Here is a 71065-nt window from a genome sequence, read left to right on the forward strand (position 1 = left end):
TGATTGTGCAGACAGGACCTGAACAGATGATTGTGCAGACACAACTTAAGTAGATAATTGTGCAGACGGGATCAAAACAAATGATTGTGCAGACAGAATCTAAACAGATGATTGTACAGACAAGATCTAAACAGATGATTGCGCAGACAGAACCGAAATAGATGATTGTGCAAACAGGATTTAAACGGATGATTGCACCGTCAGAAATCTAAACAGAATACTGTGACGACAACGCCTATCTAGGTAATTCTGGGTCTGCTTGTTCAAAAGTATAATAAAAGTTAGCCCAGGCTTAAACCTTAAAACCAGTCTTGCCTTAATACAAAACCAATGAACTTTAGGCTGAACTAAAGTTAATGCCGGTCTTAAATACTAATGCGCTTTTGAAAAACTGGGCTCTGAAGAACAAATTTAAAGCCGCTGCAAAACAGCTGCTATGAGCAGTTGTAAAGAAGAAAGACAAAAAGCACTGTTCGATAAGAATAAAGAGATTGGTTACATGGGCAGAAATATGAGATAAGAAATCGACCTACAGGCAGACAGAGGTAAGAACGGAATATAGAGACCATGCAGATGTATTGTCCCAGAAATCGTATCGCATGCACAAAATGTCGTACATAAACTTTCGAGTGCGCTTGTATCCTCTTGTCGGGCTAAATCCCACCAAACCTCGACTAAACCTCTTGTCCTCGATAGAGTGTCGAGTCCGACTTGGATCCTCGTGCCTGAATCTCTCACCGAACTTTGACTAAATCTGGTGTCATCAGTAGAGTGTCGAATCTGGCATCATCCTCCTCTTTCATATAGTTAAACAACCTTAATCACTAACTATAAATAAGGATCGTTAGGTTCTTGCCTTTTCCACTGAATACCTAATTCTAATGTTAGTTCAACCCAAACCGAACCTTAGCCTCATAAATAAGCGATATTTTGATGAGATTTTGACATGGTTTTGAAACGAGATTCAAAGATCATTGCCTCCACATGTTGCCTTCTTGCCAGAATCCATAACTCATTCACCCAAAAGTTTCTAGCCCTAAACTAACCTCAACTTAAAAAGATACATTCTGTAGAGAATTGGTCGACAGTGCGAGATTCAAACACCATTGAGATCATGGGTTTATCTCGTTCGCAGTTTGCCTTGCTCAATTAAATGACGTGTTAATTTGTCGAATGTTTGGATCTCGTCCAAAGCCCCGTTGATGTCTGAATCTTTTAAGCATGCTTCTCTTTTTTGGGGTTAGGCTAGTTACAGAGTAAGAGTTGGAGTTGTGGCGCTATAGTGAGAATGAAACATCCTCTACTCTTTCACCACAAACTTCAGAACAGAGTGAGATGATTGCAGGAAAGTTTATACATTATATGCTTAACTAGTTCCCTGGTTGTCCTATAGCCCTTCATAATGTTCGTACAGACTTAAAATATACGAAGACTTTGGAAACTTCATTTGGATTTGAAGAGCCTGTACATGTTATATACAAAAATGTGTTGTTTTAATAACTTTTGGAGAACAGTGTTATTTGTCTATTGTCGGTCTGTAATACAATACTTTGATCTTGGGAATCTTGGGAAGCGTATTGCTTTGGTGTTAAAAATACAATTTTGTTTGATTTTATTTATATGTGTATGCGCATATTTTCTTCCACTCTGTTTTGAATCTAGCACGACGTGTGGAAGCAGTCTGGAAGGTCGATGCTGGTCATATGAGGGTAGACTGGATAAAATGCGAGAACTGTGGCTGGAATTGTTATAGCGGACCACTGTAATCGACTGGCGGCGAAGGTCGAGTGACCAAGAAGTGTTTTACTGACAGCCTTCGCCTGAAGCAGTACCGCTGAGATCCTGACCTCTCCTTTATTGATCGATTGGTTTCGCCTAATGGATCAGATGCTATTTGTCATCGTTTACACAAGCCTGGAGTGTCTGTAAAACTGCTATTTCGCAATGAGAGAAATGGTCTGCTTGTATCGCTTTACACAAGATTACGAGGCGAACCAAAGTACCCTCAGGACTCGCCTCAATCCCTGCTTTCCTCACTGAAACCCGGACTCTGAAATCTGTGTCACAGTATACGGTTTTCCGAAGGAAACACTCTCAGTCTTATACCTGAGCCCGAAATTGTGGACTGCACACGTCTTCTAAAACACTGTCATTAGTATTTCCACATTAGTATTTCCTAATGACAGACAACTAATATTTAAACATTTAATTTAGGCAATTAAGTCTTTCTTTTGGTGGTACGAAATAGTTTGGATTGTATGTGAATAATTTAGAATATGAGCTGTATACAACGGGATCTAGCGCTCTATTTACGAATATAGCTGATACTAACTAAAGTGATATGCACTTTGTTAGTATGGTCTTGCTGTTTCCGAGGGATGCTTATGGACTATTCCAAGAAAAAATAATCCGAGACCACATCAGCTCCTGAGCGTTGGATTTTACAGTGCAAGTTTTGACATCGAGATATGGGATACGTCTACTGTGTTATATACTGTCCATTTAGATCAAAGTTTCAATTGGTTTAGGTGTTGAAATTTCCACCTCTATAAAACTTACATTAGTAAATGTAAACGAGCGAACAATCCATGTGCCGCAGTAGATATTGTCTTCAGTACAACACAGCAAGAATCTTGAAACTTCGGCTACAATTTTGGGACAGAAATGACAACTAAATGTGAGCATTTAGGATGCTTTGTCGCTCGAACTTTCATCTTTTTATGACGGCTCCATATAACGATATTCTCTCGACAGCTGTTGCATACTTATAAAGGCATACATGTTAAAGTAAATGTCAGAATATATTTTTTTTTTGCATCTGAACACAATTAGTAAAGGACATGTTACCAATTCCTAGGAGCATCCAACATGTGAAGCTACTTTAACCACATGCATATATGAAACTCTTGGAACAAGCCGTGCAAAGACAATCTGGATTCAATATATTCTCCAAGCCTTAAGACCTTTATACTTGATCACATTTCGAGGCAATGAGCTTTATACATCTCCCGGCTATATATAACTGTCTTGATTAGTGAGGACTGAGCTGCTGTGTTTAAGGACATGTCTGTTAGGCAGGCTGGGGCAAACACTCGGGTAGTCGGTTCTCTCCGAGGTACGGCCGAATATCGATCCTGGATAATATGGGATTTGTCCATAATACACATGGCGTAGAAGCGTGCAATAGCAACACGATCAAGTGCTGGTCGTATCCACTTATTTTATCATTTGGTATCATTATTGTATGTTTTTATTTGGCACACGCGTGGTTTGGTCATATTGCACAATTGGTGCAGGTAAGTATCTGGGAGTTTGGGGTGAAATGAACAACCCGCAGGATGTCGTCTCGAGGGACTCCCGTGTGAGCGAGCGAATAAACAGAGATAATTTGAAAATCTAGTTAAAGGTTCTCAGGAGAGTTGCTAAGAGCTCTGATGAATAATGTAGGTAAGTCGTCTGGGGATGTGCGGTCTGTCTGTCCAATTATCATATTTATTGCTTCAGGAACTGTATTGACCCAGTGGCCACGTCCATGAATGTAGATACACCCAAGCTCCAAACGGGGCATGGACTTTCCCTGAAAGCGCATCGTCTCTGCGTTCGGTCGCGTTATTCGTCCCACCAATTCTGTTGACAAAGTCAACTTTTCGATAGCTACTGAATTACCCAGGTACAGATGGGACTTGCTTTGTGCAAATACGAGTCTTTTATGTTTGTTTATTATTGCAGAGTATTTCTTTTTTACATGGAGCCTCGTCAAACTCTTAACGTATGGTTCCAGCGAATAACAAGCATGGTTTTATATTAGATTGGGTAAAATTGCTCCGCAACAGTTCTACCGTCCCTCAATGGTTGTATCCAACACAGACAAAAAGCAGGAGACCGCTGTTAATTTTCGCCTCCACTCTGGTTGGACCCGGCGACGTCAATTAGAACCGTTTGTATATTTTCTCTTGATTGTCTTATTCTTTATGGAAATCGTAATGAGCAGTCACTAATTGCCGGAATATTTAGCGGCCGGCAAGTAGGGAATTATCGGCAGGGCTTTCCGGCAGGTCGACCGACAGACCATCTCGGGAAAGCAGCCAGTGGAACACTTGGAAAGGCGACCAGGGTTCAAACGCCCGCACTGACGGATTGCTCCAGTTTATGGCAGCAGTTTCCCTAGTTAATTGCTCTTTTCGAGATGATGCGTTTTATTTAGTTTTTTTGTTCTGTGCTAATATCCGATAATATTACATTCCCAATGCAATTCCTAAGCCTCTCCAGAAGAAATCTCCCGTTTTGTGTCATAATTACCGTAAAAGCTATCAATCCGATGTGTGCAATTATAGTTAGGACTAGATTTACAATACTTTGTAAATACAACTTAAGTTGCGAGAGGCATTGCCTTAGTTGGCCTATTGTTGGCGGAGATTTCAGTGTAGGGTGATAATCGGCGGACAGTTATCAGACATAAGACGTGCACGGCAAACCTATAACCCCGTCCATAAATGCCATTTCAAACAGCTTTTTACCCAACTCGTGGAAACTCATCGGTTTTCTAAAAAATTGGAAAAAAAATCTTCCTTATTCGGTACTATTAAAGCTAGGACATTTTAGGCTTAATCCTGAGTGCTTCTATATATATTGCCTCAATTACACACCATTGAAAGTACAGCGAGGTTTGAAGGTCACTTCGTACCTCTAATTAGAGTTGGGGACGCATATCACAGAGCAATTAAGATGAGCCAAGTATGAACCTGCAAATCAATCATAGCAACTTAAGCCGCTTCAAAAAAGTTACAAACGCAATAATACGTTCAGCTAAACTGGTGACGAAAAACAGTATACTCTTTATTCAGGCATGTATTTCTATACGGCGAGCGAGCATATAATTTTATCCTTTTTCATGTTATCTTTTCTTATGGTATAATTAGGATCGATAAATTGTAGCTATTTATCTGACAAACATCGTGAATCTTAGAGAATAAAATACCAACAAAAGGCCTTCTCCAAAAGTTCTTATAGGTTTCTACATCAAAAAAAAAAGTAAATGTAGTGATTACAGCCCTGTAATTAACCGTTCATTTCATTTACCGTTCAAAAAGAATTATGATTTACCAGAAATCCCACCAGTTTCATTCTTGAGACCATGATTATATATACGCATAGTTTAAATAAAGTTGTAGAACGAAGTCAGTCGGGGGACGCACTTCTAATCAGTGTTTTTGTGCAAAATAACTGTGGTATCTTTATTGGATTGCGCTTGACACATCAGATCTGAACTACTAGTCTATGTGTCTAAAGGTGAGGCCTCGCCATGTATTCCACCGTATAGCAATATTATCCGCTGTATTGATATCACTAATTCTTGTTTCCGTAATCGACAAGTAACATTGCTGGAGTTGTATGTAAGGATGGACAATAACAAATCCCATTTAATGTCTTGTTATGACCTTACAAGTTAAATGCTTGTTGATGGAGTCCAATTATACGGGCAAGATTTCCAAATTATAAAACCGGTCTGGAAGCCATTCTTAGCTATGTTATAGCGTATATGGGTGAATTCAAAATAAATCTAATGCCAACCACCTTCATTCGGTGTGAAAAATCTCACGCCAACGTGAGATATTGAGCAGGCAATCTAAACTTAATACCCACGTGAAGAGCAAAACACTGAAAGCAAAATAATTTGAAAAACATATAGAACATGATTTGTGGATGGACAACGTCAAAATCATTGGTCTGTAGCTGGACTACTGCTGCACAATTATTTGTAGGTGAACTACGGCTAAACCATTGGTCTGTAAGTGGACTTCGGCTAAATCATTGGTCCGTAAGAGGATTACATCTGAATCATTAGTCTGTAGGTGTACTTCGGCTGAACCGTTGGTCTGTAGGAAGACAACGTCTGAATTATTGGTCTGTAGGTGTACTACGCCGAAATCATTGTTCTACAGGTTTATTGCGTCTGAATCATACGTGTGTAGGTGAACTGGGGCTAAATGATTAGTCTGTAGGTGAAATGCGTATAAATCATTTGTCTGTCACCGATTAAATTTAAAGGCCGTTTGGAAGAACTGTGGTTCAACACTGACTGGAGGATGCATTACAATTCAGTGACTTTAGTATGTAGATTATGTAAGAATCATTGAATCGGCGACGGGCGTTCAACCCAGACGACGAGTGGAAGAATACTGCGCAACCCTTGATTGGTGGTAGGAGTACGATTTCTATGGTTTGGTGGTGGGTAAGCTCCGATAGAGTCAATATTTGGATGATAGACAATCGTGCAAACCATAGGCTAGTTGGTAGACAAACATTCAATCATGGAGAGGCCATTTTGGTTGACGGTTGTTTTGAGGCCTGGAATAGTAGGTAGACAACAGTAGCAAAAATCGACCAAATGCATGATACAACCATTAGATGATATATCACGATATAATGATTAACTGGTAAATAGGCAATGATACAATCAATGGTTGTTTGTAGGGGCGGGGGTGTGGGGGAGAGGCGATAGAAGAAATACATACAACCAATAATTAATGTACCACGATATAATTTCTCTCGTAAGTAGGCAATGCTTCAATAGCTATTTGTGGGGGGAATCGATAGAACAAATATCTAGAACAGATAAGGATCTAATAGATAAATGATAGGTAACCAACAATATTATTACTTGGTAGGCAGGCAACAATAGATTCAAGAACTACATGGTGTTGACAACGATACAATCAATAACTGATGGATGGACAACGACACAATCAATACGCAATGTGCAATCAATTACTGGTGGATAGGCAACGAAACAATCAATAACATGTTAAACCCCAAGCACTCACTCGCACTCACTCGCAAACAATAACTGATGCGTAGGCAATGGTACAACCAATACCTGGTGGACAGGCAGCAATGCAATAAAAAAAACTAGTGGATAGACAACGATGCAACGATCAATAACCGGCAGACAGACAACGACACCATCAATAACTGGTGGATAGACAACGATATGATCAATAACTCCTGCACAGACAACGATACAATCAATAACTGGTGCATAAGCAACGAAACAATCAATAACTGGTGGATAGACAACGATACAACCAATAACTGGTGCACAGGCTGATGGTAACTGATGGTTAGGCAATGATGCAATAAAAAACTAGAGGATAGACAAAATCAATAACTGGTGGCTAGACTACGATGCAATCAATAACTCCTGCACAGACAACGATACAATCAATAACTGGTGCATAAGCAACGAAACAATCAATAACTGGTGGATAGACAACGATACAACCAATAACTGGTGCACAGGCAACGATACAATCAATTACTTGTGGATAGACAACGATACAATCAATAACTGGAACATAGGCAACGAAACAATCAATAACTGGCAGATAAACAGCGACAACATCAAAAACTGATGGACAGACAACGATACAATCAATAACTGATGGGTAATGACGCAATTAAAAACTAGTGGATAGACAGCGATGCAATCAATAACTGGTAGATAGACAAGGACACCATCAATAACTGGTGGATAGACAAGGATGCAATGAATGACTCTTGCATAGACAATGGCACAATCAATAACTGGTGCATAGGCAACGATACAATCAATAACTGGTGCATAGGCAACGATACAATCAATAAATATTAGATAGACAGCGACACCATTAAAAAAGTGATTCCTCCTCCCCTGATGTGCACATCGTTTTCCCTGCTTATAAGCTACAGTACCAGGTCCACAACAAGCAAGTGGTATAATTTAGTACTGTGCTGTAACCAGTTACTTGCTCGGTGTAATTTGTGTCAGTCATTCGCAGAGGGATGAGCCTAATTAACACCTAGACATCAGCCAGCAATCAAGTCATTATAATCCATCGCAGGCCCTCATTACATCGTATCATCACACTCTCTATACACAGCCCAAACCATCAGGACACTCAGCTCTCCCAGATAATATATTTGGACATCCATTAACACACCACATAATAATGATACAAAGGATATTATAATCAAGGCCAATACTGTGTGTAAGTGTTATAATCTGTGACCATCTTCGCAGCCCCTTTATTTCCTCAACATCGGATCCAGCATAGTATATATAATGATTACATTTACTGTGCAGCTAGGAGATAAAAAAAAAAAACATATTAACATCACAATTGGATATACTGTATGTTTGTACAGCTGACAGATCATTGTCATGTTTGCGTCTACATGTTTATATACGTGTACGTGACTTTTCAAGCGTATAAAAGTTTTCTGACAAACAAGTTTCATTGATATCTTTGCAGTAAATATTTTATTCCCCAAAGTCTGGCCAGATCTCACTTAACAAGCACCAACAATAATACCTTTTTTAAACTCAATAATAAACGCATCGGTATATAATTTGTCTTACACACCGGTATATAGTTTGTCTTAAAGCAACACAGATACAATGTTGTTAATGATGTTCATGTAATGAAGACAACATACATTTTATTTATTTACTTTTTATTTAGCTATTTTTGATCGATAGGTGGCTTACTCTTTCATCAGAAATAGTTCACAACCCGACAACCTGCAAGGTTTAGGGAATTAGATAACCGACCAGGCGCATCACGCGACCAAGTCATACCTGACAAACCTCCTGTTAAAAGGTGTCCAATTATGGTGTGTGCGGTGGATTAGAATACACGACCTATCTGATCAAGGATTACACAGTAATAGAGATAAGAAAAGTAACCAGGAACCTTTAATGTGGCGGTATACTTATAGTGCAGATATCAAGTGGTATGTTGTAATGCATATACCTGGTCGATGTTTTGGAACAGCTATCAAGCGCACAACTGTCAAAGCAAAGGTTGGCATGCGACATGCATATATTATGATAACAGGTAGACTGACTGCATTTTCAATCATCCTCAGGTATTAAATCACTGTCCAGATGCGAAACCAGTGGAACCAACTCGTTTACTAAATAATATACAGAGATTATAATTCCATGTCACTGAATGACTTATATCGGTACATTCCTCAGTTATTGTTAGTTCGCACTGACAAATGTCCAAGAGCGCTCTTCGGTATTTGCAATAATGAATTCGTCGCTGTTGTATTTCGGGCCTTAACATAATCCCATGCCCTTGTCATTAAAAAACCAGAATACTGCTAAATAACACCCTTTTTCCTTCTTAAACTATCTCCATATGATATAGTGACAGAAACCTAACACTAGGCTAAGGCATTTTATAGTGTCCACCATATACAGAAAAGAAACACAACGCATATATTGTCTATATACACGTTTTATATACACAGACAATACAGAAATTCCGATATACTGTGTCGTTTCTATACATAATGCATGCGTTTTGCATAAAGCCCGGCAATGTTCGTATATCCCGAGAAGTTAAAGGCGACGGCGTGGTAAACTTCACATATTTCGTTATCGTCTCCATCAGGCCACGTGCGCTTTCGGAGGGAGACCGGAACCATACGGGCTGATACAAGGGTTGATGATAAACACGGCGCAGACTGCAGAGCGATACCATTTGCGGAACACGTGTGATGTGTGTGAGCTCATAGTTTGTAACTCATCAAAGACAATGGTCACAAGGTGCCAGAGGGCGTGGTCTGAAGCCAGGGGCTGATGCACATACAAACAACAGGCAGGCACGTGGCAGAAACTGAAATATCGCAAACACGTGAAGTTTTGGTCCAATGATTTATTTTTTAAGACACGCCAAATAAAGTTTTCTGAAAACTGCCCATGTTTTTGTGTTTTTGTAGCTCCAGGGCAGTCATCATCGCTAATGGATTACAAGAAAATATCTCTGTTCGGAGTTCGACGCCGATGAACGACACTAGTTTTTTGAGGCTAATCTCAGACACGCCACGGTTGCCACGCGCGATGCCAGTTAACGCTGTCTTCCCCGTGAGAGTGGAACCAAGGCTGCAACAAACGAATCTTTTGTTGGAAGCACGTGTAGCATATTGTAGATACGCAGTCCTGCGATAAAAAGAAAGAAACGACTCTACATATAGGCCTAGTATGGAACGCCTGTCCTTTTCTTCGCGAATATTGCGCTATCATCCCGTATAATATAAACACAATGTCAAAATACTTCTTTTAGCATAAGCATCCTGAAATTTACGATGAAGTAAAGATCTCTATACATTGTAGGTATATTATGGAAGTCCACTTCGGCCATTACTCAGTCTATATATTGTGTACTTACAGAGGAGGAAACCCACTATTATATACAGATAAACTACTATATCCTTTTAAAAATATTTGGATCGCAAGGCAAACGCAACGTGGCGACTTTTACATCAAGGAGTGTATTTAATAACTTTATGCTAATTATTTTCAATGTAAATCAACATAGCTAAAAGTAATAGCCCATTTTCTCTGTTGGAATGAACAAACCGTTAACCTATTTGCTACGTTAAAAGTTAAAAAGTTGTTTTGCATGCTCCAACCACCAAATCGACATTCTGACATTCAACCTTATAGTTATTTCGAACTAAAGGGAAACCAGACATTAACGGCCACAGCCTTATCTTTCTGACGTAATTGATAACTCTATAATTTAACTATTAATCTGGAATATTTAGGGGGCCGCGCAACGGATACCATGAAACCGGAACCAGAAAAGCAATGTCGCTTTGTGCATCAAATCATTCTGCTAGCCAATGAGACAATCAGGTAAAAGGTAGAATTATAAAAAACCCTACTTGATTGCTTAAAATTCATAGTGTGGTAATGTGACGGCACTTACGATTTTCTCGATGTGAAATATTTTGTTTCCTTTAAACTGCCATATTTCGATTATAAACTTTTCTGTTGAAATTTCTCCGGGTGGGACACTCTTTTGATATAACATATGTACATTTGGTCTAAAGTGTTGTCTTTTATTTTAAAATGTTGACCTTGACGCAGTTTTAAAACACGCCATCACGATGTGCTAACAAAAGTTGTCCTTGAGCAATAAGACGACACCACAAAATTTTATTTATAAAACGCAATGGTCCTGGGCCGATTCCACAAATCCATTTCTGACAAGCCAAATTTGAAATACGATTTTAAAGCTTATTACTCGGTTTTGTAAATTAATATTGTGTCCACTTGATCAATGTTATCTTAAGCAAAATGTATCCAAATCTCAACTTCCACTGCCAAAATCTACGCATTTTGAAGACGTTTTAAATTTTGACTAAATTCAGAAATAACTTTGTGGAATCGTCCCCTGTTACGTATTCAAATGTTGCGTTGTCAAATTGTCCTAAAGCTCGACGGCACGGTGAAGTGATCGTAGCAATGGATTTTGTAGGCCCATAAAATGCTGCAGTAAAATAATTATTACACTATGTGGTTAGCACTTTCACACCCGTAAAGTGTAATGTTATTACATGAAGGGTATAGCATAGTGCTCCTCATATAGCATAATAATTAATGCATTCAATGGGTGTGCTACATGAATTCGTGAGCGTTTGTTGGGAGGTGCCTTCATGTAATGCAACACACACGAATTCACATGGGGTGTCCATCTCAATAATCACACCATCGCCGCTCAGATCTCTTTCTGCCTCTTTTTCTGACCTGAGAGACTGCTCGGATAGTCTGGAATCCCTTTTTTTCACGAGACCTCAATGGAGTTTGTGATTTACAGAGACGACCGACACCTGACTGATCACTGTGCTACTGCGGCAAAAGCCCGGCCTACCTGAGATTACCTTACCAGAATACAATCTAGCATCACACAAGCGACAGAGGTTTTGCTAAAATTTGCATATTAATTTTAAGTGAACGAAATATATTTGTTATCTGTGGGACATGACATCTATACGTGGCATGGGATCTTTTTTTATATAAAACAAACTAGATCCTTCTGTATGTATATAGCACTCTTTTCAGCTGTTTAGTTGAATGATATTATTAAGTTTGGCGCCCGCGCGCAATATTTGATTTACATATCCAGACATGTACTTTACACTCGAACTTTCAGATGTAATGCCAACAACACCATCATCCAATGTGAACGAACCTGATAACAGATTAACATTGTACATGAATCTTCGTCTAATTTAATCCAGCTGATTCTATGTACACATACGGTATCTTTTTCCACCGATTGTTTCCTAGCAAACTCTCACCAATCACGCACGTCGTTTGTTTCCTATAGAACACTCTCATCAATCTCACACACCGTTTGTTTATATCACACTCTCATCAACCAAGCAAGTTGTTTGTTTCCTAGCACACTCCCATCACCCAATCAACTTGTTTGTTTCCTGGCACACTCTCGTCAACCAAGCAAGTTGTATGTTTCCTAGCACACGCTCATCAGCCAAGCAAGTTGTTTATTTCCCAGCGCTATGTCGTATCATGTGGTTAGTATATGTTAAAAAAATAATGTCTTTTGTATATGTGATCTTAAAATGTATTCTGTTACTGCAACAGATTATTTTGTTAAATAAAAATCTAGCACACATATATTAATTCAACATAACAAGATATGATGTTGAATATTACAAAGTACTATGCCATCATAACAGCATAATTCTGGCATTACTCAAGCAACAAACTTTATAGTCAAATTAGCACATTATCTTTTCAAGTGTATGCGTGAGATCTTATTTTACCTGTGTGTAACACGGACGTATTCAGTAAAGTGAACGAGGACGACCGTTTTTTATTCAGCATCCATGCACTGGTTTAAAAGCCAAAAAAAAAAAAGTTTTTATCTGTCGTATAGCGATTATGTGAAATCGTAGTAAGTCATTATGGGCATGAACCACGCACAGATATGTTGAGCTATATCAATACACAATGTACATATACTGGCTAACTATATTTATCTTCTAAGTTCAAGTCCAGTTCATGCTGGCTGCGTCTCCGGTAGTAAGCGGAAAGACATTTCCAGCAACCTGCAGATAGTCGTGGGTTACCCCTGGGCTCAGCTCGGTTTCCTCACACCATAATGCTGATAGCAGTCGTATAAATGAAATATTCTTGTGTATACGGCATGGAACACCAATCAAATAGATAAATAAATAAACATATTTCTCTTCAAGTACACAACAATGGCACATTTAAGTGAAGCGACATTGGAGATAATATTATATAGTTTTGTACTCGAGAAAAATATTAAGGATGTGCACACGTAGTTTACATATTATGAACTATCTATTACAAAATTGTAGATTATATATTTAATTACACTTATAATAACAAGTTCTAGAGAAGCACGTCTGTTACAGGCGAGATAAAGACTTTACATCCGAATATCACCGGGAGGATTATCTCTGTTACAGGAGAGATTACATCCGACAATACACCTGTGTATCTATATGTTACAGGAGAGATAATAAAAAGAACCTTTTGCAACGCCCGGGGCAAACCCACGACGATCCCCAGGTTGCTGGCAGACCTTCCCACGTACAGCCGGAGAGGAAGTCAGCATAAGCAAGACTGGAACTCACAGCGACCGCATTGGTGAGAGGCTCCTGGGTCATTACGCTACGCTAGGGTTATGTCTGTTACAGGAGAGATTATAAACGACTGTACATCTGTGCTTTACTGCGGAAAACATCCCTGTTATAGAAGAGATTATAAAAGAATATACACCTGTGTATTACTGATAGGATTATCACTGTTGTAGCAGTGATTATAAGAGACTATATACAGTTTTGTTACGAAAAGTGGATACATTTGATATTTTACAAGACCGTTCACTTTTGTTTGCGAGGAGCATCTCTGTGAATTTTTATAAGACTATATACATCTTGTCGCAAAAAGATCACACAGTTTTATTACCGAGAAGCATGTCTGTTTCATGGGAGTTTATATCAGACAATGCACGTGTGTATTGCCGCGAGAAGCACCTCTGTTATAGGGGGGATCACAAGAGGCAATACATTTTTGTTATATCGAGAAGCTTATCTGTCATAGCAGAAACTATACACCCATATATCTTACAGAGGAGAATCCTTGTTACATGAGAGATTAAATAAAACTGTACATTTTTGTTGCCAAGACACATTTCTGTTACAGTAGAGATTATATTGGACTTATGTTTTACAGCGGAGAGTGTCTCTGTTACAGCAGAGATTATATTGGACTATACGCACCTGTGTTTTACTGCGGGGACTGTCTCTGTTACAGTACATATTACATTTGACAACACACCTGTGTATTACTGCTTGGAGTGTCTCTGTTACAGTACAGATTAAACTGCACTACACACCTGTGTATTACCGCGGGAAGTGTCTCTTTTACAGTAGAGATTATATTGGACTATGCGCACCTGTATATTACCACGGGAGGTGTCTCCGTTACAGAAGAGATTGTATTGGACTACACACCTGTATATTACCACGAGAAGTGTCTGTTACAGAAGAGATTATATTGTACCACACACCTGTGTATTGCCGCGGGGAGTGCCTGTTACAGGAGATATTATATTGTACCACACACCTGTGTATTACGGTGGGAAGTTTCCATGTTACAGTAGAGAATACATTTGACTATACACCAGTGTATTACCGCCGGGATTATTTCTGTGACAGGAGTTTAAGTAATACTATACACCTGTATATTATCGGGATGATGCAAATGTCACAATATATAGAAAGAGGCATATTGGACGCAAAAAGTTTGTTTAACATGCAGGTATATATGTAGATACAGACACACCTGTGTCAGGGCTGTGTATGGAGGCGACATTTTAATGAATGTATAGACGCTATTTTATCAGTTACCTTCTGCCCGACTGCCCCCAAAGTCCCATTAGACCTCAGTTAGAAGGAAGCGATGTCTATTTTCGACTGTTCAACCGAAAGAATTAATACTCTGTGGTAAAACCCTGTGCATAACGACGCATGCAATGTGTATGAATTGACAGGCCGGCTTGCTTATACAGTTTTACATTGTTAGCTGACAAGCCCGTGTGTAAATGACAACACACGCATATACTACCCGCTCTACTAACAATAATAAATGTCGCATGTTTTGACAATAAGGCCACTTACTGCTCTGCAATGTAAGCGAGCTACTGCTTCTTTGTTTATCTTTCATTTGGCCTGTTATGGCCAGCCACTCTCGGAAATGACAGTCGACGTGCCTAAGCACAAAGTCAACCATCTATACGTGTAAGAACCAGTCAGTATAATCTATATGCGTAATTACTGTGCATCAAAATATAGTCCATGGAAATGTAACTCTGTATATGCGTTAGTCTGGTTCATAACGTTTGTTATATACTTAAACAATGTCCGTGCATTTATTTATTTATGTATTGACTGTTGCTTAACGAACAACATGTATGTGTTACAAGAACATCAATGATATTCAAATTTCACTATCATAATATATGCATACACAGCATTATTTCACTTTTTACACCGTAAGGTTTGTATAAATCATATGAAATATAAGATGTCTACGATATATGTATATACAGGCCCATGAAAATGTAATAACGGAATTTCTTTTAAAACGTTAAATATCATAAGTGTGAAATATCACTTTATCTTTAATATATATATATATATATATATATATATATATATATATATATATATATATATATATATATATATATATATATATATATATATATACACATATGAATTTGCTCGAAGGTTGAATATATATATATATATATATATATATATATATATATATATATATATATATATATATATATATATATATATATATATATATATGCTGTGTGTTTCATTTTGCTCGAAGGTTGGATATATAGCATCTATAAATGATATCAGTTGATTTATGGAATTCATTAGCATTTCAGTATTCATTTAAACTATTTTCACATGAAATTTGCGCTTTAACTGTTGTCTACTTACTCCATATTTTATAATCTCCAACCATGCATCTCTATATGACCATGTATATAATGCAAAGGCATGTGGGACGTTTAAGAGCCTTACAGTTATATTCATATCTCAATGACAAAATTTGTAAAGAAACCTGCTGTTTTGGTGAATCTGTATATCAAAAGTGGAACAAAACAAATGCACACATATTGCCCACCCGGGAATTATCCATGCATGCTGTTTGACTGCGCGCAAAATTATCACACTTATTCTTTATCCATAGCTGATATTGGATTATCTAAAACACCCCTCCAAAAACATGGATTTCCGTCTACAGGTGCACTCAGACCGATTGGACAAGATTACGTAATTCGCTACAGGTAAAATTTGGCGCTGTCTATAATCTGGCTGGTGACTTGATGGAAAAGCATAAGGTTTAATCATGGGAAATTAGTATACTCCTGAACAGAAGGCATGGAGATAAAGCACATCATGTACACGTATCACATATATAGATAGATACCTACATATATACCAACAACTATGCGTGTATTATTAAAATCTGTGTATACATTATATTATTCCCGGTGCTTATACATTTTTAAGTACATATAAATGAAAGCACCTTCTGGAGTATATATATGTCAAGAAATTTTGAAAAATGCTCCTAGTAACAAAAGAAAAAATAATGAAAACACACATAGAGGCAAGTTGATTAATTTTTTTTTTTTTATTTTGCTGATGACGGTTGATCACTTTTTTTTTTTGGCTCATGACGGTTGATCACTTGAAAACTTCGCCAAAATTAGTTTCCTTCAGCCCTTTAGGGCTTAACGACTACATGGGCATGGACGGCAAATATATATATATATATATATATATATATATATATATATATATATATATATATATAGTGTTGATACGTTTATAAATTAATGCAAATTAAATCTTTTCACATTTGCAAGTTTTCAGTGGCAAATGTGATGAGAATACGTTGACTGGTAACGCAGTTGGCCGCCCATATTCCGGCGCGTGAAAACAACAACAGGCGTGTCGTGGTATCAATAAAGGGTGATGGATCACTCGAATTGTCTCTCCGCGATAGGTGGAAAGGTTAAAAAGATAGCTTTCTCTCAAAAATGTCACTGTGTGAAAAGCTTTGGTTAATAAAGACAGATCCGACGAAGTCAATGTTGCCCGTATAATGGTGTAGTTGCCATTGTACATAAGTTTGATCGCGCGCTGCTGGACTGTAGAGTTTTACCACGATCAGCATTGCTGTCGCTGCAATGTTCTCAGTGTTTCCTCACAGGGCTTGCCAGGACGCGAATTCTTTCAACCCGCTTTCGTCGTTCCCCCAGCAACGATCCGTACCACTGTGTTCGCTCGACATCGAACTGAATTTAGACGGCAAAGCCGGGAAAACGCCTTTCTTGTATTTTATTGCCTATTCTGTTTTGAAAACTAATTTTACGCCTTGGTGACATTTTAAGAAATGTGTCGTTTATGTGGGATATATTCTTGAAAAGAAATTATACGGTTTTTGTTATTAAGGAGTATTTTATGAGCTTATTTGCTACGGATAACGTATGTACATATAGAGAGAAAGAGAGTGTTTTACTCCCGAGAGCGCTGGACAAAATTTATCACGCGGGAAATCTGACAAATATAACACATAAACAACCCATGACACCTTATATCTAAATGTCAACGCTATACCAATGTATGACTTATTCGATAAAGTCATTCATTCTGTACTTAAACTTCGCTCAACTATATATGTATTTTTTTCTCGAATTTCTCGAAATTAAACAAACATGTTTATGTCATGAAGTATATAACGTGCATGCGTGTCCCACGGGCATATATTGCACGATGCTTACCTCGTTAATTATTTTCACAAAAGACGCAAACCACTTATACTTCCCACTCAGTACAGATATATATATATATATATATATATATATATATATATATATATATATATATATATATATATATATATATATATATATATATATATATATATATATAATTTATTGGTTGCGTGTAATCTGTATGCATACAGACATGTGAAGGAATCCTACGCGATGTTCTATCAGCTTTATAGCGTGTCGTTATATGGTACACTTGAATATTGTTTTCTGTTTCCTTCAAATATTGTTTTTTTCGTCGTATTACACCGCAAATATTCGATATTGGACGTCTATTGACAATTCTACAGGTATACTTAATTCTTCATATATATATATATATATATATATATATATATATATATATATATATATATATATATATATATATATATATATATAATACACGTTGACCACTGAATATATTCATAGCGCAATGTAGTCTTTCTGTTTTGTGAGCTGCATAGAAACTCACAACATGCACACATTCGATCGGTAAAAGACTCAAACGCACTAGTATGGATTATTTTTCCTATGAATCTTGAGCAGTAATTATCTTACCTTAAGGCATAGCAAGACTGCTCGATGCTGTGTCATCATCCAAATGAACACGCTAGACAAAAGTAGACACCTCTCAAGATTATCAGTATATACTGAACATAGGTCTATATGTACGGCCATATACTCAGCATGTGTCGACCCTTCGTTAAGGCTGTGTTTGTTTGGTAATAACGTCTACATCATTCACTTTTAGTTATAATCAATAAACTTTTTAAACTTAAAAGAATGTCAATATACGTTATACGTTTATGTGTGTAGAGGCCAAAGTGTATATCAACGATTAATTGCACATCTTATTTTGGGTATATATGTAGTACAACTCATTTCACACGAACATATTCTAATATTAAAGTTACGTGGTCTTCCGTTTGGTTGTAACAAGATTGCTGTTTAGCGGCTTACTTCGCCACGCATCTTAGGTTGTGGATTTTAGTGAATAAACCCCAAGCGCGGCACATTAAACGTTTGATTGATCTTTGCTTATGCATTTGAAGCCATGGGTGTTAATTTATGCAGCACGTGACTAGGTCAGCCAATCAGCGCGAGGTCTTCTCCGCAGCGGAATGTATTCACGCCAAAACGTGGGTGGTGAGCGCAGTTGTACACAGAACATTGCTATGTCGGACGAGAAGAGTATATGAGCTCTTACCTGGGGACACTACAGCATTCAGATCGAACAGGGAAGTGGATAGTACATCTATCGCAATGTCTGTGAGTTATCCCAGAGGAACTATACTCCGGTGATCTTGACTAAACGCCGCGAAAAGACGGGAGCTACAGACGAGGGCTTTCGGGCCCCGAATCAAAATGGCGGTCTTGTTGTTGTGCTTCCATGCTTTTGTTGTCCTTAGTGGAGTGAAGGAGATATACGGCGAGAACGGAGATACCTTGGGCTGTTCCAGCCTCGGAAACATGATGGATTGTAGCAGAATGGGGCTGGTTGAACTACCGGAAAGCTTTCCATCGTGGGTTACGAGAATGTAAGTACGGTTGTAAACTTGCTATGAGCTGTTTGCTTGTCCGTCGGTCGCTCGCTCGGTCCAGTAAGGGTCCCCCCACCGTTCTTCGACCTGTTTTGGCAGACCAGTAGTCCTCGTGTATCTGGCAACACCGTCCTTTACTGTACATTTGCCATCGAAATTCTCCTATGTCTGAAGACTTTCAGACGGTGGAATGTGCCTTTTGTTCATTGCATAGAATATATAAATTGACATGCAGATGCTATGTCAGTGAGTATAGTATGCCGGTTGTGTACGCAAACTTCATTGAGTGAACTGAAGCTAAGCCTCCATTGATGCCAGATGCAATACATAAGGGAAAGTTAGCATGCAGGTATAATAGTTGTCTTTATCCCTGTGCTGACCATGCACATGACTCAAATCAGATGTCCCAATACCTAACTGTACTTGGGCTAGTACACCAGTCGAATTAGATATCTGTTGGGTTAAATTGCTCCCTGCAAACAGTGCACTGGCCCAAGAGGGGTATTATCTTACCCCATAAAATCATGTTTCGCTTCAGTGCTTGATGACAGTAATGTATACTTGGACTCAAGTTGAAGGTATACACCTACAGTGGCATGCAGTACACCAGATCACAAATAGCACACTAAAAATGTGTCTGAAATGCGTAATATTGTACCAGAAATGAAATGTAATGGAAGCTGTTTATTTTTATACTCCTAAACAAAGTATTATAATTTTTGTCACTATTTGCCATTTCAACTCTTGTTTTGTCTTGTCTATAAGTGTGGAATTATACTTACATCCCTTGAGTATTATGTAATATTAGTGTCATAATGTTTCACTTTGTAACGATATGTTGTCACTCTTGTACATTCTGGGTTGTATGCTGCATTGTTTTCTTTTGTAGGTTATGGGATATATTTTTTAACCATATGTAACTAAAATGTTACAAAGTTGTAAACTTGGAAAGCAGATTGTAATCATTTTGAAAAATATAAAAGTTTAATAAAACTTGTCAGATATACAGACAGTGAAATATGAGGAATTGTAGCATAAATGTGTCATAAATGGGAAAGAGAAATAACTGCATCTAGAGTCATGTTGATTCCAATATTGTAGAAGCTTCAGGTAGGAACCTCTGCACCATTGGTTCTAAATCATGTGAAATATTCTGTGAGTTGTGTGGGGTGATATTTTCTTGTATTGTATATTGAACTATAGTATTATATTAGTTAAAAGGTGAAAGTATCTATGGCATGAAACTGTAATTCCAGTAGCTGAGTGATCATACTTGGTTATTCTCACTATTCGTACATGTACTCCATGGCATTAATTGTACAATAGGCCTCCATTCAGGTGACAAAATTGTTGATCATCATGTTAAATACCAATCAATGAATAGTTCATGTAACTCAACATGGTATCCAAATTTTGTGTGCTGACAAAGGAAATTGTGTAAGTTTCTCTTAGTCCTCAGAAATATCAATGAGACAGTTGTCTTTATGCCACAACAGCATAAAGCTGGGATATAGGCAGGCATTGGCAGAGTCATGGAAGTAATGTGTGTGTCAGTTTAGCCAGCTATTGTGACCATGACAGATTGGCTAGAACCTAGAGGTAACTGAAACACTCAGTGAGGTTTATGGAGTATTTTAGTCATAAAATTACAACCATGACTGGAAAATTTCTGATGGCAGAGATAGTATCTGGTGAAGGGTGTGAAGTTTGTAAGAGCGAAGGCTGTTGTGAGACCCACTCAGTGGGTTCTGGCTGTTCATATCTTCTCACAGCTGGAGAAGTACTCCACGAAGATCTGAGCAGTTAAGGCATGCTTTGGATAGCTGCCCTGCTACAGTATTGGTTTCAAATTTGGGAGCCGTGAAGGGTTTCAGACTGGAGGTGTATTCCACACCAAATGCTGGGCTGTTTGAGGCATATCAATGTTACACATGTGCTAGGGATGGGGGGAAATTGAGAGTCGGCTTCCAGGGCACCCTGCTTTGAGTGTAAACAACTACACCTAGGTGATGTCAACATCAGCTTTTGTGCCTTCCATGTGTTGACAGGCAGTAGAAAAAGAAACAATCTTGGTTTAGCTCAGAATAATATGAACAGTGGTGTTTCCAGCCATGTGCAGTCTAGGCCTAAAGCTTTGCCGCATTAATTGGATATCCTTTTGCTTTAAATGAATACATGTCACTTAGAAAGTCACCTATAATCATATGAATGAGATGATCTTGAGATGGGTACAAAAAGGTGTAGGCCTGATTTGCATAGGAGTCGCATAGCTGATGTGTGAAGCTGGTAACTCACCTCAGAACCATGGGCTGTAGCAGGTTTAATACAGTTTGCCCTCAGGCACTCTCAACTTGGCAGAAGTTTATGACACCTCCCTTTATTTAAACCTAGTCAGCTGTTAATACTCTTGTTATCAAGCTATTCCAACAATGTACAGTTGCCTACTAAAGAAGGGAAACACATTAAACTTTGCAAATAAAAATCAATTTCACTTTTGTATCAATCCATTGAAGTAAAATAATTTCATATATGCATACATTAATTGTTAAATTTGTACAGGTTGTTGAGTAATGCAGATACACACATTTTGTGTAGGAAAATGCCTTAATTTCTGGGATTTTGCATGTGCTTTTGTATACATGCATCAGTTTACATCTGTTTTTGTAATTATGAAACTATTCTGTGTAACTGCATACAGAATAATGCCTTGTAACAAGTGGATTCTATTTCCATAAATTGGAACAAAATATTGTAGATGGTATGTCTTAATCCTTCAACATTTTTAACCACCAGTATTTGGAAATATTCTGAGGGAACTGAAGCTTGCATCTTTAGTAACACAAACAAGTCATTTTTGGTGTCAGTTTAATTGTAATTAAATTGTATGCATAAATTCCACTGGAAAGTCTTTCAGAGGTTGATAGGGTTGAACGTTTATAGTAAGTCCAGTCACATTTTTTGAGAAAATGTTCTTTTTCTGCAAAATATTGCACATCTTCCATAATTGTATGTATGTATCTTTTGGAGTTAGATAATATTCAATATGTTTATGGACTGAAATAAGGAGGCCCATACACTATATCAGTACCATTTTGATATTTGTTGAATTGCATGCTCTATTTATGCACAGCATATTAAAAATGTGAGAAGTTTGAAAGTTACCTCATATTGTGAAGAGATAGTTACTATGGAGTAGGGAAGTGGCAGTTGATGTGTGTTTTTTGTTGTGAGAATAACAAATACATTATGTGGTATGGGGCAAGGACCTGGTGTGTGGTGGCTGGCAGGCAGGCAGGCATTGCGACCCACCGTGATAGACATGGGGGGAAGGTGCTTTCTAAAGGTCATAGCCACAGTTTGCACCTTGTCTTGCTGGTCTGGCCTGGGTGGCGAGTAAACAGACCAGGGTTATCACCAGCACTCCAAAGCCAGAGGATTAGACCCAGTCTTTAAAGGGGCACAGAGGAAGAGGTGTCAGGCACTCTCATAATGGTCCTTACCTGATGCCCCCTCTCCCCTTCCTTAATTCCTAACAGGAAATCACTTGGACAAAATAGGCATGCCTCGTTTTGTAAATTTCATTTTTATTTAAGACAATAGTAAAATTGTTTGGGCTGCAATTGGTTTTAAATCTATGATCTAAGAATAATAGGTGTGTGTATATGTATAAATCCTATATTTGCAGTACGAAGCACCAACTGCATATTGATCTGCATATATCTAAAATGGCATTGTATAGGCTTATGTGCGTTACACACATGTGCACTATTTACTTCTTGCCATATAGATTTAAATTTCTAATTTGGCAATCTTGCATTTGGCTCTGCTTTAACTGCCTTAAGCAAGAAACTGTTGTCCTGTAACCTGCAGATTGTAAATCATAAATCATAGGTTTTTGTGATGTAACAAGTCCAGGTGTTAGCCTACATGCAATTTGTGTTGTTAATGGCAGTTTTCTTCCTTTTTCAGAGATCTTCAATCCAATGGCATTTCGAGCATTCAGCAGGAGGCATTTAGTGGATTACTCAAATTAGAGCAGCTGTAAGTAGCCTTGTTTGAACCATGTGTGTTCCTTTCTGAAGATAACTCTTTAATAAGCCATAGGCAAACTCACAAGTTGGCTTTTCAGGATTGGCCTGAGCATGGGCCTGGGCTCTCAGCCTGGCATATTTATTTATTTTGGACCTTGGCTGGGGGGTAGTTAGGGTGCAGAAATTTCACTGCCACATGCGAGAGTGGTGGTGGAAGGCAGATTTTCAGCAGTTACAAACGCTCCTTGATATGTGCTCTGGCTTGAAGCCTCTCTGAGAAAATGGGCCTGAAAAGCCGAGGGTTGGGGAGAGTTCTGTGAGGAAAGACACTTTGACTTGAACACCTGATGGGAAGACAGGCCTTGTTTTCAGGGGAAGTAAGAAACAGTTGCAAAAACATACTGTTGAGGAGAAAGGGCGTAGGATAGCATTCCACTGCGGGTTTGTAGTGGCAGATCTGGGCCTGTTCCACATTTGCTGGGAAGAGGGAGAGAATCGAAAGCAAACTGTCAATGCCTTGTATAATTAACTGGTATATCACTGGACAGGGTCATGGGAGTGATGCAAGACATTTGAGAGAAAGTAAGATGCATGAGAATCAAGAGAACCTATGATTGCCACACATGATTAAAAGCCTCAGAACAAAGCAAGGCTGTGTCATTGGTTACTCACATGTACATATTTGTGATAAATTAGTACCTGTGAACAGGGTGGTATAAGGTCACGCATGGTGATTAGCTCAGTGTGGCTAGCCAGCTCTGGATCAGTAACAGTTTATAGGCACATACATATTGCTATTGTCTCACATACTTGGCCTACTACTGATTGATACAGCCCTTGTAACAGGCCAAAAAGATTAAGATAGAATTATGAAGTTTGCACATCTAGAAGATCTCACATGTAAATGTATCTGTGAAAGGGCTGTTACATCACAGAAATTTACCTGGAATTCTTTATAATGGGAATCTTTTCACTTATAGGTTTTTGGCAATTCTGTCATTGTTTTGTGTTGTTTGATGGTTTACCTGTCCTGAGTGGCTGATAGTATTACCTGCTGAGTGACAAAGTACCTGTCAGAGTAATGGGTGAAAGTGACACTGTCTTCAGGTGATTACCTCATTATCTGCGTCTCTTAAGATCACCTGTTTTCTATTGCACTGATTCAGACCCCTGTCACCACACATAATTCCTCTGCCCAGGTGGCCTGGCAATCCTGCACTTTTGGAGCACTGGGTTTAGAACTGGGTAGAAGTAGAGGATTAGCCAGGTGTTAATGTGTACCTGTAATTGTTATGGCTGATGATAGCCTTTCCCCAGGTGGAACTGGTGACAGTAATCCTTAATCATGCCTTGCTGGTAATCCACAGGAATAGGATTCTACCAAGACTCATGACTCCTATTTTGCACTTCAGGTGTAAACAAAATCCATATTTTTAAAAAAAAACTCAGCTGCATGAGTGAGAGACAGTGGCTTTTTTATTTCTGTTTTGTTTAATATATATTTTACATTCATGGATAAATGTTAACACTAAAAGCTGACATGAATTTTAAGAAATATTTAAACCTCTGTTATTCTTTACATTCTTTTGAATGTGTATATGCAGGTTGCAGGTTATTTAATCATATTTGTTTACCCTTAACAGAAGTACATCTTACTGAAGACATTATGTATGCCAATTCTGCCGAGAAAATTTATGAAATTATCATAATACGATAGGAACTGACAGTGTAGAACATTTGCTTTGGCCACAGTCATATGTTTGTTACTGTAGAGTTCAGATTTATGGATAGATTCTATAGAGTTTAATCTGTGGAAGCAGCACACATAATGTTGGACACTATCTAGTAGAAAGTGTGAAAATATGCTCTGGTGGTAAATGTCTGGCTTGTCTAGGAGGATAGAAAGTTACCCTGGCAGCTGAAGACAGAGTTAGTGCCATTCTATTGGCCCCATGCTTACAGTTGCTCATAAACTCTGTTTAGCTGTGGTTTAATGCTGGGCTGTGGGGTGAATGTATGCAGCACTCTGTCTAGAAAATCATGGTGCACGCACACACAGTTACTCAGTTGTAAGCCCAAGCGTACCACAGGTTAGCCCCTGACTAGTTTGGTATTGTTTGATTTCTTGAGGAATTAGTTGTTTGTTTGATAAGAAAAAAACTGACAAAAAGTTATTAATGAAATGGAACAATTGCTCTTGGAATGCTTTAGACACATGTAGGTGAATACATGTGAGTTAGTCAGAAGTGAACTTTCTTGACTTGATTCACTAGTTGTTACTGAGGTTTTGCCCAGTTGTTCTGAATTAGAATAGGTAAGACCAGGTAAAATTGAATGTAGTGGCTGCCGTGAGATAGATAGTATATATATATATATATATATGGTTGGTTGTGTTCTCAGTCTTTTGGTACCGGCCCGGATAGCACAGTTGGTAGAGCGTCCGCTTCGGGACCGGTAGATCCAGGATCAATCCTTGATCGAGTCACGCCTAAGACTTTAAAAGAGGAAGTTGTAACTTCCTCGCTTGGCGTTCAGCATGAAGGGGATGTGCAACGACTGGTTGATCCGTATCAGTATAATATCAGCTTACTTGCCTTCGGTAAGTCGTCTCAGTGAAGCAGCACTAAATAAAAGAGCAGTGGAAATCCGTCCTGCAACAAGGGGGCACATTACACGTACATGCACCCTAATGATTCCTTCGTCGTCATATGACTGAAAAATTGTTGAGTACGACGTTAAACCCCAAGCACTCACTCACTCACTCAGTCTTTTGGGTGTTGAGGTGCTTAAAAGAAAGAATGGGGAAAAAAAATAAAGACAGAAAGCGAGACATTGTGGAAGAGAGTTTTAAACATGGGAAGTGGAGAGTGTTTCTGAGTGAACAGGAGAAAAAGGTGAAGCTTGGGTCCTGTAAGGAGACAGCTTCTCAATCAAAATGCATGAATCCTGGTGTCAGCAGGGGATGGGGCAAGACAAAGTTACTATTCTCTGACAGACCCTACTTGAGATGTGTGAAGTGGCCAGATTCTCTGATCGCTTTTTACCTGAAGAGCCTCTACAGGATGAAATGCATCAGATTTCTTTTTCTGGCCATTTTCTAATTCTCTGGGAAAGTATGTGAAAAGAAGCCTTATTATGAATTACTACTGAACAATGGAAGTTTGGAGTAATACCCCAAACAGGCTCATTAAAATTTGCCCATTCTCCATTTGAGATGTCTCCTTTGTAGAGAATGGTCAATAGATGTTCTGAATGGACGGCTACACATATGCAAAAGGAGCGCCATACAACGGGGGTGTGAAAAGAGGCCCAGATAAAGGCTTAGCTTTATGAGGGGTATAGTGGGGCAATGTGAGGCAGGGGGAGGGGGGAGAGGTGAGGCAGGGGGAGGGGGGGAGAGGTGTTATTGAAGTGACGGCTATCTCCCAGGTTAGTTTGCTAGAACAGATCAGCCCTTTTCTTCACCAGCAGGACTTAGTGGATTTTTACACCATTCAATGGCCATCTTTTCACGGATTGAACAGAAAGATAGACAGTTTGAATGGATGACTGGGGTTTGTCACTCTGTCTACCTATTGTACCTGCCCCAGTCACTCTGAGCTACTTACACAGCCAGGTAGAGGTACTCTGACTACCTACACTTCTGCTGTTACATTTTACTTAGCTACCTTCACCCTTTTGGAACTGCTTGGGTTTGGGGTGGGGTGTATTAAGTGTATCCATTGTCCTCAGTGCAGGATAATGTTGTCTTGTTATTTTCTCTATCCTGTTATCTTTGCAACACCTCCAGTATGTCTTCAATACTTTTGCCTTTCTCCATGTTACTGATGCCTGTAATTTGCAGTGATTCATCCTTGGTGGAAATTCAACCAAATTGTATTTATTCTTCATTTGCAATAGTGTGGAAGATTTGATAGGCATTTTGTTGCTAGAATTAGTTAACATAGTGAATGTTTGTGTTAAGAGATCTGAGCTGAGTGGTTGTACCTATCTCCCCAAACATATAGTTGGGCACAAGAATATATATCAGTCATTTAATGACATTGCTTTCTATCACCAGACATTCGGAAATCTGCTTGAGAGTTGCCACTTTCTGTGCTCTACAGACATTTTGACATGCAAGTTTATAATATATTTTGTGTTGGTAGTTTTTGGGCCGATGTGGGTGGCATTCAGCAATACTCTTTTCTCCTTCCATATGTCAAAGCTGTGTTGTATTAGCACCTGGTCTTGACTGGCCCCAGTCAAATGTCATATCAAATGCCAGCCTGATACCACGATGGCTTTACTTTCTTGTCAGTAACACATAAAATATGGTTGAAGCTTTTCTATACTGGGGTGTCCTACGGAGACAGCTGAAAGGATTGAAGCTATTTTGTCCTTTGTAAATCAATCCGCACCAGGAATTAATCTGATCCATTCTCTTTTACAGAAGGTGCTCTTGTGTTCAGTGACTTAAAGAAGCTTCTGCCCCTGTCATTTTGATTCCAGTGATCATGACATGCATAAGTTGTGCACCATTGAGAAAAGGAGAACACCTGTTCATGAAATCTCATATTGTGGTATCATTGATGACATTATGTCATCAAAACAAATTGTCCCTTGTTGGACACTTTCAGGGAACTTTCGTACAACTTTTTCAATTTCATTTCCTCGTAGCATTGATACACCTGTGTCAAGAGTGCTAAGCAACAGGTCCTTTTGACTCTGGGGTGAAAAACTTGAAATTTGTGAAATGTTGCAGACTGGTGCCTATATTGTTTTGAAAATGCAGGATTTTAACATGGTATTTTATGATTCTTAAGATTTTTTAAGTTCTTTGGTTCCTGTCTAACAATCTGTATATGTACAGGTCATGAAGGTTGTTAAAGGAATTTTGTTTTTGAAGAGCGTGAGGGTGGAGGGGGAGGTGTGCAGGGCTGGTGAGTTTTCTCTGTGGATAAGTAAATCAGACTCAGTATCTGAAGGTCGATATACCTGAACTCAGGTGTGACTCTCTACTATTGGATGAATACACTGATCTGTTGCTAAGGAAAGATTGCTGGAAATTTGCCAGCCTTCTACCTCGTCTTCCCTTAATAAAAACTATAATCAGTGAGGACTTTGTTGAATAGGAGGGGGGATTAACAGTGTTGGTGATTACCCAAAGCCCCTTTACCTTTGATCCAGGCTGAGCCATCCAATCAGAAATCTAGAATAGCCCCGTTGGTAAGATGGCTTAGCACTTGAGCTTGTTGTGGGAATGGGAACATTCAACCCTGATGTGACAGGGGTCAGACTGCTGCCTATATTTTCTTTCTATCCTGGGCAAAGTCAGTGAAAGAGCCGGCACACAAGGCGATACAGCTTGTAACGTGCTGTACAAATACTGGGGACATTGAGCTAACAAACTCATTGTGCCCCTGCCTAGGGACTCCTATTTACTTCTCTCTTTTTAATTAAAAGGAAAATCCACTGGGCCAGTCCACAGAAGTTAAATCTAGTCACTGTCTGCCCCCCATCTTCTCAAGGCACATCTCAATTCAAATTGCAGCACAGGAAATAAATTTGGGCACTAAAGAAATACTGATGCGATGTTAAGGGAGAAAAAAGGATGGATAGTGAAAATTAAGCAAAAACAAACAGAACTTCCTTTTCTAGGGAATATCGAATAGTGCTTAATTTTGAACCTACAGAGATGAAGATAAAAAAACTTCATTATTGTCACTTCGTGCCTCACCCTTATGTCTATGGTCCCAACCCTTGTAGAATGGTTATTCTGCATCCCTTCCCCACCTTGACTTACACATACATTGTACTTCTATATATGTAGCCATTATTCCATTTCCCCCAGCTGATCTGTGGATGGGCCTATCCCTGGGCCTAGCTGATCTGTTACCATTATGCACTGGTCACTTCCCAGCCAGTTCATGGCCAGCTGATCCACACTGGGGATTAATCCGACACATGTGGCCAGCCAGACATCAGTCACCATTAATCTTGTGTGCTGTATTGATTGGGAACATCATCTGTGCTGCAGAGGTGATTTCCATTAACCCACACTTCAATGATTTCCTCATTTAGCAAGTTTAGCCACTATGTGTATAAACTCAGATCTGCCTGCCCTTTTTGGAAAGCTGATCAAAGCCTGCACGATACAACAAACGAGACCTTACAAACTATTTGAAAGTCATTAATTTTATGCTGCTTGCAAAAGTTTATAAATGTATTTACAATGACAAATATAAAAATGTCTCATCTTAGAGGGAATGAAACTAAGATTTTCACCAGCATCTATGAGAAAATTATTTATTTTGCCTAGAAAGACAGACGTAACCTTTCTGAAAGGCCAACTTTGAACCAGAAATACACACTATAAGGTACTGTCTATTTCCATCAGGGTTGTTCCATCACATAATTTGGTCTTACATGTAATTGGAGGGTATCATTTCCGTGGATGTACATTTTATTTAATAAGATATACTGTGTTATGATGCACAGAAGTTAATTTCATCGTAATTAAATATTATAAGAATGTCTTGATTCTGTAAAGTGCATGTGTTTTGAGTTTTGGGTGACTACCCTGACTTCATGTCATATCTCAACTATAAAGTATGAATGGGTAGCCTCAATTTAATGACTTGATGAAGGTCTCCTGGTTCTAGCAGGATTTTTTGTCACCAATCGCTGCAAGCGTGGCGTTGTGTACTCTGAGGCTTACACGCAGCTGATGAAGTAATCCAGATTTCACTGCATGGCCTGCCAGGCTGAGATCCACAGTACAACATTCAATGTGTGTGGGAGCACTCTACATCTCTAAGATAGTCTTAACCTTGCAGTCAGGACTATTGAGAAAATAACTGTGATTTATCCTTGGCGTTTCTTGCTCCCCCACATGTGCATGTCCCTAGGTGAAGCACTGTGCTCTGTCCTGTCTGCTTACTTATCTCTGAAGGCAAATGAAACAGCAAGATTGGAGGGAGATGCTGGTTGTAGTTGTAGGAACATTAATAGAGGGTTGCCTCTATGCAACGGTACCCACACCTCTCACACCGCCAGCACATACATCTGGCACTTCCCTCATCTGTTGCAATCTTGTGTTTTTTCTTTGTTTTGTGTGTGTTAACCCTGAGAAGAAGCAACTTCATGGTGATCAACCCCAGTAAGTTTTCAATTGGGAGTCATGTTTTTGCACTTTGGGATAATTTTATTTTCCTCTTTGGCACATTAAATTTATTATTAGCTGAGCATATAGGAAAAAAGAAGTGTGACTTATCTTTGAAAGTATATTTTTGCAGATTTTGTCGTGTTTCCCATTCAGCACTTAATCTTGATTATAATAATACATAGATCTGCCCCCCGGATGATTCCGTCACTGAGCTGCCAAAGTCCAGGCTTTCTCTCTTGGCTAGATTACGTGAGTAAGGTGGCAAACTTAACACGTCTGAAATTGATTTTGGTGGAGTCACTTTCATCTGTAATTGTAACGTGACAAGCTGATGAATGGCTTTTTTCCCCCTGAAATCCTCTATGACTACTGATAAGCCTGGAGCTGTCTATGTCTTGTTCGTTGTGAGCTGAACTACAAAGGAGGCGCTGTTTTAGGCTGTGGTTTTTCTGCAATACAGGCCTAGATGGTCCAGCCATTAGCTTTGTTATAGGAGAAATACTTTAGATGTATGTAGGGTCTTCATGAGGCTGTTAATGGCATGATAGAAAGTCAATTGGAGCAGTGTATGGAGAGCAGTAGGTGTTTGTCCTGACAGCCTGCAGCTACAGGAGGGCTGGGAGTCCTGAGAGAGGCTGACAGGTCTCTGTGTGCCACACTAAATAACAATGGTAACTCACACCAACTTTAACACCACTCAGCACATCCATTGTTAATCCCATCTTGCTTGCCAAGTAAACAACAAACATACTGGTCATGAAGGAATTTGATTACAATTGAAAGACACCAGATAGAGAAAGTGAGATTGTGTTGTAATTTTATTTTCATCGATGTTCAAAGTTGCTGAGGAGAAATCTGATTACTTATGCACAGACTGTCAGTTATTTGAACAGATAGTCTGTGAAGTCAGATTAACAGTAGATGATTCTGTACCTCGTGTCTAATTTCTGGGGTTGGTGGATTATTTTGTGTTGAAAAAAATTTGGAAATGGATTTTGTTTTGTTTTGCAAAGATGCTGTAGTGCGCAAGATTAATTTTCACATTAGCCTAATATGAATATTGAGGAGTTGAGGAAAATTAAGGGGAAAAGTATGAAATATTCCTTGAAATTTGCATGGGTGCTGAGATCAGTGGGAATTAATTGGGAGAGAAGGAATTAGCTGTTTATGCTTCAGAGAAGATGGATCCTCTGTTGTGATTCAATTTTGAGGTTCATAAAGCTTTGATGGTATATCTAAGGCTGTACATACAGCGCTTGTGCCCGACAGGAAGCTTGGCGAGGGATTGATGGCCATGGAAAAATAACAACCTTCATCAATTTTCTGGATGCGAGAGAAGAACTGTCTCTGATTGGATTGGCCTATCGATATATTTTCACTGGGCCGCTGAAGAGAAATGGGTAGATTTAAGGCTATGACAGCTGAAGGGTAGAGTGAGCGGCCGGACTGCCAATCTCTGTCCATCCTGCTGCTTCAGAGAAGGCGAGATGAACACTCCCATTACTGCAGCCAACTATTGTTCCAAGTTTAGAAAATCCAATTCAGCAAGATAGGCCGTCGGCTGACAGGATGTCATCTAGTGTAATGGCCACTGATGCCTGCAGAGAATGGTAAAGCCTGCACTCCAGTTAGCAACCCCAGAAGTAATCCTTCCCCTGCATCCATGGATGGCAAACATTACTCCGCCACTCTGACTTTGACCAGTTTGATTGTTCATGTTTCAGTTTCACCAGGCTATTATACATTATAGCTACATGCATGATCATGCTATTTTAGTCCTCAGATTTTAGTTCTGAGGATATACCTCATAAGGTGAGCTTTTTGACATATTTATTATGTTGAAGACTAAATTACTTGGCTTTCATTTAATTCAGACTTGACATTGAAAGGGTTTAAAGTGGGATTGAAGGCTTCAAAACTTTGTCTTGGAGGCTGTTGTTGACCATTTCAACCTCTTGTGCAACCAATTTTTGAAACATTCCTAGAGAACTATAATGTGTAGAAAAATAATTTGCACAGTTTTATGAAGCTTGCATCTTAAATGACACAAACATATCATTTTTGAGCGTTTTTTTTCACAATAATTGTATACATAAATTCCATTGTAAAAAGTCCTTTTGTGGTAGAAGGTTTACAGTAGTTGATATTTCAGGCTTTCATAAGATTTATTGCATTAAGTTTAAAAGGGAGATAACCACATTGAAATAGATAGATGGACGTGTTCTCATGCAAAGGCAAAAAGTTGCTGGATCAAGTAGGGTTTAGTGCATGCTGTTGACATTTATTTGGGTGTTTTAGTATGAAGCTGAGGAAATGTGCTATTTCTGTGTGTTTTTTGACAGTAAAAACTGTAGTGATTAATGACGTTTGAAGGGGGACAGGTGGGCTGACAGTCACACCACACAACCAACACCAGTGTAAAGTGGCTTTGTAATACATACTGATTGAGTTTTAACTTGTGTACAATCGAAGAAGGCGTGGATAGGAATGCTGCAGGGCAGTTTTCACACTTTGGAAAAAAACAATTCAAGAAAGCCTGGTGTTGCATACTGTCATAAATATGTCTGGATTTTCTAAGCAAACCAGTATGGCAATTGTATAAAGGTTAAGACGGATATTTATACATGCATATACATATGAACGTTGTATGTACATGTATGTACAGTATGTGTGTATTATATGTATATCAGTTGAGTGGTTTCTGGTTTTTTAAACTGGTAAACTTTTTCACTTCTGGGCAAGCTGTCAATCTTGTTGACGCCAGCCATGCATCACTAGCTGGTGAGGATTCTCATTAAAGTCTCACACTAGACTACCTATGTTCTTCATTAATTGAAGAAATCAGGAACAGATTTAGGGTTCAGTGAGGTGAAAACGCTAACTGCGTCTTTATCGCATATAGATGAGGTAAATGACTTTGTGCTTACAGTTTCACCCAGGAATCCTGGCTTGAAAGAAAGCTGTGGGGACACCATGAAAGGCTATGGAAATCAGAATAGCTGGCTTGGCCAATACTTGCATAATTTCACCTGCTCAAACTCAGATTCCCAACTGGATACATGCAGCACTGTGCAGAATAATTAATTTACACCTCCACTTAGTTCATACCTTGCTGTCAAAGAAAAATAAAAAATACATATAATACAGAAAAAGTTGAATAAATTTGCATTTCCAAATTAGATTTCTCTCACTGTATTGTTATATAAATATTCAAAAACCAAAGCTGCAGTTCGGTGTACGGAAATGACACCCTGATTTGTTTTGAGCTGTGTATCTTGAATGGATATGAGGGCCCCATGGCAGATGTTTGGTGGAGGAGAAAAGAACTATGTGATAAAGGAATAGAAAAGAAAATCATATTACTGAATTTGTCATATATTTGTGAAGGCCACCATTTGCTTTGTTGAGAGCTTATTATTGATATCATAAACAAGATAGATTTTGCACTTAGTTTTCATGAAAGCCTGTCTGTAAGATTTGGAATGTAGTTGTGATTTCGATTTTGAGGAATACAATATTGTAAAAATCTTGTTGGTCACACATTTTGTGTATGCATTAATAATCTAGTGTGTAATGTGAACATCTACAAGTAAGGAGAAAAACATACAGGTGTGCTGAGCGAGCCAGGTAGGCTGTTCTACGACGGCCTACCTTGAACACAGGTACACTCTATACCATGGCCTACATGTCTGTGGTAGTAGAAGGTTGAGTTTCCAGTCTGCACACAGGTGACAATGGGACCAGGTTTTATGGTTCACAGTCTACTTTGGTGACAGTGGCCAGTCCACACAATATGGCAGTATAGGTATCACCGGACACAAGTGACCACAGGTAGATGGGGGTTGAGCACCTCGGCTTCCACATTACCCCTCTAAGAATTGTTCAGGGTGGCAGCCTTATCTTGTAAATCGCTGCCATGGCCCATGCTCCAGTGCTTATCAGTGTAGATGTTAAGTGTTCCTGCCCATTGCCACAAAAGGCTGTGTAAACCAGCACTAGATAACTGTTACATTCCTCACACAGCCCTATTGTCCACCATTTTCAAATGAAATAAACCCCTCATTTTGACTGGCTTTAACCTGCTCAATAGTCCAACTTTCATATAAACATGTACATAAGTTGATATCCCTCCTATGGATTGTGTACCTGTATTTTTTTGTCACCTGTGTTTGTGTGTTATGACACCTGGCAGGTGTTCTCTGCTTGTGATTCATCTGGTTTTCCTGAATCAGATTGCATTGTGTGTTTTGTTTAATATTCTTCTTTGATTTACATGTACTTGCTTTCAGCACTGCAGACTTATGCGGTGTGTTTTATAGGAATGAAGATCTGCAGTTTATATAGAAAGTCTGTTATAATTATTGACAGTAATATTCTGCTAGTAGCCTTGGGTACTGTGCTAGGATTGCCTCTTGGGAAAAAAGCTGTAGCCAGTTTGAATGTAAATAGTTAATGCAAGCTAATTTTGAGGTGATACTACATGCAAATTTGGTAATAAAAAATACCCTTGTAATGGTTACATTTTTCGCATTGGCCACATGCAAAAATCCATTTAAATTTCATCTGTGCAGAAAACATATAATAGTGTGTGATAAGTGAGTGGGGTAGGGGTGAGAGAAGCCTAAAAACGTGGACATGTGAAAGTAGTACTGGGTAATGGGTTGATGATGACACACTGTGTATGCGTTAAAGCCCTGATTTCCATGGTGGTAGGCTATAACAGAGGGTGCTAAAGTATATGTATCATCACTGTGCAAACACAGTAGGCCCAATGAGTGCTTATCCATCACTCCAGATTTGTTGAGATTTGTCTATCACAAGCTCAGGCTACCAGTCAATCAGCCCTATTGTGTTCCCTTTGATCTTACTACTCAGTTAATTACTCTTTCATCACTTGTTTGATCTGTCTAAATATAGCAGAGTCTAGACTAAATGATTATATATTGACTGTTTCTCTGGTCGGCTCCCTGCAGTGGTTATGCAGTGCTGGGTTCTTGTATTGCAAAGGCTTTGCATGCTTACATGTACATCTCTAGTCTGAAGTTCATCCTCGCGTCTTATTTTGTAAGAAAACTTCTGTAAGTAACTAAATACCTGAAATACAAGAAGGGTGTGTGTTACATTTATGTATTTTCCATAGTTTACTTTAATAAATGACCTACAATGTAAATCTGCAGTTGACCTACCAACTGAATGGTATTGCTGTTTTTCAAAATCAAATTTGTGATATGCATAAATTGATTTGAACACATGCAAATGTTGCAGAATTTGAGGCAAAGAAAGTAATACTGTCATTCGTACCAATTTTAAGTTAAAATGTTGAAGTGTGCATGTACTGTATAATATTAGAAAATTTAGGAACTGTTCTGTTGAAAATTTCTGTGAAAAAAAAATGTTTTATATGTTGCAGAGATCTAAGCAACAACGAACTGACCTCAATAAACAAAACAGTATTCCAGAACTTGCCAGCTTTGAAGAATGTGTAAGTATCATTTTCATTTATTTATTTGATTGGTGTTTTATGCCGTACTCAAGAATATTTCACTTAAGTAATGGCGGCTAGCTTTATGGTGGGAGGCAACTGGGCAGAGTATCATTTTTATTGGCTATTGGATACATCAGCCAATGAAAAAGTAAAATGTTGCATTTCTAACAGTATTTAGCACAGAAATACTCATTTTAATTTCTCTGTTTTACATTGCATATTCACATTAGAAAATTAAATACTTGCACAAAGTATAACACATGATCAGATACTTGGCAGAGTTAAATCTGATTTACCATTTGTAATAGCTTTGTGTAAATAAGCTGTTACAAATCCCCGAGCAAGAAATTTATTTATTATGTAAGTTTGAATGAAAGCCATCCAAGTATAGTAGCTGTACATGCATATGGTATGCTTGGATATAACAGAAGTCATGCTACACAAGACTGTATGTAGGTGTATAAAATGAAGCATCTGCAGCCAGTGTTGTTGTAAATATGTTGGAGAAAAAATCTGTAAGTTGCATTAAATCATTTTGCGCCTAATGTGGTGGTGAAAATATGGTCTGTCTGTGGTAAATCCTCAGTGTAGAGTGTAGTGGAACCACATATTCTGCAATAGTTGATTGGAAATAGTTTTGAGGTGAAAACATTGTCACCATCAGTTTTAGGCACATGACAACCAAAATTTACATTGTGTGAGAGTGAGTGTGTTGCAGAGATCCACAAAATTGAAGCCTCTTGTACTTCTAAAGGATATACTTATTTTTTGTTGTTAAACAGAATTTATAGAAAAAGAAGATTGTCCCCATCATTACAACAAAAATTCAACCTTATTTTATCAGATGGTGGAATATATTTGTTTGGCCTCATCCATGGGGAAGGCATTACATTCCAATGTAATGCCTTAACAAGCCATAGGTTGCACTTAACTGATAGCCCATGCAGCTGGATGCCATACACAGATGTTGCTGACCTGATTCCCTATTCAAAGTTCAGGTGCTGAGGAGTAAAGCCTTCTTTGGGGCGATATCTCTGCAATGCCCCATAAGAAAGTTAACTGTTTAATGCTCACTGTCGCACCCGGTTGTTGCCCAATGTGGAGCTCTGCAGGCCATCTTAACACCGGGTTAAAGCCAGCACTAGAGGACACCTTAAAGCCTGACATGGCAGCTACCCTCTACACGTCTCAAATATTGACACTTCTGAGCTGTACAATTGAGATTATGTTCACAGCTGAAAAACACAGCAGAAAGCCCAGATTATGGCTGGAAGTGTGATAGGAAGTTGGGGCTGTACGGTGTCCAGGAGACATCTCTGAAGCCCGTACTACAGTCCCTTCTCCTCTGTGACATGTGACCTTGTACTCCTTCAGTGATCGTCAGAGTGTGATACCTGAGATCAGGCTGTCTGAGAGCACCTGAAACATAGCTCAGCCATGTCCTGTGTAGTGAAAAGTGGCATAAGTATTACATTCCCAGTTGATCTAATGCAGTTTGTTAAGGTAGTTTCCTTGTGGTACAAAAAATGATTGATTCTCACAAGAGGTTGGTTAGTGAAAACATAATCTTGTTCCTGCTGTTTTAGGACTCGTAGGAAACCGTAATCTGTATAAATTATCTCCTCTAATTATATTCTGTCTACTACCATAGTATAATTGAAATGATACCAAGTGGTGCAAAAACTCAGCATCAGAGAGCGCGAGCGAGTAAACATGATTATAGTTGGGACTATTTGTTGTAGAAATTGAAAGAACAATAACATCTTAATTGTATCCGCGCTCGTGGTTTCTGGACATTTTTATGTAGTATATATGTGAAAAATTCAACGGAAGTCAGAAATGTTTTATTAGCTTTCTTGTATGCTAAATTTCTTCTGTTTCATTTTCCAGTAAACTTGGATACAACAAACTGACTGAAATCCCAAGGCTCGGGAAGAACTCCAGTGTAACACATTTATACCTGTAAGTGTCAAATGTAACTTTCTTCCGTTGTTTTGTGTAGCTTTAGTTTCATCTGCTGTGCCTCTTGTGCTCAGGTGAGGCAATCCTTTTTTTTCATGTTATTAGCCAAGTTCATGGCTACTGCTGCCTGGACTGTGTCCTAACTGTGCTATACATGTACTCATATACATTTGTTTTAGGAATAACATTTTAAGTCAGTTTTGTTCCATTTAAAAAGCTGATTAAAATATTTTTAGATTATGGTGCTTGTGGTGCATAGAGCAAACATAGTGGGACTTGAAAGTAAGAAGCCTGGTATAATTGTGGCTGCAAGCAGAAAAAAAGCGACTCTGCCTGTATTGACAAAGGGATTGGGCTAGGTGTTGTGTTTGCGGAGCCTGACCAGAATGAGATGCCTTTTGTCTCAGTGGCTCTGTTTATCCTCAAACAAGCCATGGGTGTTAGACAACTATTTGTTCAAAGTACGCAGAATTTTAAAGATGGCCACATTTTGCATTCAGTCCCAGGCCTTGATTTCTTTACCAGTTCTCTCCCTTGCAGGAACTTTGGGTACACAGATATATATATAAGGGTATCCAAAACATTTTTTTACTCAGGACAGGCACATATGCTTTGCTTCATAAGATTAGTACTTTGTTATGTTAGATTTTAGACTACTTGAAATTTATTCTTCATTTTCAAGGATTTATTCTTGCCTGAATATTAAAAAATGTGAAAAAATTCTCCAAGGATTTGTGAAGCTTCTCTCTACACTTCTGCTTGATAACCATTATTATGAATCTGTAGTCAATAGCGGAAGTGGGTGCACCTTGCTTGCAGACTTGAAGTGGTAACTCATTCCTTCAGTTCAGTAATTGTAGAAAGCATGCCACGGTAAACCCTGGAGGAGAGCTGAAAAGAACATTTTGGTGCAGATGGCTTGGCTTGGCTTTCAAAGAAAGTTATTGTTTGGGACTGTGCTTGAGTGTTCTGTGATCTGGAATGCTGTAATGCTGACACACTGTAGCTGTCAATAGTCACACTTAGTCCGGGAATAGATACATGCACAATTATCAGTGAACTAGAAAAGCCACATGCACAGGTGTTCTATGATTGCAGGTGTGGTGATACGCTATAAACAATGAAGTGATGTTATAATGCACCAGAAGTTAGCCTTTGTACCCACAGGGATTTTTCCCAGATTGTTAATTTTCTGTAAAATGACACTAGTCAACATTACTAGTGGAGTGATGTAACAGTCAAATAGTTTTACATATGCTGCATGCTGGGGTATTAGGTGTGTTTCTGAAGGCGTGTGAAATTAGTATACAGTGTGGGCTGTATCTGCTTTATTTAAACTTGCTCAGTTTGTGTACAGGGTTAATCTTGAAGCAAGTGAATTTTAATTTCAGGAGGAAGCAAAGCCTCCATTTGGCATATGCAGCTTTGGGTAGATAACGATCTAGATGAAGTGTTTGGGCAGCTGAGCTAGGCTTTCTCAGTTACCTTCAGAAAGGTACAGGTGTTGTTGGGAATCCTGGCCTTCTGACCTTCCTTGGAGAAAGGAAGTTTAGCAGATGTCTTCCTCCTGTGATTCTGCAGTCACAGCCTCTGTGCCTACAGTGCTCAGCTCTTACTGGGCTGGTCAACATGGTTCTGCTCATCAGCTGTAGCACATTCTAACCTTGTTAGGTTCAAGGGTAGATATGGCCCAGTGTACTCTAGTTTTCCTTCTAATTCATGATTAATGGTACTTTTGCAGGATGAATGTAGGGTAGGGAAGGTAGAGAGAAATTGGCAAAACGTATGGGATTAAGCACTTTAGACTTTCTCGGATTTTAAGGCTGTGAAGAGGAATTCCTCTGTTGGTAGGCTCACACTGTTTGTGGCTGCTGTGTTGAAATGTAGATCTAAAAGAAGAAGGAAAAAAATGAGGTCAGATGAGGGCTTTATTGCTTTACTGCTTTTAAAGGTCAGGCTAGAGAGGGCTGTTAGTTGTGGTCACTGAAGTGTGGAGAACTCTCAAGTCCTCAGGCAGGTCTAGGTTTAGGCTGTCTCTTTTGCCCTTCACAGTTACACTAAAACTGGCTGACTTCATGCCCACTGGACACCACCTTACACAGACTAGGTGCCATTCTGGCTTACTCGGTTTGGCTGACTACCTGTCACACAAGCCGGTTAGTAGAACAGGTGAGGCTAGGCTATCCACAGCCCTGTGAATCTGTGTCCACCCATGTGTGATGATCAAGCACATACCTGATAAATACACACACGAAATATTGGGTATGTTTTATTGTTATGCTGAAGGAGAATGATAACATATTAAGTTATTTCTGTTTGGGTGCCCTTAAAAACACAGCTGCTGTAAGACTGGAAATGTTATGGACAGAAGGCAAGAGCTCACCTATGCAAGAGTTTAATATTTTAATACAGGTAACGTCAGGGAAAATAAGAATTAAATAAGTTGTTGATCTGTGTGGATTGTGGACACCTCATTGTGATACTAGCCATTTTTGTACAACTGTTGCTAATCTCTTTCAGTTGCTTCCACCCACTGCTCACATGTGGTTGCCATTAAAGACACTTCCAATTCCTCCCCCACCCCCCACCCCCAACCCACCACAAATGCCAGTACAAACCTCACAAACTTTATTTATTTGTTTAAATTTACCCTGACAGCAAAGCAAGCAATAGAGCTGTAGCTTGTGGCTGTGAAACAATAAAACTTGCTGCAAGGGTTAGCTAATTTGTCAGTGTTAGTTGATGTCTGTTTAGTGACAGACTATACCTTTTACTGTCTGAAACTGGATGCACCATATTAGTGTACTGTAGTGTACATATTTCTGTCACAAATTGCATGTTTTTAGAAATATTTGATTGGAAAAATGCCTGTTTCTCACTTTAAACTCCCCCCCCCCCCCCGAGAATATATTTAAAACATGCATTATTTTATCTTTGTTAAGTATATTATATAGTTTTACTTGTAACCAATTTCACTTGGATACATTGATATGTATTAGGATAGATGTATCCCAAGTCTTCTTATTTATCATGTTGGTGTGATACTTGCTCTATACATCTTCAGCTCTGTGTCCAGGGACCGTAGGGAATGTATTGGGTCACCCCTTTGGTTATCTGCAATCTGAAATCTACATCACAGGAAACTTATTGGTTTTAACAATGTGGAATAGAGCTTGCCTTCAGCTCTTCCCCCATGAGATTATTTATTATGGGGTTGAAACAGGAGAATCTTCTAGCACACATATCAGCTCCCTGTCTCCAGCAGATGTGCTTCCCCAGTAAGAAAACTCAACCTTCTCAAGTTCATCAAGGATTTCCAGACAACTTATAGCCTTTGGCACTTGTCTTGATAATCTTGCACAACTGAAAGGAAATTTAAATAAATTAGTTAAATTGTTCTTGTTGTCTGAAATGCGACTTAACCTTTTTTTTTGTAACACTAGAAGTTTTGGTATTTGGTTGGACATAGTGTTGTCGCTAATGCTATTCATTTGGGTCCTATTGTGCGGTCTTTAACATGTAGGACCTTCCATTAAGCTGGATGCCAAAGGGTTGTTAAGAAAGTGGGTGGTCTAGACCACAGCTATAAGCAAGAAACAATCTATTTATTGCTGCTGAAAAATGCTTGTAAGAACAACTTGATAAGGCAGAAACACTTGCAGTTAGTTACAGGCACTACATTCTGCTCTTGAGAGAGTTGGCCCGAATCTCACTAAATTAGCTGCTTTTTCTGAGACTGAGAAAACGAGAGAAAAACAGACTTAGTAGAAATTATATTGGTGGTATTTCACACATTGGTGCTGTGAACAGGATGCTGGTTGACAAGCCAGTCTGCTGACACATCTGCTCTTATGATCCCAACATGCACATGTGGGTTGATAGAGCTGGGAATCCTTGCAGCTATGGAAGCTTTGCTCCCCATGTTTTTCTTCTTTATACTGCCTCTACTATAAGATACATGTGCAAACAGGCTTGTACCCAGAATTGGTGCAGCTATGTATGTGAAGTTGAGCATAATGATATATGTGTAAGTTTGTGAAGTCCCCTAAGTGCAAAGTAGGCCCCGTGAGTGGATTGTGGGGGGGAATGGGCCTGGTGCACAGACCAGACTTAAGGCTGCCCTCATACTGTGCCAAGAGCATATGGTGAGCGTAGGAAGCAGTGACAGCAGCTCTAGAGAAACCAGACCTCCACTTTTTAGAGAGAGAGTGTTAGAAGGCTATCAACTTATCAGCTCTTCTGCTTGTAAATTGGAAGTAATGATGAAAACAAACATGGGTCTATGGTGTAGTAGGCTATCTATAATATATTGCGGGCTACACCTACTCCAAACATACAGGCCTTTCCAATAAACCTATGTGTGTTTGCTGGCTCCTTCACCTTCATTCTGGACTGGCCTTTGACATTTCCCTCCATCTCCCACCCCCTTCCATCTCCCCTCCCCTAACCCCATCCCATGACTGACTTCCACTCTGAACAGCTGGTAGTACATGTTGGACAAAACAGTAGCAGGTCATGCATTAGACTCAGTTAAATCCTGTTATGGTCATGCATTAAATTCATCTAGAGCTCATCATGGTCATGCATTAGATTTAGTTAGAGCTCATCATGGTCATTGCATTAGATTCAGTTACATTTTGTAGAGCCCATCATGGTCATGAATTAGGTTCCATTATGGTCATGCAATAGATTCATTGAGATCTCCATCATGGTCAGTCCATTAAATTCAGCTAGAGCCCCCATCATGGTCATTCACTAGATCCTGTTATGGCCATGCATTAGATTCATTTAGAGCCCATTATTGTCATGCATTAGATTCAACTAGAGCCCATCATGGTCATGCATTGGATTGAGCAAGAACCCATCATGGTCGTGAATTAGATTGAGGTGGATCCCATGGTGGTGTGGCTGAAGCTGTCACCTGAGATGGAACTACCTTGTGATATATGGGTCACTATACTGCTCCAGATTGGGGCTTGTAAATTACAGTAGTGCAGCTTTTCTTTCATCATTTCATTGTCAACCTTTCAAGTGAGAACTGTAGCAAAAAAAAAAACTCCCCCCAAAACTGTCAGCAAAATACAACATATGACCCAGGCATTGGCTGTATTTGCTAACTAGATCCAAAGCAGGTTTGATTTGTCTTTTGCAGTGCAAGGTTTCAGCAAAATGCTGGTATTCCTGTTATCTGAGGACATCTGTGGCCATACATCTAATATATATATATATATATATATATATATGTATATGTGTATTGCAGGCCTATGCAAATTTCTGATGTAATCAATCATGTATGGTTTATGTGATCAGCTGCTTTAGGCGACCATCTGCAAGGCTAGTGTCTTTAGCTCTTTATACAGGGATGGAAGTTGCAAAAAATGTCATTTCCTTGGATCCTAGTCCCAGCTCTTTTATGAAAGAGGAACCATTCTGGCATTTTATGTCTTTCTGGTTTGATGCTAATGTGGTTTTGCAGACCAGGCTTCTGTCAGGACTACTCTCCATGTGTGTTTATTGGGTGTGATATATATGATAAAAGGGCCAGAGTGCAGAAGAAGTTATACATCAAGGGCTGGTTGTCCAGTAGGGCTGATGTTTAAACCATACATGTATTTGATAAAGTGGGCCCAAGCTTTAAAATATGGCTCAACACAAAAAAAAATAAAAAAAAAAATAAAGCCCAAGTACATTGAAAGGATAATGACATTGAGTTACTGATGAAAACACTTTTAGACAGATCCAGAGAGTGTTACGCCAGTTATTGAGCAGACAAAAAAAAATTATTCATATTTTGTGAATTTATTTTCTTCGCAAGCAAGTGGTGGTAATCAGTGCAATATTAATTAAGGGCACTAATGTGACCATCAAAAGCTATTTAACGTGAGTCCCAGAACTATATTTGTGATGTTCTTATGGATGCTCATGACAATTTTTTTGCTTTCTCGGATAGAAATGTGCTTAACTCGAAGTATATTTTTGTTGTAGGCATCACAACCATATTCGTGCTATTAGCTCCAGTATACTGGCAGACCTTCCGAAGCTTAGGCTGTTGGATTTAAACTACAACAGAATTGTGGATATTCAGTGGCACTTTCCCTGTTGGCCTCAGTTCTGCATCATCTGTGAGTATATGCATAATGCTTTTCCCCAATTCATAAATTCTTTAGACATATTCTTTGTTACATGCATGAATCTACTCTCAAGTGATGAAATGCAATCTTATGCATTTTAAAACAGAAGTAATTAGGAAAAGCAACATAAAATATGATATGATTGAAATGATCAGTAACTCATGTGTTGGCATTCAATCAGAATTTTGGGGCATACCGAAGGCTATTGATTGTTTTATGTTTCCATAATTTAACCAATTTGTTTTGGTTCATGATAATCATGATAATCAGGGTTTATAAGCTCAGAAATTTTGTCAGATTACCAGAGGAGGCAGAAGCACTGTTTCAAGTGGTTCCTTAAGTAGTAGTCGTTTTCCTCTGGTAGAGACATAATGAGGAGTGGTTCTAACCCCTCAGCTGTGACCATCACCAAGTTCATGCGGAATTATTCACTCACTCAAAGAATTATGTATGGAAATTGAGTCAGGAGAATTTACGATCTTCATTTGATGAAAAGTTTCGCTTTTATTGCTCAGTGCTTTCAATAAAATGTAGAGTTATGAAGGGAATGATGAGAAATTCTCTATTGATTATGGGTCATATATCATGGGCACGGACCAGCATGCTGCAGCACACTGGACCGGAGGTGATCTGCTGCGTCACTGACATCAGTGCAACACTGTGAAACTCAATTACACGCCAGCCTAAACAAGCTGTCATTGACAGCGAATCTCACGAACAAGTTGACAACTCCACCGGATAGAGGAGACCAGGGCCATAAAAAGGCTAAATGTTGCGTCTTTTTCTGGATTAGGGTAGGCGGGAAATCTGGCGAAACTTGTGATGGGTTTTGATTTGAGCTGTGAGTCAGCAGCCCCATGAGACTTCTTTTCAGGTGCTGTGAGTGGCTGACCAAACTTTTCCTCTCTCCTCAAAAATTGACGACAGCTTTGTTGGACTTCTCTCCAAAACCACACTGATTATCATGACAAAGCTCCACACTGATGCCCCCTCAAATTTAATATGCAGTATGCTGCATGTCACCCTGTCTCACCACCATTTGCCTTATCGAAAATGGCCTCTTTGGCATCTGATTTAATTCTGGAAGCTTGTGCCTGTCAAGTGAGCTGCCATTCATGACAAGACGAATGCGAGGCTGATAAGGGTTTGATAAAATGGTGCTTGTGTCTCAGCAGTGTCCTGCACATTGCGAATCACACATGGTAATTAAGTCGAATTGAGAATTGAAGGAGGGACAGGGAAAAAAAATCCATTCCCCACAGGGTACATGTTATAAGGGCTGTACTTCAGGCTCCTGGGGACACCCACTGATGCATTTAATATCACATGATTAAACCTTTATTTCCTCTTTATTTCTTGACAGATTCTTAAACAACAACCGTATTATGAGCATGGAGTGGAGAACAAAACTTTGGACAATCTGCTGCAACTGGAATGGCTCAACTAAACAAGAACAATTTGTCAAGCTTGCCAAAGGAAATTTTCAAGGAATTAAAGAAGCTTAAATACTTGTAAGTTTATGTTTGGTATCTGCTGTTGTATTTTTTTTTTCACATATGAACAATATGTTAGGATTGTTTTTCTCAACATAGATTAATCGTTTCCCTCGCCCATGCATCCCTGTGTGTTAATTTATAATCAATGGCCATCAGTGGGCTACAGTAATATTATCAAACAGTTTCTATGAAGTTGTGGAGGCCCTCCCCCTCTCCAGCTGCCTTTGATCCTGTCCCATCCTTGCTGAAGATGCCCAGAACTGATTGAATCAATTGTTACCATGCTTATTACTGGATGAGGGCCCCAACTGCTCACTTGAGCTAGAAATGTTATGTTTGACAGCAGAAAAGAAATGATGAGGATGGCAAGGCATGGATGGTTGGGTAAACCTGGTCATCAAAATGAAGTTTCTTCAGACAGTGATTCTACTTCGGGTCAATTGTGTGAGTCAGCTGTCGTCCCATTGTTCTCGGGCCAATAGCTGGATTCTTAGTCTTGCCCTTTTTACCCACCACATTAGACATTAAGAAGGCTAAGTCTGGCTAAAGATATTGTCCAGAATTTTCAAGTGCTGAATGTTTTATGACACATCCCAATTTTGTATTTGTTATTGTTTGGTCTGCATGTTTTTCTACACAAATGAAATGACACACAATTCATTTTTTCTAAATATGCATTCTTGTTACATTTATCGAACAGGGAGTTGACAAGAAATAAATTCCGTGTTGTGGAAGGGTTGATGTTCAATGGTCTTGATAGCCTTCAGGTGCTGAAGTTGCGGAGGAATAAAATCTCTATTCTTAGGGATGGAGCATTTTGGGGCCTCAACTCCATTCAAAACCTGTAAGTAGCTACCTTTTATCTTTTATCTGTTATCAGTAAACAAAAACAATGTTGGCTGAGCCTTTAAATTATTTTTATGGTCATTCTTTTTGGAACAGAAAAAAATATGAATATTCAGTAGATCATTGATTTTTTTATGAACCAGAAATCATAAATTCTGTACAGGTCCTATCAGTTTTGCATTTGATAATTTTTAGCATCCTATTGCAGATGAAAGCATTATATCTGCACTGTTTTCTGTAACGTAGGTTCTTTCTTTTTTCACCAGACACTTGGACCACAACAACATTAGCCGGGTAGAAAAGGGATGGCTGTATGGACTGAAGACAGTGGAACATTTGTAAGTTTCACCACCAGATCTGTTTACTTCAAGCATGGTCACGCTGCTGTTAAATGTGGCAGTAAATCCAATTCTGAAGGCATCGCCTTCTGTAATTCTTCACTCTAGTGGGTTAGGGAAGATTTACATAGCGACTGCTTCAGAACACACACTCCATTTAAAAGTATGCTTTCCCCTTGAGCACATCGCGGTAGACATTGATCAGAACCCGATCGTAACCTAAGGCCGACCACTATTTTTTCCCTGAATCCCTCTGGCTAGCATTTAGGGACATTTGTATTTATGTACTGAACTTTCTTCTCCATCTTGGGGAATTTCATGAGTGTCAATTCAATTTCGGACTTTACATTGCATTACTGTGGGATAGGGTTGAAATTGCAGCCTAGAAATCTGTCTACTTGACAGTGTTGTATTTCAAGCCGCAGGCGCTCTGGTAATTTACTTGTAGGATGTTGCTTTAGCATAGTAATTCCACTGAAGACCTGGGCCTCTGTTGATGCTTTTCTGTGCCTGATGCTTGCTGCCTCCCAATTAGATTAGCGTTTCGACAAATTCTCTCTCTGTAGAACTTGCATGTCTCCAACTAGATTGTCAAATGTAGGACCCAGACTTAGATGTCAGGCTCAAGCCAAGCCACTGAGCCTTCTGACTAATATGTTTGCATGGTATTTTATGAAATGTGTAAAAATGCACTGAGTACTGTTATGTATGTAAATTCAGATATACATGCAGAGGAAGTTGTGTTGTTGCATAAGGTTTTGTTATGTATTGGTGCATGTGCGCAATGTATGAGCTAGGGCCATCACTAAGTCTATCTTATACTATTATCATACTAAGTCAATGTACCCTTGATGTGTCAACAGTTCACTATTAGCAGATATTTTATGCAGGCCAGCTATTTTGGGGGAGGAATTATGGGTTGACAGATTTGGAACAATACATCCAGAAATTGTATTGTACTGGTCTGCTCCAGTGGTGCTGTATCCGTTTCCATTAGAAATGTCCCTAGTACACCCCAGAGTTCACACGTGTTGACCTGATGCATGCTGGGAGTGGAAAGTGCAAGGCCCAGGTCACCACTGGGCCTGTTGTTGAATCAGGTCCCCTCAATCAAAACCACAAGTTGGGGCTTGTAGCCTGGCCGGGGAGAGTAATTAATTGTTTTCACAACTGTGTTATATCTGTGAAAAGCACATGTTTTCTATGCCACATGTCCCCTGTCTGGTCACCCATGGCCAGACTTTTTCTTATCCCTAAATAAATAGAAACATTGTTTGCTTAAAATGGATATTATCTCACCAGTAATAAAGAATGGTTACCATTTGTTAGTCTTCTTTGTGAGTACACGTGTTTAAATGAAGTGTTAGTTTTTTTTATAGTAAGTGTTGAAAATTGAGGTATGCTTTTATTCTCAGGTCTTTGACGCACAACAACATTCAGTCCATTGAAGCAGGTGGTTGGGAATGCCCAAAGTTGCAGGAGCTGTAAGTCACTTTTGTATTGACTGTTTCTGGTGTGGAATTCATTGGTGCCTGTTAATTTGACTTAGCCCCAGTATGAATGTAACAAGATTTTATCTCCAGTTAGCTGATAGGAACAGATAGTTTTAAAATATATCATAATTGATGATTTGTAGTTTAGGAATGTTTAGTTTAATATTGATATTTTTTCTCTGGCTAAGAGTGATTTGTTAAGATTAGTTTCAGTTCCTAGATGTGACATATTTTTATTTGCCATATGAACCTAAGTCTGGAAATGGTCAAGTAGGCCATACTAGACAAGAGTTGGAAAACATCATTTTCAAAATAAGGATGAAAAAAGACATCCCCAGTGGGAGTGAAGTTAAAATAAACTATGAACTATGAGAAATAAACAACCCAATCAGAGTGTAACTGGATAGCCCCTGACTCTATCCCTGGGGAGAAGGTTAATAAGTGATTTTTCAGTGGCCCAGTGTCTTCTGACAGTGGGAGGGGAAGGTGCTGACCTTAACGAGTCTCTGGTGCAATTCCCCTGGAGGGATTGACCCCAGGTGTCCCACACCCTTCCTGGAGCACCAAGCACCTGTACTGTGCAAACCAACAGCTAGTTCTATGATCTCTAGATGAATGGGTGTTTTGTGATTTTACTTGGATTATATCCATGTGATCTGCATGTGTTGGCATTGCTCAGAGAATGGGCATACATGTACATTTTAATGAGCCATTGATGACCAGACTTTGAATTAAATAAATAACCATAAGTCCCCAGGATTCCACAGAATACATTGTTACCTATCATATCAGTGTAGTGAAATGGTGTTGAAAAAATTAAAGGACTGTAATCTTTAACTCAGTATAAAATGTATTCAAAACAAGCTATTGCCACTGCTACACCAGGAGTATTATTAGATGTGAATAATCTTGGTATGATCATATAAAAGAAAAGTAACAGGAGCTAAGAGGAGATTTGAAATTCAAGGCCAATGAGGGGTTAAATTGTTTGGAATCTGAGATCGACAGTTATGTTTTGGGTACTGTTTTGCAAGGAAAGGTCTGGTGTGAAGTGAAAGACAGCAACACTGGGTTTGTCAGGGCTGTGTGTTTATTTTTGCTGGTCCATGACTTCCACAGTGCTGTTGATGAACATGTGGTAGTCATCCACAGCTATGTTTTAGAGAAGGCAGTTGTTGGAAACTAGCCCTGCCTCCTCTGCTATACCTACCCACCCCAGTGACAGTCCCAGATGGAAAACATCTTTAATAGGGGAGAAAAGCCAACTGGCAAAACAAGAAACCAGTTCCAGTTCAAATGACAGGGCTTGAAATTTCACTGCTATCACAGCTCAAGTGGCCCAGTAGCCGCTGCCTGTTACAGCAGTGGGGTTTCACCCAACTATTTGGCCCGCTAGACCCCAGCCCGGGGTGTGTTTTAAGGAAGACTTAGCTGACTTGTTAAGTTGAGTGACTGTTGACTGTAGGGTAAACAAAGCCCTTGATTTCAACACCCTCCTTTTTCAACAAGCTTGCTTTGATAACACATTCAAAACTTTTCACGCCCAAATATCTATACACCTGTTTATAACAACAACGTTGGTATCTGAAACTAACAAAAAACATACCCTTAAGATGCAACAGTTGGGGCCTTACCAACTGACACAGTACTTGTTGCAGGCTTCACACACCACAACTGTGAGGTATCAGGAAATGACCTTGCCTATACAGCTCAGAGCTTTATTTAATAGAAATAGGTTAAACTGTTACCTGAACAGTGTGCATTGTTCATTCTAGAATACCAAAGCTTTCATTGATATAGACATAATAAATCATTCCACTGAAATGAGGGCCTATATTGTAAATGATTCAGATTTGCAATGGCATAGATCATAATTTCTTGTCTTATTTCTCTGGATAAAAAGCATCTTTGTAAAGCTAAAATTTAATTGATTGTTTTTTTTTTTTTTTACACATTTGTTTTTAGGGACTTGATGTACAACAAACTGACTACCATCAATGAGTGGACATTTCAAGGCCTACCACAACTGAAGTTTATCTACCTGGATCATAATAACATCTCCCACATTGATGATGGTGCTTTCAGTGGACTCCGTAAACTTCATAACCTGTAAGTTCTATGTGCTGGTTACATTTGATTAAATGCAAACAAATGGCATGGAAGGAAAGTTTAAAATTCACGCAGTACTAAATGCCTTGGGAAGTTGTATAATGTATGCAATATAACCAAGGAAAGTCATCCTGCAAATCAATGGAGGAAGCTTATGATTTAGTGTGGACATTGATGTGCATGTTACGGGTTTAAGGAGTGTTTAAGGGGAGTGTTGTGTTAGATACAGGAGGGAATTCAGAAGTGTGTGACTGCAAGAACCAAGACACGCTTCAGACTTGTTGAGGAGGTACAAAACCTACTCTGAAGTGAGACAATCAAGAAAAAAAGGAAATCTCTTTAATTGAAGCCAGGGCCTCCTTAACCTGATATTTGTTTAGAAGTGAACTTGAGGCAAATTGGTGGCCTCCCATTGTAGAAGTGTTTTTTTGTGAGTGACATCCCACCGAGGTTGTCATTCTCAGGTAGGGTCAATATTGACGGAGTAAAACAAACCATGCTGGCTCTCCCTCTAGTCTGCCATTCTCACACTCCACTAATTGGTCTTGGGGACTCGCTAAACACATAGCTGCAAAATGGGAACTCGGCAAATATAAGCACTTACAGCTGACCAAATATTACACCACATACCTATTGTCATGCAACATCTTAACACACCAGGGCCTTATGACCTGCAACTTACAGAAAGCTTCTTTTGGTCAGTGGGTAGGGTGGGGAAAATAAGTTAGATACAAAAGGGAGGAGGCTGTTCAATCCAAAGAAATTGAACTTAGGTAATTATCTTTGTTGAACGCACAAGGAATTACTCTAGTATAATAACTTCAAGGAATGTAGAAAAAATGGATGATGTAGGGAGTTTGTTAAGAGGTAATATATCAGAATACTAAAATAATGAGTGGAGATGCTTGAATGGGAAGACATGGTAAAATGTTTCTCTTGATGACAATTCGGGTGTAGAAAGACAGAAGGGAATATGAGCATTCATGAAGATAGAATTTATAAGGGTAATCATGGATTGTGTGATCAGGAAGGTCTGTGGGTTTCATTTTGGCCAAGCTGTCTATTGTATGTCAAATGATGCCATTTTCAAATCCAAAGACCTGTTTACTGGTTCAGGTATGTTCTTGCCAAGATCAGTTTAAGGCATTGCTGGAGATAACCATTAGGTCTTAATCATTCATTCATTCATTTGAAAGGCCATGACCATGTCACTCAAACCACTCATGTCATCCATTTTTGTTTCATACATTGATACTCCATTATTTTGAAATGCTGCAAATATAATAGTTATCCAACTATTTCACCTTCAGGGAGATGAACCATAATGAAATCTCGTGGACAGTGGAGGACATGAATGGTGCATTTTTAGGCCTGGAGTCCCTTGGCAAGCTTGGTCTGAACAGTAACCGAATCAGGTCTATTGCTCGTGAAGCATTTGTGGGCCTAGAAGGACTAAAACAACTACAGCTGACAGACAATAGCATCACCTCAATCCAGGAGAATGCTTTTCAAGCAATGGTGGATCTCCGGGAACTGTAAGCAAGCTTTGATTTCCCTAAATTTTACAGAAATAATAGAAATTTTGGTCACAGCTGAAATAACCTACAGCACGTTTGTATGACTAGTTTGTTAGTCATGAACAGTTATGTGATGTTAGTGACACACCTACTGTATTCTCGTTGTGTCTTGAGTGTAGCCGTTTGTAGTGAAAGTAAAATCCATTACCTACTCCAGACTCACTCATTTTGGCTCGGGAACGAAAAACTGATGTAAGCTTTCTATCAGGTCTTTTGCTGATCTGACCAGCCAACAGGTGCAAAAAGCAGCTTTTCAGGTTTTTTACTGGACATTTGTTTTTTTCTAAATACTAAAGCAATGTCATCTTGAGCCGTACTTAAAAGTGGCATATTTTACATTACTCTGAGGGGGTTAAGGGTCCAGCGATAGTGAAGCAGGTGTTTGGTGTAACGATAAGAGTGGAATTTGCGAGGTGCAAAGTCTGAGCAGGCAAATAAGGCCAGTCATTTTCTCCTGCCTGTGATCAGGTGAAACGCATTGGTGGCTATGGCAAACCCTCACCTTTTTAGATGGCTAGTTTGCTTGTAGCTTTTTTGTTGGCAACAGGTGGACATCCCATTAGTGTCATCTCATCGAGGCTGGGATAATCAGGGTAAACAAATCATTAGAGGTCAGCACAGAGAAAGTACCCTGATGGGAAAGCCAATTACTGTGTTTGTAAGAGTTTTCTCTGGATACCACGGACCGTTGCTCCAATTATATCTTGTGTTATTCTTCTGTATTTTTTGGGATTGCCTTGTCGATCATGCGTTTGATTTGCTTAAGGTTCTATCTTAGTGGACTCGGATAGATGAGCCTGATATAGGACACAAACAAAATTGAGTTCATTTCGTAAGTGGTTGTGCTAATCTGTTAAGAATACTTCAGCTTTTAATCAGCTGCATTTTGACAAACGAGGGCCTTGCTTAGTTTCTTTGCCTGGTTTGTTTTTAGCCACCTGAATTCCTCCAACTTGCTTTGTGATTGTAAGCTGTCCTGGTTACCTGTTTGGCTGAAAAGAGCAGGGTTTGAATCTTCAGTCAATGGAATTTGTGCCCACCCCGAATGGCTGAAGGGAAAGAGTATCTTCACAATTGATCAGGACGACTTCAAATGCAGTGAGTATTTCCATAGGTCTCCTTCCATACTAGACAACACAAACCTATCTAGAAGAAAGATAAAATATAAAAGTTACTTTGTTAAGGATTGATCTTGGTGAGGTTACCTTCATAGTTGTACTCTGCAAACAACAGAAGGGAGTAGATGAGTGGCCCAACAAAATACATGTAGTGGTGCTCCTTTATAGCTACACAGTTGCCTTCTCTCAGTATGCACACAGATTCTTACAAATATACCAGCATACTATCATACTGCTCGAATCTGCACGAGAGCCATTGCTGCATTGAAACATTAAAGGCATTTTCTCTGCATTAATTTTTAAATCTCGTTCTTTTTTGCAGAGGATTTTCCCAAACCTATCATCATTCAGCAGCCAAAGTCTGAGAAAGCCCTGAAAGGGGCAAATGTGACACTGCAGTGTGCAGCAGCAAGTAGTGGTACCTATCCAACAAAGTGTCAGTGGAGAAAGGACAACGTGGTAAGCACACCTGTCTCTTACCACATATGATGCCACATAAATGTACAACTAATGAGAGTGGATTTCTGTGATGATGGCAAATCACATCTGTTTTCAGGTATTTTAGTTGTCACATAACTATATTTTTGGTCCAGTACAAGTGTGTGGTAAAGCTTTGTTTCTTAATGATTTGTTGGGTTTTCTTTCAGATTATGACTAATGCAGACATTGAGAATTTTGCTAGCCAGGAAGATGACATCACAAATTATGTTTCCAAACTTCACCTGCGAAATATCCAGGATGATGCTGCTGGGAAGTACCAGTGCATCATTTCAAACAACTTTGGCCCAGCCTATTCCAAGAAGGCTGACATCACTGTTCATGGTAAGTGGACATAACACTATATATAACACTCCTGAAATGTATATCTTTCATTAAATTATGAATGTGTACTCTAGCAATACCTCAGAGATGTAGCTGTCAGTTAAACCACATTTATATGCACTTGTATGAAATGTGATTTATTAAAGAAAGCAAACTGAGGACATAGACATAGATTTCATTGTCGGATGGTATTATGACCCTGTTCTTCCTTTCAGTGTACCCATGGTTTACAAAAACTCCCATCGACGTGACAGTGAAGGCAGGCAGCACTGCCAAGCTGGAGTGTGCAGCCAAGGGCCAGCCTCCTCCTCAGATTGCCTTCCAGAAAGATGGGGGAGATGACTTTCCAGCAGCTAGAGAACGGAGAATGCATGTGATGCCCACAGATGAAGTCTTTTTCATTGTTAGTGTGAAGAGCTCAGACGAGGGTGTTTATAGCTGCACAGCAACCAATGATGCTGGGACAATTATAGCCAATGCCAGCCTCACTGTGTTAGGTATGTACAAACTACTGTTTCGTCATGATGCCTTGCTGTGCACTGAATGGCCAGAATTTCAGAAGTATGGCTAGATGTGGAAAAGCTTCAAATAGTATTGATAAGAATATAGAAACCACTTTGAACATCAGTAAAGCAATGTTCCTTCAAGCTTTCATAGATACTTATGATGATAGTGTTGCCAAATTATGAATTTTTGTCAACAAACAGAAACCCCATCATTTGTGAGACCAATGGAAGACAAGAAGACCCAGGAGGGGGAGACTACAGTGATGGAGTGCTTGTCATCTGGCAGCCCAAAGCCAAGGCTCAACTGGCAGAAAGATGGACGCCCATTGGAGATGACCCAGCGACACTTCTTTACTGCCCATAACCAGCTTCTGATTATTGTCCAAACCCAGCCTAGTGACTCTGGCAAATACACGTGCATCATGTCCAATACGCTGGGCACGAAGAAGGATGAGTCCAACCTGGTGGTGATCACAGCAGCAGGCACAGCGTCCCGTGTGAGCATTGATGGTGGGCTTGGTGGGCTGGATGATGAGTCTACAACCACAGGGATTATAATCATTGCTGTTGTCTGCTGTGTGGTCGGAACATCTCTGGTTTGGGTCATCATCATTTATCAGACAAGGAAAAGGCACGAGGAGTACAGCACCACGCCTACAGGTGAGCCACATTCTCCTCTTTACTACATGAAGCAGTTTCATCCACCAGGGAAATATTGGGCCAAATATATCAAATGCATAGCATAGCAGTAATCATTATTACATGTATGAAATCACACAGGTGTGTGTAAGAAGAACTTATTCATTAACTATGGTTTCTTGACAGATGAAACAACATTACCTGGGGAAGTACCAAGTTCGAGTTGTAATACCTCAGAGAAAGAAGCCAGCTACCTGACCGGAGCGTTCTCTGTGACCGGATACCACTACCATGGTCAGTCTTCCGTCTTCAGCTCTTATTGGTGTATGCTATTTTTACAAATGAAATATGAAAAAAGTGCCTTGAAGATATTAACTCAACTGTTGAATGTTCCCCTGTTCTTGGCATGACATTGTGATCCTTATGTCCTTTCTGTATGTGCAGATTATCAGCTTAAAGAAGCCTCTTATGACCCAGGAGGAGGGCGTGGTTTCCCTGGGGCAACATTTGGGTGCAGCTCTGCTAAAGGCCGACATGCGGCTATATTTCCAAGAGATGCAGATCAGCAGTGCGTTCCCCTCACCCTAGGAGAGCACCAGCCTGCTCAGAACTCTGGGGGTAGGTACCATGGGTAACTTGGATAGCAATCATGAATGGTCAGTCACGCCGGATTTGGTACCTGTTTTGTGATTTGGCTGTAAAGAAATACTGTTTATATCCATAACATTAAAATGCATAAATTTGTATGCATTGTGCTGGTAACTGTTCAAACATGATGGATTTTTATGAAGTCATAGTCATAGGATACTAGTCAAGTGTACAACTGACAGGTGCCTTGTTGTTGTCTTTACTCATAGGTAACAGTGTTTCAAGCCTGCAGTACCCTAACAGTGACACTGACTCCCTGAAAAGTTCCCACAGCACAGACAGCACCCGAATGAGTGGCCAGGACACCCTACAGCCGTTTCACCCTATCAGCACAAATCACGACCGGTTAGAGAACAGCAGCCACGGAGAGGAGCCTGAGACAGTTGTCATTGTGCACCAGTACCCCAGCCCTTCGTCACTGTCCTCCGGGCATCCACCCAACCCTACCACAACATGCTCCTCACCCAACAGCACTGCTCATGACAGACACCACGGTGCCCAGCCGCCTGGCAATGCACAAGAGCATAGTAAGTATACTAGATCATGCTAGGCTATAAGTAGGAAGTTGTGGAGAGCAATGGCCAAATGTAGATGGATGGCTTATATGTAAAGACCAGACCACTTACACTGTTGTTGATATTGTAGATTGTTCTTACACTACTTACTCACCCAAGTTATTAGCAGAAATCCTGCTGAAAGGAAAGTACAAGAGAAAGAATATTCATGTACATACTGTCAAACTTCAAGATAAGATATGTTTATGGTAAGCACACATTTAAAGCAAGCTTTGTGTTTTTTGTTTTTTTTTAATCACCCACAGCTTTTCCGTCGGAAGAAGTGCCCAGTGTATATAGTAATGGGGATGTTAGGGGCACCTATTCGCACACAGCGCCCTCTGTTGTACAAAGCCACAGTAATCCTGCCCTCAGGTTAACCTCATGTCCTAAAGGTAACAATGTAGAAAAGGCATTTTTTTGGTATTGTGGTCAATATGGATGCTTAGATATTTACGTGGGCAATGTGCAGCACATTCTGGTGCGCTGTAATTCATCCTGAATGGGTTTTGAAAGGATCCTTCACATAGGGTGAGCATAGGATCAGTTACGCTTGTATGATCATTTGATTGATTCATTTATTTATTTGATTTATTTTCAAAAAAACGTTTCACTTATACAATGTCGGCCAACTATATGGCAGCAGAAAACTGGTCTGGGGATGTTTGTATGAAGGATAGGTTGATGACGTGGCCACTGTATTATTTGCTTGAGTTGCTCCCTTCTTGTACATCTAGTATCTAAGAGATGATAATAAAGTGAGTTTTAGTGTTCGCTTTGTTAAATCACATCTCTCTTGCTCATTGTAATTATGTATATGTTAATAAGCCTGGTTTTCACATTTTGTCATTGTAGATAGTGTGAGTGGGGATTGCCCAGTGATCACGCGGCCGTTGTCTTATGTCGGGATGATCTCTTATCCGGTTTCACCTGTAAATACTCACTACGACCCTCAGTCCCTGGGTTCGTCTTCGCAGACATGTTCATGCTCTCATAAACTCAAGTTAAGAGGCCCTCCAGAGGAGAGCACTCCATGTGACTGCATAAATAGACGCGTGGCAAACTTACAGCATCCTCTGTCCTCTATCATTCCAAACTCGGCCTCCGATACTACCGCCTCACATTCGCCACAAATCCATGACTCGTCAAACGTACATCACCCCCCTTACGTAGTGGACCGACCTACTGTGGCTGTATAGCACACGCAAATTGGACCTGACCTGGTCAGGCCAGTTTAGGTATACGTACTGAGTTATATTTATGTATATATATACCGGCAAGTAAATATCTGTGTACATTTATGTGTGTCAAGGAATGGTGCAAGGAGGGTGAATATTTGTACGTTTCGTTGTGGCAAATGTGGAGTTCAAGTGTCGAGGAGTTTGGAGGAAGAAGCTGTGATGTGATTCAATGCAGGGAAAGACTGAAGTCCAGTTCGTCGCACACTGATTTTTCCCATATTCTGTTGTTTTTCTGCTGGTGTGTGCGTTTGTGTGTATCTTGGTGGTCACAAGTGTGCTATAGGAAGTTCTCCATCTAATAAAGTGCTTGATCATTCTGTCATCCGGAGAATGACCGGATAGTACACCAAGGATGACAGCTGGAGGTTTCTCATGGAGTTAAACGGGTATTAGAACTGTAAACCTAACTTATATTAAGTTTGTGAATACGGTTACATGATGTGTATGTTATTTTTGAGACAGACACATGAGTCGAGTAAAACAGGCTCACCAAGGATCTGCCAAGGACCATACTGAACTTGTACAATTTAGAAGTGAAACTGCAAGTGCTGTGCTTTTGGACTGACTGACAGCTGTATCCATCCACCTGGGTTACCAGAGGGTAATTTCTTAATGCATCTCTCAGCTGCCATGGCAGGACCATATCAACTGAAAAGGTCTCTAGCAGATAGCTAGGGAGGGTGGGGTAGATTTAGGGTGGGATAGATGTTTTGTTTGGGGGGGTGCAGGGGTGTTAGTAAATCAAGAACAAGGCCTGCTTTGTCAACTGGCCTATGAGCAGCCCTGGAATTTTGCAACGAGAAAAATCTAACATGTGTGATTTATGTATCTATATTGTACATATTTGATAGGTACCACACAATGGCGAGAAGGCCGGCAATGAAGATGTCTACTTTGACTGATATGATTGAAGGGTAATCCTCTCCTAATGTTTGTCTCCAGTTGTCTGCCCCTTGTTGGGAGTGCCATAGCAATACGTTCTGACTGCTCGGGGATTTCTGCCCGTAGTATTCAATGTTATGTTTGTCATTGTCTTTTCAGGTAATTTTTTTGTGAATTTTTTCAAATCGGCCAGAATTAATCATTTCAAAGTACATGATGTAGCCACTAATCACTTGCTAAATTTTCACACCTTAGATTGTATTTCAAAGAAGAACTGGAATTAATTTCAGATACCTCTTCCATGAGAATTAATTTTGCATTAAAAGAGCTGACATTTGTGATTTTCCCCTCTTTAAATGAATGTTTTATAAGGTTAATTGTTGTGCATTAGCAAAGCTTCAGTGGCAATGATACTGCTTTCTGACTGTTTTGAGATACAGCTGTTTATTCTCTGTAACTTACTTTGTTAGTTCATCTCTTGTTGCTATCGCAGGCCGATACATTTTTCGAGTTATACTACTGTTCTGATTTTATGACATTTTATAAGCCTCTGTTAATGTTTGATTCACTTGAGCTTTGTTAATTATTGGTAAGAATAGGGAGGGACTATAGGCAAGTATGAGCATAATACCCTTAAAGCTACGGTGCCTGTGGTCAGGGTTTGGGGGCGAGGGGAGTAGCACTTTAAAGAAGAGCCATAATAAGGAAAATCTACTTCTCACTGCAGTGTACTTGGCAGGGGCTGTGATACAGGACGTTACCTGTAAGAAAGAGAAAGGAACACATTTTGACATAATCAAAGGGAAATCCAATAGATGGTAGACAAAGAGCACAATTGGCTATTTTTAAGGATAAATAAGTACAAGGGTAGAAATTGTTGTTTCTGTACGCAACTTTGTACAGAGTTGTATGTAGTATAATCCACTACCTCAATTTTAGATATGTTTTCTTTAAATCCAACATGCTGTTTTGCAGTTTTGGTGCTGTTCTGACTTAGGATTTAAATTGTTATTGATTAGTATTGCATTTTAGACTGTGTTGTAGAATTTTCTGGTAAATTCCTAAATTTTATGATTAAAGTTTGTTGTTCTGCCAGTGATCCATTCATTCAGCAATGCTGGCCTGAATAATCAATATGAAATCTTGTTTAGGTGTGCCATTAGAGTTGTGGTTCATATGTACCTGTCGGTAACAAAGTGCTTACATTTATTTTTATAACTTTGGTGAAAACCCAGATCCCTACTTCTGAGTAGACCTATCTGTTTGCTTCAGAAGGGATAGTGCTCTGTCCAAAAAGGTTACCACATCAAGACTGAGTAAGGAGGGAGATGGGTAAAGAAGGGGTTGGGACTGCAAACATATTGTAGTAATTGGGATTTGTTATATAAAAATAAATATATATATTATATATATATATATGATATGCTATAGACAAACACATGTATTGGGGAGTTGGGCTGGGCGGGGGGTGTACTTGTCCAGCGTCTTATATTTATTGTAAAATTGGGGGGGTGGGGTGCGCTGAATTCTGGACAGGGCATTAGAGTTCTTGTCTGTCAGATTCTATACTACCTGAGAGACTTGAAAAATAAAAGATACAAATACCTAATCGCACCATTCTTGTTCTACTTTATTTATGATGATATGACCGCATGATCATGAAAGCACACATGCTATTTGTGTGGTACAGCAGACCATGTCTTTAGTCTGTCCAAGGTTACACATCGAGCTTGCTATTGGCAACGGTCTGGGAAGTGCTTTAATGGCCATGAAATTTCGGTTTCGTTTGTGTTATTCATGTTTTCAGGTCCTATTATGGTGGCTCACCCAATGTTGCTTAGGGTTTCATGGTCTTACGGTGGTTTGGGGTGTTACACCAGTTTTCTTGGCCTGATGACGGTTCCCCTGTGTCGCTCAGGTGTCTGTGGCCATATTTTAGATCGTTTGAGATGGGTATTCAGGGACATTCCTCATGTTTGTGAAGCATAGATGCTACACGGAAAAACCCGAAAAACTGCTATCATTGTCCACTTTTGGTCCCTAATGCTGTGCTCTGAAAATGCACACGCAAATTTTACCCTAGAACAGGAATGTTCCTGTTTGGCTCGAAGATAAAAGCTTATATGACTTCCAAAATTACAGAAAATTTGAATTCAGTTAAATAACTGCGCAGACCAACACGTCTCCATAAATGTGGGAGAAAAAAATATTAAGCATTATCACGACAACACTGAAAAGCCAGAAAAAATTAAAATGACAAATGTATTATTTGTTGTCTTACGTCGGGATGTTACAAGGTCTTCACTGCCCTTGTTTCTCTCTGTGCTGTAGGTCTTTAAATAGTAGTTTTTGGTTTGTATAAACGCCATTACAATAAGCTTTAAGCGGACCTCAGTTCATAGACCTTGTAACAGAGCCAGAGTTGCCCAGCATACTTGTGCTCCTTGGGCTGAATCCGGTGTGGTATGTACATGATAGGACAACTTCCTGTGTCGTTAGTGGCACAGTGGTCACTTGACGTATACACACATATTGACCAGTACTTGTCATTTAAGGATCAACACTCAACATGACTTTAATGATTGGCTGAATGCATCATTGAAACAGATGCGGGAAAGGCAAGTAATTGAGGAACTGGACGACAACAAATTGTGACGTGTGACTGTAATATGGGCTCATGCTTAAGTGTCAACTAGGTGTGTTTACCTATGACACAAATCCGGACAATTCGCAGTTACTGGACTTCATATTCTGTTAAAACGACGGAAGTGCGGTTTATTAGGCAATCAACAAACATGGGATCCTTCATGGATGGCTAAACATATTTACACAATGTACTTTGTTGACAGTTTCTGAATCACATGCATCTTTTTTGGTCCAAATTAAAAATGCTAAACGAATAGATATAGATAAATTTACACACTGACAAAAATTGTAAAAAAAAAAAAAGAGACCCATGCCATATGCTATGTCAAAAGTTCGTCACACTGCGTTCAATATTTTATTACAACTCTCTTCTCTAGTGTTAAATTGTTTCAGAACATGAGCGTGCCTCAGAACAAATGTAACTTTGTTACCTTTGTACATCAGTTTGTCGCCACGATATGGCTACAAACTTGTCCAAGTGGCGATAAACAACAATGTTATTTTTTTCTTAAGAGTTTGAATATCATTGAACACCATTACATAATGTGGCTTATAATTCCTAGAAATGTTGATATATTTCCCGCTGCATGCAGTATTATTTACTTGATTGGTGTTTTACGCTGTACTCAAGAATATTTCACTTATACGACGGCGGCCAGCATTGTGGTTGGAGGAAACGGGACAGAGCCCGGGGAAAACCCTCGACCACCTGGAGGTTGCTGACAGGCCCTCCCACGTACGGCCGGAGAGGAAACCAGCATGACTTGAACTAACCGCGACCGCATTGGTGAGAGGCCCATGGGTCATTAGGCTGCTCAAGCGAACTAACCAACTAAGCCACGGAGGGTCCGGTATATGATAAACATAGCGTGTTGTGATATGTACTTCTGGAGAGCAACTCAATATATGTGGTACAATTTTCTGAGTGTTAGGTTTGAAGGCTTGAAGAGTTGAGAATATACCTCTGCTGGGGAAGGTGGTTATATGTGTTTGTAGAAAGTCATATATAAACACTCTAAAAGTATAATTGTGTACAACACACACACAAAATGTGTCCCACAGGTAGGCATTAATTTAACAAATTTGCATAGGCTCATGAATGTGTACCGTTACTTTATATTCATCCTATTTGTGTGATCTGGAACGTACTTCTGACTGGGAAGGTGCTTATATGCCTGTAGTCAGGAACGTACTTCTGACTGGGAAGGTGCTTATATGTTTGTGGTCGGGAACGTACTTCTGACTGGGAAGGTGCTTATATGTTTGTGCTCTGGAACGTTCTTCTGACTGCGAAGGTGTCTGTGTCTGTAGTCAGGAAAGTATATTTCTGACTGGGAAAGGGCTTATATGGTTGTAGTCAAGAACATATTTTATTTAGCATTATGGTGGGAGGAAACTGGACGTAGCCCGTGGGAAACCCACGCCCATCCGTAGGTTGCTGGCAGATATTTCAACGTACGTAGATGAAGCCAGCATGAACTGGACTCGAGCTCACAGCGACCGCATTAATTGGCGAGGGGCACCTGGATCATTGCGCCTCGCTGGTGTGCTAACCCCCTCGGCTACGAAGGCCCCAGGAGGAGCATATGAAGGTGCTTATATGTTTGTCGCCAAGAACGTATCTTTAGTGCTTGTAGTTCTCAAATTAGAAAAGAGGTGATAAGCCCCTCTGAAATATGTAATTAATATTTTTTCACCGGGGAAATAAAGAGGGCAGAGGGGCTTTTAAAAGCAACAGAACCACGGAAAGAAAGCATATGCCCAGATGAGCTGTATATGTCTTATATCAGCATGTGTTTGTGAAATCCCACACAGCTCGAATGAATATCGTTATAATACCAGATGACTAAACTGGCTCACCCGTCTGAATGACGAAAAATGTAGATTTTCCTCTGGACCCAGTTTTAGTTTCGGCGTATATATACATCCACCTGTTGCCCAGCAAAAAATTGGCTGCACGCCTATTTACAAGGTTGAAGTTTAACATAGATTTACGTGAATATCTGTTATTAGTTGTCAAGGGCCAAGGGGCATAAGTGCAAATAACACTTTAATACATAGTTGTCTTGGTTAGAGCCCGGGTAGAGCGATGGGATTTGCAAAGCGCATGTAATAAAGGCCTCATAAACCCATTTTGGTAAAATCGCGGGATGCAAATAACCATAGATATACAGGATTTAAAGCATAAAATTTAAAGAAAATTAAAATGATGAATCTTGATGATAAACAAATGTAAGAAAAGGGAAAATAGATGTACATGCAGTTCATCGGACGATTTCATTTAACATTATGGTCACCAGAATTCGCCAGATCCTCCGTGGACTATAGATGTGCTCCTCACCCTTGCGTATAGTGGATTGGGAGTGAGTGCTTGGGGTTTAACGTCGTACTTAACAATTTTTCTGTCATATGACGACGAAGGAATCCTTAGAGTGCATGTAGTGTGCCTCCTTGTTGCAGGACGGATTTCCACCGCTCTTTTATATAGTGCTGTTTCACTGAGACGCCTTACCGAAGGTAAGTAAGGCGCCCGCCCGAGCCATTATACTGATAAGGGTAAACCAGTCGTTGCACTATCCCCTTCATGCTGATCGCCAAGCGTGGAAGTTACAACTTCCTCTTTTAAGATCTTAGGTGTGACTCGATCCAGAATTGACCCTGGATTTACCGCTCCCGTAGTGGATTGTGGCAGTTCTGTTGTAGCATTATAAATTTAGGCTTATATGACGTTCTGCAAAATGACACACAAACATGAGATTTGTCCAGTTGTCCAAACGCGCCTCCGGTTAGAACTTCACAACCCTCTTCTGTTTGCCCGGGATAATATAAGGACAGATTATTCAGGTATGCTATCATAGTACCTAAAATCGCTTACCCATGCATGTCCGCCTGTCTTAAAAGCCTGTTACCTCCCCTCATCCACCACATTATATGACGTTCTGCCGCTCTTCTCCTAAAAACAAACAGCAAACCAACAATAGGAAATATGAAAACTCGGAAAATGTCCCTTATTAAAAGGAACACGGTCAAAGGGAGATAACGACATGCATATTTTTGCACTAGTTACTTCCCTTTGCAGAAATGTCTTGCAAGCATGGGCTAATGGTCATATATAGGCTGCGAAACCATACGTACTCTACAATCACTGATTTTACTCTGGACAAACGATTTATGTATCCGCATGTAACACGTTACCCATCCATGGAATGCCGATTTATTCTCAGACGGTTAAAGTGGTTGTTCACTGAGACTGTGTATGCATATACGGCTTCAGGCCACGTGGCATTCAGGTCTCCTACACCGTCACTGAAGAATTTAGTTCAGCGTTAAACACCAATCAAATAATAATAATGGACCCACATGTACAGAATCAACACCTACTGGTCAACATGATGTAGACGAAAAAGTCACATTCGTGCATAACATATCCTAGCAGTTTTTGAGACACTTGATTTGCTGGTGTATTTTTTGGCCAAGCATAAACTTGTGTGGTATATATTTTAACATATGCTAAAACTAACACCTTATACATACGATCTGCTTAACTGCGATCGCATAATAGTAGGGCATATATGTATATATGCACGTGAGTTATTCAAAGGTCACTGTATATGCATGTAAATAGATGTCGCACGTAATTTAAAGGTGTGAATTTGGGGAATGGCGCAGATCTGTGTCCCAAGACTCTTGGTCCCCACATTCCGATCTTTTTTCACAGTTCTAGATATATTGAACTTAATAAAAGTAATTTTAAAATTCAGGTATGAAGTCATTTTGAAGCATACGGAACTTATACAAATTGAGTCCGCATTTGTATGAATTCGTGATATTTCTGAACGGAAAGAAGTAAATGAAGCCTATGCTTAAATACACATGCATGCATAGTTATGTCCCTTTGATCATCGTCTTGGGTCTGCATCGTTAGTCTCGACGTTATAACGTTATACGGTAAAGTTTTTCAGCGTATCTCACAGTATTAACAAAGCTTAACAAAAGTGCTGTAATGGAAATCAAGGCTATCATATATTTGTAAACATTCTCGTATCCACTTTGCACTGAGCACTGTATCATGCACTATATATCATTTCCGCACGGATTCCCGGGAACGCCACATATTGGCGACACTATTTCCTTATTCCCAACAATCCGAGGAGAGCACGCATATATGTCAAGCTTGACATGTCCACGTGTGTTTCACGTAAGCAGGCGTTTTCTCTGAAGAGTAATATATTGACATATGCAGCTCAGTATATATTCCATACTGGTTAGGAACATATATACAGGGCAATACGAAATTTAGACGGTTATTTTTTTTTTTCGTTATAATGGCAATTATTTATCCCCTGAAATAAATATCTTTAATTTTGCAATATAGCCTACTCCAAATAACATAACTTGTAATTCCATACATGCACTTATAGGCATACATATGTGGGTATATAGGCCTATGTAACAGTGTAAATTTGTAATTCCATTCAATCAACGATACTACTACATATAGCCTAGTTAACACTGTGTAAACAACAAATAGCAATCTGTGATTCACGTATACATACAGACGCGTGTATTGCTGTTATAGACGTATAGTTATAAATAGATTACTTGTAGATAACGTGCATGCACAAAGATGACGGATTTGGGGGAATGCAGCCGATCTGCGACACGTTTATTACTTTAACGTTATAGTCCCATATTTCCGACGGTTTTATAAGTATTAGGTGTTGTCTTGAGTAAAAAGACCTATGGACGGCAAATGTCTGTTTGATAAGAACGTCAAAAGTATACATTCATGTAAGCTTTAGATTCGTCACCATGTGTAAATGAGTTTTATGTATGACTGAAAACTGTATAAATACAACCCTGTGTAAGCCCCGGTGAAAGAGTCAAGACCAGGCCCGAGTTTCCGTTTTCATTTTTACACCCAGCTGTTTAAAGTAAGGAAGTGAAAGGTTAGAGGATTTAATGAATCGGAATTCCAGTTCTTCTGCTCGACATGAGCTTTATATTGCTTATAGTCTGCCCAAGGACGTCAATTCACAACATACAGGCGTGTAAAAACCATATTGACCGGAACAAGGTATAGCCTGTTGTGTAGCTCACTGACGTAAAATAAATATTTAGAACAACCACGCATTTCTTAAACTTTATTTTTACATTTCAGTTCGTCTTCAGACATCAGGCTTCGACTGTGAATGAATGCATGTCAGAGTCTGAGCTGGGCGCTGCAAGGAACCATTTATTTGTATAGGGAGAGATGTGTGGGTTGTTATTTTGATTACCTCCCTTTGACCAGTAAACGGTAAAACTGAGCCATTTGTGCAGTTCAATCAAGCGGAATAAGCGGTTTTTTTTAAAATGGGGAACAACGCATATATATCTGTATTATATATAAAGTCACATGCTACAAAAATATCTTTAATCTCCACTGTATATACAAGGTGAATCCAGGGAATGACGCAGGCCTGCGACTAAAGACCATCGAGTCTCGAATTTCAGACAAGTGTAGACTCCACACGCACGTGACAAAGACAGGTGGGGCGGCAGGAGAGGGGTGGGAGGGGTCTTGACTTTGTAGAGTGCATGCAAGGTGCGGGCATGGACTCTCACGACTCCCCATGTCTCCGTGTGTCTATATGCACAGGGTCTAGGTCTTGTTTTTTAATACATTGCGTGAAAACTTTTTTCCTCAATTACTGATGTAATAAAGTTTAATGTGTGCAAAGGAATACGGTCACGTATATTGTGTTAAACACCTTATTTATTCGGTGTTGTTCGTATAATAGTGAGTGAGTGCTTAGTGTTTGACGTACTGAACAATTTTTCAGTCACATGCAAGTAAGTTGCCCCACTCAAGCCATTATACTGATACTGGTCACCCAGTCGTTGCACTTCCTGAACGCCAAGCGAGGAAGCTCTTAGGTGTGACCCGACCCAGGGTTTACCCTGGATCTACCGCCTCCGAAGCGGAGGCTCTACTAATGAACTGAGCCATCGGGTAGTATTCGTATAATAAGTGTACGTTTTAACCATGCAGTGGCTATAATTAATGCAGTGTAGGTAACAAATATAGCAGGTGTTATAACAAAAGAGTGATAATTAAAATAAAAGCATATATATATATATATATATATATATTATATATATATATATATATATATATATATATATATACACACACACACAAGAAACATGACAATCTCAACGTGTGGATTTAGCTTTCTGGTTTCACCGTACCATGATGGTTCTTCACAGCTTTTTTATTTCACAAGTGAGGTGCTTAAACTATAAAGAAACATGTATATATCTACTTAGGCTTGTCTATGTATATGTCTACTATAACTAAAATCATGGACTAACACAATGAAATAGACTTCTGACAGAAGACAACTGAAATAAATAAATTCGATCTCAATGAATTATTAATACAGTCATAACATTATTTTTTTACTTAACTATAATGGGTTGACATTTATCCAGAATGTCATCCTGGCTTTATATACTGCCGGTAACAATGTCTTCGGCATGATACTTCAGTGGAGACAATATATGTGCACAGATCTCGTCGACATATGACTGAAAAGTTGTTAAGTACGACGCCAAAAACCTCAAGCATACATACAAACATACATACATCAGGACTCTCGGAATATGCTACAGCCTGAGACAACGTTTGCTTTTGCAGCCAAAAGCTGAGATGGACGTTCCTATTCTAACGCCCAGCTTCGGTCATCTTGATTCCACGCGGACAATGTCACTAGAGAAACCGGCAAGAATCCTACCTTATTTTTGCTATCCACCGATTCCCTAAAAACCCACGATATGTTATATGTCCTAGCCAGCATTGGTAAAAAATCTTTCAACAATAATCCAGCCGTTTAAGCTTTCGAATCGGACAACTGAAATTAACTTCTGCATGTTTGGATTTTTTTTTTCAAGACAAGGTGATGGACGCGAAAATTTTATCCCATCCGACATTCTGTTTACAAGGCGTGCAATTCTTAAGAGGATGTTGGGTAGGATAAAAATCGAGCAGGTTTCTTTAGTGAAACTGTCCACGTGGAAGTGTATGACCGAAGATCGGCGTTATTGTAGGAACGTCATGCTTAGCATTGGGCTATTGCTTTGTTGATGTTGTAATATGTTAGGAGAATGTGTACATTTTTGTTGACTTTTTTTTTGTTCTCCTTGAAATGGTTTAAATATATAATTAAGCTATCGAACCACAAAAATTAGTTCCAGTGAATAAAAATAATTACTGAAAACTGTATAATCTTTCTGTTTACGAATAAAGATTTATTGTCTTAAACATCAACAACCTGCATGTTTTTGGATGTCACAAAATATTTAATTACATGTATATTTATATACAAGCCGGAGCTACGCTCATTCTGGTTTCCATACTGTAAAGGAAGTGTCTCGCTTAAAAATAAAAAAACGTTTACAACCAAGGGACACAACTCTTCCAATATTGATTAAATTTCACTGGAGGGTAAAATGGAAACTATTCATTCCAGGGCTTGTTGTCATAGTCCTTTGCATGAATTCGTTAAGAATGGAACTCACCAGTGGGAACGATTGCAGCGCTCTTTTCAAGATAAATAAGCACTTTTTTTTTGTAAATTTAAAAATAACTGTACCCACTGATTTTTTGTTTGTAAAAAAGAAGCATTACTTTTGCTTAGATCCCCTAAATTTGATTAACTCTCCCATCTTCCAAAGAGCAGGCCTATACACTTGTTTAATTTCCCCTCCATATAAAGTCGGCAGGTGAAAATCGCTTTTCATGGGTGTTCGCAGATAGTTATAGAAAAAAGTCACACGTCTATTAATTCGATGATTTCTTTTCTTTGCCATTTGTCTATGAATGAATTAAAAGTTAGTTTTATGTCTTATGATACCAGTCTCATAATCTAATTCATAACGATGGCACAGTGGAAGTTAAGGACAGGTTATTGGCACATGTCCTGGTACATAGAGGTCGATATAATATCATTCTATAATTTTACTACAAATTGTACTGAATTTTGACACAAACTAGTTTCATTTAAAATCTGAATGAAAAGTAATTTGTACGTGTGTTTGCATACATGTACATGGACACGGCAGACGGATTCATCCATGTTGACAGTTTTCTGTGGGTAGGGAGAAACATCATCGATATTACCACAAGCGGTTCCAGCTGTTGCTCAGCCCTCTGATGGAAATGCCGCATAATGGCAACAGCGCTCAGTCCTCTGAACGTGACCGGGGCTGAGTTTGTGCACTGCGAGCAGTTTGACAATCTATTTAGGTCACCATCAGGTCGATTGCGTGTTGCTGCTCAGCGCTTGTTCCCTGCGGATTTCGTGCTTCGTCTAGTTTAGGTTTAGGCAAAGTAAGCCCGAGCTATCACCTCATCGCCATCCACTGATGGTGTCAGTATTTGAAGCAGACACTACGTGCTCCCCTGATCCTGTCTCCGAGGCACACAGATTTCGCCCCTATCCGACAAAACGGCCGAGGACTGTAAAACCGTTAGCATTACAAAACGGAACTGTTTCGTAATATCATAACTCGATAACAGGACGGAGTTGAAGGTGACGTAGGTGAGGTCTGTGTAACTACAAAACTGTCTGGAAGAATGGCTACTAACAGCAAAGTGGCAGAGAAAGTTCTGAGTGTGGACACGATGAATCCGCACATCAAGAAGATGGAGTACGCTGTCCGAGGTCCGCTTCCATGCGCGCGGAGAGAAGCTGGAGAAGGAGCTGGCAGCCGGTGACAGTAAGCCCTTCTCTCAGGTGGTCAAGGCAAACATTGGGGACTGTCACGCCACTGGTCAAAAACCACTCACCTTTATCAGGCAGGTGATGGCACTCGCCACCTACCCGACCTCCTCATGGATGACCCTAGATTTCCAGAGGACGCCAAGAAGAGGGCTCGCAGGGTGCTAGAGGCCTGTAAGGGGGGCAGTGTGGGTCTTACAGTGACAGTTTTGGGGGTCCCGATTATCCGCGAGGACGTGGCTGCCTACATTAGCGAACGAGATGGGCAACCCCTGCAAGTCATCGGATGTGTTTTTGTGCACTGGTGCGAGCGCAGGAATCAAAACGATTCTTAACCTGCTGATGACTGGTGAGACTGGGACAGGAAGAGCAGGCGTCATGATTCCCACACCACAGTACCCACTCTACACGGCTACAATTGCAGAGTACAATGCCTACCCAATTGGGTATTACCTGAACGAGGAGGAAGAACTGGGCGCTAGATGTGTCTGAGCTCCGAGAGAAGCTCTTAATGAAAGCTCGCCCCAACTGTAAGCCCCGCGGCATTGTTGTTATTAATCCAGGAAACCCTACTGGACAAGGTGCTTACCAAAGAGAACATTGAAAGCATCATCAAATTTGCAAAACAGGAAAAGTTGTTTCTTCTTGCCGACGAAGTTTACCAGCATAATGTGTATGCAGATGGTTCCAAATTTCTTCTCCTTTAAAAAGGTGCTTATGGAAATGGGCCCTGAGTACAGCAGTATGGAACTGCCCTCTTTCATGTCCACCTCAAAAGGTACATGGGGAGTGTGGGTACAGGGGAGGCTACTGCGAAGTGGTGAACCTTGACCCTGAGGTCATGAAGATGCTGATTAAGTGTGTTTCAGCACAGCTCTGCCCACCTGTGTCTGGCCAGGTGATCATGGAGACAGTTGTTAACCCCCACGTCAAGGAGAGCCTTCTTTAAGCAGTCCTGAATGAAAAAAATGCCGTACTCGGTGCACTGGCACAGAAGGCTAAATGGTAACGGGCACATTTAATACCATGGAAGGGGTGTCCTGCAATGTAGTACAGGGAGCCATGTATGCCTTTCCCAAGCTCACTTTGCCACCAAATCTGTGGAAGCAGCTAAGGCGAAAGGACAAACCCCTGATGCCTTCTACTGCTTTAACCTGTTGGAGGAGACTGGGATCTGTACAGTTCCCGGAAGCGGATTCGGTCAGCCGCCCTGGTACCCTATCACCTGCGATACTCACCATTTTACCTCCAGTAGAGCAACTCAGGGGAACCTTGGAGAGATTCAAGGCCTTCCATGATTGTATTATGAGAGAAGTACTCATAGTGCCTCATTTGGCCTTATTTTTAAGC

General features: G+C 39.6%; 1 protein-coding gene and 1 pseudogene across 1 annotated transcript; both read left to right on the plus strand.

The window, feature by feature from the left end:
• The first annotated feature begins 18905 nt into the window (after positions 1-18905).
• LOC135471059 (leucine-rich repeats and immunoglobulin-like domains protein 2) lies at positions 18906-59751 on the plus strand. Its single transcript, XM_064750108.1, is given in 22 exon segments — positions 18906-19276; positions 23249-23320; positions 35868-35939; positions 37833-37904; positions 43890-44030; positions 45399-45432; positions 45434-45546; positions 46232-46375; positions 46644-46715; positions 48131-48199; positions 50174-50317; positions 51628-51852; positions 52829-52992; positions 53335-53471; positions 53660-53834; positions 54050-54331; positions 54542-55000; positions 55166-55273; positions 55424-55597; positions 55837-56154; positions 56448-56576; positions 57037-59751. Coding segments are annotated over 22 exon segments (3621 nt in total). The 5' UTR covers positions 18906-19103; the 3' UTR covers positions 57381-59751.
• Positions 59752-69283: 9532 nt separating this feature from the next.
• On the plus strand, positions 69284-71014 carry LOC135471060 (alanine aminotransferase 2-like; annotated as a pseudogene).
• Positions 71015-71065: the final 51 nt, after the last annotated feature.

The sequence above is a fragment of the Liolophura sinensis genome, chromosome 7 (assembly GCF_032854445.1).
Source record: "Liolophura sinensis isolate JHLJ2023 chromosome 7, CUHK_Ljap_v2, whole genome shotgun sequence".
In the NCBI taxonomy this organism is placed as follows: Eukaryota; Metazoa; Mollusca; class Polyplacophora; order Chitonida; family Chitonidae; genus Liolophura; species Liolophura sinensis.